At 38.4% G+C, this 72,089-nt stretch overlaps 1 protein-coding gene across 1 annotated transcript; it reads right to left on the minus strand.

Moving 5' to 3' along the window:
• Positions 1-3,674: 3,674 nt before the first annotated feature.
• LOC129443328 (polymeric immunoglobulin receptor-like) lies at positions 3,675-41,690 on the minus strand. The gene is made up of 6 exons (XM_073858071.1): positions 41,479-41,690; positions 41,268-41,377; positions 37,419-37,585; positions 5,611-5,617; positions 4,234-4,383; positions 3,675-4,145 (listed from the first exon to the last, which is right to left on the minus strand). Exons 1-6 carry the CDS (start codon positions 41,688-41,690, stop codon positions 3,805-3,807), a joined length of 987 nt encoding a protein of 328 aa, XP_073714172.1. The 3' UTR covers positions 3,675-3,804.
• Positions 41,691-72,089: the final 30,399 nt, after the last annotated feature.

Below are 72,089 nucleotides of genomic sequence, written 5' to 3' on the forward strand. Positions count from 1 at the left end.
AACTGTCTGTCTTAATAAATAACAATGCTTTATGTTAGCATAAATTATAAAAAGCAACTTTGTCAGTGTTGTTTATAATAGCCTACTAACATGTCTTTCAATGAGGTGCAGTCTGTGATCACGGTTGTCAAACAGAAATACAGACTAAAAGAAATTAATTTAAATGCTGTATTAATATTTATTACTACTAATAATTTAATCACCACCAAACAAGATGTACAGAGTCTCTATCTGCTGTTGTTTCTGTAATAGTTAATTCAACAGAAACCTGTCCAATTTCTACAGAGACTTTAGTAACTGAACACAGATAAATAAAGCATTTTTCATTATATAGCATTATATTGTACAGGTTGATAACGTTAAGGTTAACAGGGGAACAGGCATTGCATCAGCTGCTGAAGCTATGGTGGAAACTCCTACTTACTCTGACATTGAAGCGTATTGGTTAATGTCTCTGATGTTCTAGCCCGCTATTTTGTATAGGGCTTATGTCTATATAAGTTTAAAATGGGGACGGCAGGTTCAGGGATGTGTATGCCAGTGTGATGGCATCCAAAATCGATTTCAATTTATTCTGCTTAGAAATAGGCATACTGAATGGTCGGTCCATGAAGCTCAAGAAAAGCTGTTCTGACTTTATAAAAGGGGCAGAACGGTTCTTGTAGCGATTGCTCATTTTCCACTGAGGGGAGGACGGGCAAAGAAAGGACCTGGAGTCGACTGGACTTTGGGGACGTACTCCATTCTTGGCCTAAGGACCACTTTGCTGTCATTAGGGCCAAATTCCAGCACCAACACCAGTGCAAGAAGGAGAGGGAGGGACGAGGGTTGTCATGGAGGTTTTAGTCTTCTCGCACCTATGAGAAACTTTACAACTAGGACGCGTTTACTGATAGCACTGCAAATAATGACTTACTTTCTTAGTATTTTTGTCTTGTTTTCAGTAAAAATATCTACAAATTCTTAAAGCTGCCGTCGGCAACTCTGGAGGATTGAGCAGTTTCCAAATGTTTACAATTTCATGTCCCTCCCCCACTACCTCCGAGCAACCTCCCTTAGAGCTCGTTCTCGTCAGCGCGTGTGCAAAAGTATTATTGTGAACGCATTCTTAGCAAGAATACTTAGATTACTTACATAACACTCCGAAATACAATCAATGGTTGATAAAGCACAATTACCTGTTGAGAAGAAATGTGGCAAGCTCTGCATCCAGCTTGAAATCTCGTAGATTCCTTTCAAATGCCGGTCCGATATTGATCCTAGTTTTATTAGTGTCACAGTCGCTTTCTATCTTTGTTTCCTTCTTTTCATTGGTTGTTTTCCAGCTCTAGTTGTTAACCGAGAAATCGGAAGTTTGTTACTGAAAGTTCTCTCCGCCATCACGCTGTTCAAACCAAAACACCTATGAATTCAGGCGGATGCACGTGATATTGTAACGCGCACGAGGGGGATGGGGATCTGTGGCGCGTGCAGGTACTGTGATTGACAGGCAGATTTTACACAGCCCTGCACTGATTGGACCAAATGAACCAGCCTGCGCTGATTGGACCAAATGAACCGGGAGCGGTGGATTTTTGCAAAACAAATAACAGGCTCCAGGTGGAGCTAGAAGCGCGGGGTTTTTTTCTTAAACAGTCTAATTTATGTTGTTCTGTCGGAGCATAGTGTTGGTTTCAGTGAATATGATAAAAAAATATGATCAAATAAGTTGCCGACCGCAGCTTTAAATTAAAATTTATTTTCTTGATGAGCAAAATGACCCAGGAAAATAAGTCTAGTTTTTAGACAAAAAATATACAATTTAAGTATATTTGTGCTTAAAACAAGCAAAAAATCTGCCAAATGTCTTAAATTAAGTGTTTATGAAAAAAAGAAACTTATTTCAAGAAAATGTTTCTTATTCCATTGGCAAATTTTGCTTGTTTTAAACACTAACACTTTATTCATCAGTGGGACCTCTGTGGAGAGGGTGGATACATTTAAATACCTCGGGGTACAGATCACAGAAGATCTGACATGGTCTACCCACCTGGACACTGTGGTAAGGAAAGCAAGGCAGAGACTGTACCATCTACGTAGGCTGAAGAAATTCAAGGCATCCAATACAGTCCTGCAGAGCTTTTATACCAGCACCATTGAGAGCATTCTGACTGGGTGCATCACCGCTTGGTATGGAAACACCACCATGCAGGACCGTAAGGCTCTGCAGAGAGTGGTGCGCTCAGCTGAGCGTACCATAGGAAGGCAACTCCCTAACCTAGGGGACATTTATTGCAAGCGGTGTAAGGACAAGACCAAAAACATTTTGAAAGATCCAAGCCACCCTGACTATGGTTTATTCACTCCGCTTCGCTCAAAACATAGATACCGTACACTGGCGGCAAGGACTGAGAGACTCATGAAGAGTTTCTTTCCCCAGGCCGTCCGGTATCTAAATGGTAGTGTGTAGGCACTTTAAGTATGCACATGTATGTATACATGTGAATGTGTATGTGTGTGTGTCTATATATGCATGTGTATGTTTATGTATGTATGTATGTGTGTGTGCAGGTATGTAGGTGTATGCGCGGGCATATATATGTATGTGTATGTGTACATGCGTATGTATGTATGGATGCATATATATGTATATGTGTTAATGTGTATTTATATGTATATATGTATGTGTATATACATATACATGTGTGTATAGGGATATGTGTATATTGGTGTAATGTATATATCTGCAATAACCACCAGATATCCTGAGTGTTTTGTTTTTCTTGTTGTGGGTTGAGTAGCACGGAGCCGTCTGTAACATTTCACTGCATTATGTATGTGACAAATAAATCTGAATCTGAATCTAATTTACTTAAAGTGAGACTTAAGCCTCTTTCCCTCTTTGAACTTCACGCTTCAGGTATTCGACGCAGTCCAGGGTTAGTCTGCGACGGGGCCTTTGGCGTTTTTGTGGGCCGGCATGTCTGGTTGGACACTGACGTTTGAGGTCAGGTTCAGCCCTGGTTGCACTGGAATTGGTGCAGGTTAACAGTGCTGCCTTTGCAGCGGTGGTTTGGGGTTGCCGACATTAGTTGAGGAGCTTGTCCTTTTTGTCAGGAAGTGGCGCACGGTTTGCAACGACGTCTGGGCCTCAGTAAAGCACTGCATAAACCCTTCAACAGCAGTGCCAAACAGGTCGGTCGAAGAGACAGGGAGGTCAAGGAGAGCCACATGATCCATGTCCTTAATCTCTTTGAGGTTGAGCCAGAAGTGTTGCTCCAACACCATGAGGCTGGCCATAGCACAGCCCACTGCTAGGATGGCAATCTTGGTGGCGCACAGAGCCATTTGAGAGAAGCTGGGTCAGGCTCCCCAGCTTGAGAAACCATTAGTTGAGTCAGAGGTGTTCGGGCTTGACCAGGGAGGACCACTGAAGCCAGAGTTCAAAAACCACCTAATTGAGCTCTGAGTCAGAGTGAGGATGAACATCTTTGGGTTCATCCACTGACAGGATATCTTTATCTGAAGCTGCCCAATCCTCATTATCAGAGGTGGAAGACATCATTTCTACCAGCTTGTCTGAGACGCCGAATGAAACCACACCGCTGGTGCAATAGGGTGTGATAGAACTGGTTGGACGCTGTTGTTGCCATCATCAAACTTTCCGGTGAAAGAGAAAAAGGTACTGAATGGACTATATAGGCGTAAGCCCCATCTGAAATGGCAGGTTCAAATGCCATTGGCTTGTGATTTTCAAAGATGTTAACAAATAGTCTTCACTGTCGCAGTAAATAGGAGGTTCCCCCATAGTGTCAACAACTGATGCTATGCGAAGTGGAACATATCAAAAGGGAATACATGAGTTTTACCAGTGACTGAAAGTAGAACAGGAACCTGTAGATCTCCTACATGACAGTAATACCAGCCAGAATCACTCTTCATCAGTCTAAACATCACCACAGTCAAAGATCCTCTCCCATCATCACTTATCTTAACTGATGCATTCTGGGATGTGTCAGATCTTCCCACTGTGTAACAGCCCTTATCTTTATATCTACACCACTGTTTTGTTTTATTCTTATATGTAGAAGTGTAGAGACACTGTAGACTGATATTACCACCTTCATCTACAGTTACACTGCTGGACATCACAGAGAGATCAGGAGCTGTCATGCACAGACAGATGATATTTGTCATTGACATTTATCATAAACAAAAGCAATCTGATGTTTAAGTGTAAAATAAATATCATACCTGCTTGGATTGTGATTTTATACCACTTGGTAACAGCCTTGTCTTCTTCATTTTGTACAGCACACCAGTAATATCCAGTGTTTTGATCCTGCAGGTCTCTTATAGTGACAGTAAATAAACTCTGATCAGGATGATCAATTACTGAAACATCTCCTTTGGTTTCATTTGCATATGCCAAAGGAGAACATGAACTATATGTTGGATTTTTATTATAGCAGCAGTATTTCTTGTGTTGGGTGTATTTAGTTTCATAATGACAAGGAATAATAACAGATCCACGAGTCTGAACAGTTACTGTCCTACACTCACCACCTAAACAACAACAATTTAAATTTTACCCGTCAGTTTTTTGTTAACAACGATGACTGAATGATATTGATGCTTATTTAAATATTAATAAAACATTCATATTTTGATGATATGATTAACATTTCTTCTGGTTTATACCATTTGAACATTTATCTCTTATAGTTTACATTTTTTATGTTTCTGTAGTCTGCCAAGTTAACTTGAACAAATAGTTACAAATATTTGTTTCTCAGTTACAATGAGGTCATAAAATCTGTATGCTTAAAATGAAGATAATGCTGTTAAAAGTATTTAAACAATAAACAGTGAGTCACAACACATGACGACACCACATACAAGTAAACACTTGCCTGTTATAAGCCAAAGAATAACCAAAATAACCTTCAAACTGACTCTCTGCACTCGAAGAAGCCTTGATGTTTCAGTTTTTCTCCATATCTTTGTTTTTCATTTGTATCAATTTTGATATAACAGAAACAATCTTTTATGTAATGAAACAAATTTTTTGAAATGAAACATGAAACTGAAGGAGACACAGAACTGAAGATCGTCTGTCATAATGGCTGTATGTTAAATTTTTATAGCATCTCTCACTTCCTGATTTTCTTTTCTGAAGTTGCTGCCTCAGCCTTCAGATCAATAAACATGGCAAAACTTAAAAAATTACAAAGTTTTACACTGTAAGGAAATATAAAATTTTCACGTTGTGCAACTCTAAGTCAACAAACTTTGCGTTAACTTCATGTAATTTCTGGCAACACCATTAACAATAAAAAAGCAATTTCCTGATGTTTGTGGAGGGTAGCTTGCAGTTCCTTTCATGGGTTAACAGTGTCTGCCTAGAGGACAAAATTAACTAAAGTAATGAGTCACTGCAGCAGTGGGCTGTTTAGTTATAGACAGCAGACCTTATAAAGAGTATAATATGATTTATCCCATTATAATTTGATATGTAAACATGTGAATCTGAATTAAGCTTCTGTTTTATCAGTTACAAATGAGATTGAGTCTTATCTTGTAGGAAAATTTCAACATAATCTCACAAAGTTCCGTGGGATACTCACAGACTTTTTTGCTAATTTTTCCGTGGCATTCTCACGGATCTCTGCATTTTTCCGTGGCCCTGCTACGGACTGCCTTTTTCCGTGGCATTCTCACGGATTGGTTACTCAACTGCTTTTTCCTATTTTTAAACTATTTTCACTTCGGTTTAGGGTTAGATTTGGTGTTTGCGTTAGTATGTCACTTTAACTATTGGTTTATACAATTTTTTCTGCTTTATTCTTTTATATTTTCTAAACTTTAAACAATTGTCGCCTGGCGTTGGGGTTAGAGTTGGGATTGGGTAAGGATGTCATTTCATGTAAATCTAACCCTAAACCGAAGCGAAAATGGTAAGAAAATAGGACAAAACAGTTGAGTAACCAATCCGTGAGAATGCCACGGAAAAAGACAGTCTGTAGCAGGGCCACGGAAAAATGCGGAGATCCATGAGAATGCCACGGAAATTCGTGAGATCAGGTTGGAAAATTTTTACCTTTTCTCTTCATGCAATTTTAAGTCAATATCATTTAAATTCTTAATGGCAATTATTTCACCTCATGCAAGCAAAAGAAAAGCTTCCTGCAGTTTGTGTCTGGCAATGTGTAGTTATTTTTAATATTTTACACTACATATATTTGTCCCTTTGCTCTAAAAGGAAGTTGCTGCAGAAGGGGGCTATTTATTGTAAAACATGTAGACGCAGCAATACAGGCAATAGCAGACAGCATTAACAGACTTTAATATAATTCATGTGGCATATAATTTGATATTTGATTTGATAACTTAAGATCATGCATATGTAAATTAAGAATTTTGTTTAGTACAGTGTGCTGTGGTGTTGAAAATTGTTGTTTCTGTTCTTGTGATAATTCACACATCATTCACACATTCTGTCTGAACTGTATTTTTTAACAGCTCCATGGTTCACTTATAAATTTGTGCTTACAGACTTAAAATCTATAACATTATATATTTTTGATTGATTATGTTTTATAGACAATTTATAGATTACCTCCACAACCCCAGTATATCACAGCCAGTGGCGGTTCTAGACAAATTTCACTAGGGTGGCCAAGGAGGGGCCCGTGTTTTACCAGAGGGGCACATAAAAAAATGGCAAGAAATTATATTTAAAGATTACAGGGGTGGTTACAGGAATTAGTTTAAGACAGGACTAGGCCTTAGTTTAATTAGGAAATGTAACTAGTTTTAACAAACATGCCTTACTAAATACATTCCTTGTGTGCATTTTAAAACAAAACAAAGGGCACTGGTGTATTTTAAGATATGTCAGTGCAGGTTGTTTTCAGTTTGGACAACTCTTACATTTATTTTAGTCTAGGACTAGTCTAATCCCTTTCCGGGAAACTGCCCGTAAACTTTATTTTACTTTACAATTATATAAATATTTATTTAATACAAGAGTGAGTGCAGGTGCAAAAGGGGAGTTGGCTCTTTTCTAAAGCCCCCAACCGAAAATGCGAGCCTACTCAATAAACTTCATGAAATGCAAACTTTTATAAAGACAAACGTTTGTTTTAGTTTACATATAAATACACATTGCTAGACAGTTAGGGACCATAATCAAATCAATATTTCAAATTATATTTATTTTAAATTGTAAACATTTTTATAAGTAAAATTTAATTATATTCCACCAATTTTATGCACGTATATGTAAGAACATAATTACAGCGCTTTTTACAACGTGTAAACTTTAAAAAGTTAGCGAGATGTTGGTTTTGCCAGTTGTTGATGAGTAACAGCTGTGAATGATCACAACGCGCTTAAGCAGCCACGTCACAGGAGTACAAGTGAACAGTGTCCCAATGTCAAGTGAGCTAGAGTCCTTACCAGTGCCCAAACCGGCATACACATTCTCAACATCGGGAGATTGGGAATGAATTGAGACACGTGCCGAGCAGCACCCACAGGCGTGTACAGTGATTAGGTGCGCCGCTCTAATTTGCCCGTGTAGAACGTTGCATCGCATTAGTTCCACTTTTGGCGCTCACGTGAAATCAAAATAAATGTATACTCTTTTATTTGGTCAGCACGGAGTGGCCACAGGGTTGGCTAGGGACATGTCTACAGAGGCACGGGCCACCCTTGGCCTCCATGTAGAACCGCCACTGATCACAGCATCTTTTCTATGTCTGTCTGTAACTGATCTTAAATTGACTTAAAGTAATAATTTACCAAAATGTTTTGTCTTTTTTTTACCATAACTTCATTTAGCATATAAGCATCAGCATGTTTATGAGTTTAGAGTGTTTACTGAAATGCAGGACTCCTCATATTTTGTATATTGTATACTTTTTTAATGTACTGAATATTTTTGTCACAAAAGGTAATCTGTGCAGATTTTATAACAATGGAACCAAAAACACAAGAGTAAAAGGCAGGTTTTAAACTTGCCTTTAATATCCAAACAAGGATGCAGGAAACACAAAATTCTGTGAATACAGTCGTATGCAAAAGTTTGGGCACCCCTGACAATTTGGGTGTTTGGATCAGCAATTTTATTTTGATCTATCAAATAACTGAAAATCACAGTAATATTTCAGCAGCCCTGCTGAAAAAAAGCATCAAACCAGCATGGACCAGCATGGGTATTATGCTGGTCTATGCTGGTTTGATGCTGGTTTAGCTGGTGGTCACCAGCATACCAGCACCAAAACACAACATATGTTGGTCTTGCTGGTATGACAGCATGGGATGCTGGTGCTAATGCTGGTTTGGTGCTGGTTTAGCTGGCGCTAATGCTGAATTTGGCTGGTGCTAATGCTGGTGCTCACTAGCAAACCAGCACCAAAACACAACATATGCTGGTCTTGCTGGTATGCTGTTTTTTCAGCAGGGAGTGAAATGAGATTTATTGGATTTTTCAAAAAATTTGTAATATGCATAAACTAAATTAGACAGGTGCTTAAATTTGGGCACTCTAACAGAAAAATCACATCAATATTTAGTAGAGCCTCCTTTAGAAGAAATAACAGCCTTTAGACGCTCCTATAACCTGTAATGAGTGTATTTTGGAGCATTCCTCCTTACAAAACATCTCCAGTTCAGTTCGGTTTGATGATTGCCGAGCATGGACAGCCTGCTTCAGATGTTTAATGATATTCAGGTCTGGGGAGTGGGATCGCTATTCCAGAACATTGTACTTGTTCCTCTGCATAAATGCCTGAGTAGATTTTGAGCAGTGTTTTGGGTTGTTGTCTTGTTGAAATATCCAGCCCTGGCGTAACTTCAACTTTGTGACTGATTCCTCAAAATTATTGTCAAGAATCTGCTGATTTTGAATGGAATCCATGCGAACCTCAACTTTAACCTTATTTCCCAGTACCGGCAGAGGTCACACAGGCCCACAGCATGATGGAACCTCCACCAAATTTTACTGTGGGTATCAAGTGTTTTTTAAACAATGAACAGTGACTCCATCTGTAGCAAGTTGATGTTGTAGGTCTTTGGAGGTGGTCTGTGGGCTGTTTTTGACTGTTCTCACCATCCTTCACCTTTGCCTCTACAATATTTTACATGGCCTGCAACTTCTGGCCTTAACAGGAACCGTGCCTGTGGTCTTTCATTTCCTCACTATGTTCCTCACAGTGGACACTGACAGCTTATATCTCTGCGATAACTTTTGGTAGCGTTCCCCTAAACTTTGATACTAAACGATCTTTGTTTTTAGGTCATTAAAGAGTTATTTTGAGGCCTCCATGTTGCCACTCTTCAGAGGAGAGTCAAACCGTGTGTCTCAATCATCTCCCTTGTTCAGTAGTCAGGGCACTGATCAGGGAGTTGGCCATTTTAAGGTCTGTCTCAATCTCAAAATCTGTTCAGTGCACTGGAACGTTCGTTCCCTAAAAATTCCCACAATGCAACGCAAAAACCAGTGAGCATCGATGGTCCCTATGTTCCCTTACCGGAAATCACGTGACCTTTTCTGAAGCTCGCCAACCGAACATCATGTGATCCAACTCAATAAACTTAATGAAATGTTACAGAACTTTTATAAAGACAAACGTTTGTTTTAGTTTTAAATATGAACACACATTGCTACACAGTAAGGAACCACAATCTACTCAATATTTAAAATAATAATATTTATTTAAAATTGTAAATATATATATATTGCATTTAAAATGTAATTATATTCCTCCAATTTTATGCACGGATATTTAAGAGAATAATGACAGCATTTTTCACAATGTACTGTTTAAAATTAAGTCAGAGATATGTTGGTTTTGCCGGTTGTTAACAGCTGTGAGTGATCACAACGCGCTTAAGCAGCCATGTGACAGAAAAATAAGTGAACATTGTCCCAATGTCAATGGAGCTAGGGTCCTTACCAGCGCCCGAACCTGTGTACACGATATACTGATTCACGACCTCTGGAGCTAGGGAACGAATTGAGACACAGGGAAAGAGAAAAACAACTTGCAATTGGCCACCTTAAATACCTTTTCTCATGACTGTATACACCCGTCTATGAAGTTCAAGGCTTTATGAGCTCACCAAACTAATTGTGTGTTCAAATTAATCAGTGTTAAGTAATAAAGGTATTCAAATCAACAACATGACAAGGGTGCCTAAACGTATGCACCTGTCTAATTTTGTTTTAATGCATAGTACACATTTTCTGTTAATCCATGAAACCTCATTTCACTACTGAAATATTACTGTGTCCTTAAGTTATTTGTTAGATCACAAAATTTATAAATGAAAATAATGGAAATTGTCAGGGGTGCCCAAAACTTGCAAGAAATACAGTGCCAAAGATGTTTGTACCTAGGCTGCGGGGACAAATGTATAAACAGTTTTACAATACAAACCTAAACATTGTGCATTTTCAGGGAACCATGGTTATGTGAGTAACCTAAACATATTTTTGTTCTTCTAGAGAATTTGTTTGTTTTAGGTTATCCAAAGTGTTATTTAATGCATTAACTAACAAACATGTATTAACATGTAATTAAGGTTGCCGTTATTCATGTATTAACTTATACAAAAATTTTTGTTGTTATTCACGTATTAATTTATACTAAAAGTTATTTAAAAAATAGAAGAAAAAAGGAGTAAACTGCGCTTCTGTGATCCAAGACAATCCGGTGCGACCAGAGAAGAACGGAACAATATACAACAAAGAGATCGCCGGTGCAGCACAGATGTCTGTATAAAATTATTTTAATAAAGATGCACAACAGTTACTAACGTTTAGATGCACAATTACATCTTCATCAGAGTCCTGGGAAAAGACGGGCAATAGTGCCCTTATTAATAATCATTCACAGGTGCATAAAGGGGGCGTGAACCCTCCACAATTATCTAAACCCAGGTGTCACATTTACAAATAAATCATTAGCGAGCAAATGTCCGGACAAATAAACATATACACAATATATTCACACCACAAATATATCTTACATGCTCTATTTAAATAGTTAAAGAAAGCATGTAAGACTCAATTCTTCATTTAAACCAAAGGGTTCCAAAGTGTTCAAAGTGTGTATCCAAAATGCTTCCCTACACAGGAGTTTTTTAAGAATATCTCCACCTCTGGATGGGGGTGTAATTTTTTCTATTCCCCAAAACTTCAGTGATGCAGGTGAACCATGATTTGGCTGCATATAATGTCTCGCCATGGCATATGTTAAGTTCTGTTTTGTGTTCAGCTATCCTATATTATAAAAAAAATTATTTTGTTTTGTGTGTGTGTCTGAGGCGCCACACAAGTGTGTAAATAGGTCAGTAAACTTGTTAAAAGCATGTGACTTGAGGCTGAGCTCTAATTGGCTTGTTTCAAATCGTCCTAAACCCTCCCACTCATGTCATAAGCTAATCAAAAAAAAAAAAATGTTTTTGACCTCATGTGCATTGGACTGTTCTCAGAGTCTTATAACCGTGTTGCAGATTGACATGTAACTACTAGTTACAGTACTGATGGTGGAAGCAAGTGTAACAGCTGAACCAGATTAGACACACAATAACCACAAGACCTTTACCCAACAAGCAGGCTAGGCCAGGGGTCACCCAAACTGCTTTTAACACTCAGAAGCAGAACAAAGCCTCTGGTGATCATCCAGATTAGAATTTTATGACCACAAAAGAATGTGGGAGATTCACTCTCTCTTCATCAAATTTTGAAACAGACGAAGAAACTTTCTATTTAATCATGCATGTATTCACATATAAATGTCTTAATCAAATATTTCTAATCATATCATGGATTATGTTCTTGGTGTTTGTTATATCAGTATATTAACCCAAACTAGTTAAAAAGAATGTTTAGTATTACTTACTTTAACCAGATGTAAAACCCATTTTACCCACTTATTCACATGAAAATGTCACGGTGTCTTGTCTCTGTTCCGATTGTTGTCACGTGGACATTCACTGATTAATTACCTGCCTCATCACACCTGTTTGTCATTTAGTCTGTGTGTGTATATATACCCTGTCTTCTGTTTGCTCACCGCTGGATCATTGGCGTAACTTCCATGTCTCTGATTCCTTGAGTGTATCTGTTCTCAGTTTTAGTGTTCCTGTGTTTATTTACCTGTTCGTTGTATATTAAATGTTATTTATTTTATCAAGAACTCTGCATTTGCGTCCTCACTTCCTCAATCCTGCACCCCAGTCATGGCAGAAAAAAATATATTGATTCTTTTGTAAGACACTTTTTGTTGTGTAAAGGCAATATGCAAGGGAGGGTCAATGGTCATGAATATTGATGTGTTTCACACCTGGAGACCCAACCCCCTAATGCCTCAATGCGTTGTGCTAGAATGAATTTGAGGTAAATTAAAAAGAAAATGTTTTGCTTGTAGTTTAATAACAAAATAGTGTACAATAAAATCTAAATAATAAGTATCAAATTTACATTTTGTACACAACGCCTACATTTTAGCAGACAACTTTGTGTCAGTTTGGAAAACAGTTCCTGAAGATACAAGTGAACATCAAATGACTGGCATTTCTGAAGTCTTTATACAAGCAATGCTAAGAAACTGAAACTTTGAGTGATATACAACAGAGCTTTGCATGGCTTATGTTACCATATAACTTTAAGTCCAAAAAGTGTGAATATGTCTTTTAACTTCATGGTTTTGTACTGTTGAGAGTGATGCAGACCCTTAAGAGAGTTATAAACAGCTGTTAGCGTATATTGTCCACGGAACGACTCTTATGACTCTCTTAGGATATATTAGATCACTTTCTTATGGCATTATAGAATTAGTAATATAATCAGACTGCTTGTATGCAGTTTTATATTTTCTTAATTCAACAAAGGCCTAGTCCTGCCATTATGTTTTATTGTGGTAAAAGTGTAGTGACCATTGTTTTTCGGTGTATTGATTACTATCAGCAAAACTATGTTTCCATCCACATGTTTTTATCCGAATTAAGTGATATCGAATGAAAAATGCCTTATGGAAACAGTAAAATTCGACTGAATTTCATGAATATCGAATATGTTTGATCTCATCGGATTTTATCTTGATCGATATATGGCTTATGCGATAAACGCTGATGGAAACGTTATTTGCAGAATAAATAATGATTTCCGATTAAGGTTTAGGTCATTTTATGGTTGCAACCCACACACAAAACAAAGAAGAAAAAGTTTTAGGTCCACTCTGGTGGCACACATGGCGTGTGTCAACAAAGTCAGATGTAAGTGGACAAACGACGAAACGAGATTCATTTTTAATTTAATTTACCAAAGAAAATAACGGCTATTTTAGAGCTGAAGATCTTTGCCCGAACCTGACGGGTTTGGTCGGATTCGGGCTTCATTTCTAACATTTTACACGGGCTCGTGCTCCGCCTTTGCACGGTAAATGAGCTGTCAAGTTCAATGCTGCTGGATGCAATAAGCGCAGGACCACGCTGAAGCCATTTACAGTAGATTTAATAATTTCCTCAACAAAAATGTAGCCTAATCTTGGTAAGTAAAGGTTTTTTAATGTATAACTAAATATTATTTAAATACATAATTTAGACAGAGGATATAGACTAATGTTGGCATTAATGTAAAGAAAGTGCCGCGGCAAATCCCACGGAACCTTTATTTTAATTGCGTTATTCCCAAATAACCATCTTAATCAGAATGTATTATCTTAATTTAATTTGTTAAGAAATAATTGTTTTTATTGGCATGTTGGCCTATTTATAATGTATTGCATATGCCTATTTAGAACGAGATGTTACAATGTTACAGATGACTTATTTTTTTCTTTGTTTCAACTTCCAAGTGACGTGTAGCCCAGTTAGTCATGAATAAATAATGTTAAAACCTTTGTAAATTACTAATTCTTGATAAAAGCTGTTTGGGTGTGCACATTTAAATAATGTCTGGCTGTAAACGGGTTCAGGCTTTTAAAAAGATGTCAATCTAAATGTGCTTTCGGGTTCGGGCAGCATTCTGTCGGGGTCCGGTCATTTCAGATCTAACTTTAAGGCCCGATTACATCTCTATTTTAGATAGCAAAAATCTAAGAAATGCCATAATTTATTAGGATCTCGCGAAGGAAATGTCCAACAATGGTTATGACAAGACGTGGAATGTCCTCCGGAGTAAATGGAAGGCGCTCAAACAGCGATACGTGTTTAAACAAAGAGAGTTATCTCGCAACGGTGCCGGAGGGAAAATAAAAGCAAATTCGACCTTGATGAGATGGATCCTCGGCCAAAGAACCCTCGTAGCTTCATTGGCTTCCAATATTACCAGCTCATGTAAGATATTTTTTGTTCTCATTTACGTTAAGCATTGATCTGGACTATCATTTCACGTTAATGCCTCCGTTGTTGTCGGGCATTTACATGCATCCGCATCATCATAGCAATTTGATGTTAACGTCATTTTCTTATTATTATAGCTTGATATGTCGCTATCAGCTCAGCTGGCACATAAGCACTTATAACTTGTGAAACGGCGCAATCCATTTTGTCTAGCAAAACTTTGTTCGCAAATATTTGCTTGAATATTGTGTGATTCAGTGCGAAAATGAATGGAAACACTTTCAAATGTCTCAAATCAATTCGATATACCAATTTGATCGCAAACCAGCATGTGACGTCATTACGTACAGGTTTTTATTCGCTTTAAAGACGTTGGATGGAAACACACTTTCTCCAGCTTTATTCGCATACGTTTTTTTACCGAACTTCAGATAATTCGATTGACAAGTGGATGCTATATACAGTTGTAAATTCATAAATGACCCTACATTTAACATTTCATCATTTGTACAGTTGAGTAATATCGGCAGCAAATAGTACTTAATAACTATTTGAGACCAAATAAACCAGTGCAGGCTCTACTTCATAAATCTGTTTATATGTTAATGTTTTATTAATACTCCTGTAGGATTTGTGCTTGCCCATGACATGATCTGGAACAGATAGAGGGGGGGGGGGGGCGCGCGACAGCAGCATCATGGCCATTTTTTGAGGTCATGCTTGAGGCTATTAGCCAAAGACCAAGTGTGATGCCTGTGGCCACCTTTTCATCTAGCCTCAGTGCACAGTTTTCCCCAATATATATGTCAAGTCCCTCAGGTGCTGTAGTTGCTGATGGTGTGCAGCCTGCCTGTAGTCCTGCAGAATCAGAAGAGCAGGATGTTGTCGGACCAGCGCCATCCGCCATCAGGGGCGGATGACATTGTAGGTTCCTTAACAGCAGAATTTGTGTAGTAGTTTTTTTAAGTGCATAATATATTATAAATGTTTAAGTACAATTCAAAATTAGGTTCATATACACTAATTCAAAAAATAAAACAATTTACCAATAAAAGTACAGTACTTGGGCAAGATTGAATTACTAAAACAAAAATCCTGCAAAGTTACAGTGTGCTATCCTGCTCCGTCAGTTGAAGCTGCACAACAAGAGGAGCAGAAACCCGTCTGTCCCTGAACTGGACAGAAGACATATCAACAGGGACCATTGCATTAACCCTCTGGGGTCTAAGGGGTTTTTAGGGCCCTGGGGAAGTTTTGACATGCACTGACATTTGTGCTTTTTTCAGTTGCCTAAAAACATATTAATGGCAAAAGTCTCATAACACTGCGTTCAGCACAAACTGGGCTACAATATCATATAATCAACATGTATGTACATGTTTGTGTTTTTGAGAGAAAAATGTTTATGCGTGGTTTTTGAAAAAGCAAAAATTTTAAGTCACTGATATAAGTCCACAAAACTAATTCTAAACATGTTTTCCCAAGACTTTTCAAAACAGGATCTAATAGTCTAGAGTTTTTTCTTCAAAATGATGTGAAAATCATTCGGCCTACTCGTTCACATAAAGCAAGATATTGATTTACAATTTCTAAGACACTTTTGCTTGGGAAAGGCTGTATGCGTGGAGGCGGGAATGCTCCTGAATAATCAGTGATTGACAGCTGAGAGACAAAAGGGTTGCATAATGAGCCACATGAGCCTTGTGGGGATGTTCAACAGGAATGTAACTTTCTCTGTAGTAAAACCATGATGGTTTACTTTCAATTTAAATGTAAATACACACACAATATATATATAAAATTACATTAATTTCACATGTAGGCTATAAGTTACCTTTTGAAAACCATAGTAGCCTAATCAAAGTGAACAAAGGGTTTGTGTGTGGCAAAAAGCTCAAAAGAACAACTGCCTATCGTTGTTTGGACTCTTAGTGTGTTTTTGTAATCATTATATCATTATAGTAGAAACACAACAAGGGACAAGCATGATAAACTTGCACGATAAACTTGCTCAATGTTTGTTTACAGCCGCCGCCATTACCTCACGTGTTGCTCATGAAAGCAGTCGGCTTGTTCGACTTCATGCGGCGCTGCAAAGATCGACAGCCGGGTGACGTCAAACTACCGCGAGAGTGATCCGCGAAATTATATGGAAGAGGTTGCTTTTAAATCGCTCTCGCGAGACTCTGACGTCATTCGGCTGCCGGTTCTTGTGGCGCTACATTAAGTCGAACAAGCCTATTAACTTATGTGTGCACATGCGAGTGATCCTGTGTTTAATAAACGTGCTGTGCGGAGATATATGCTTAGACGCAACTAAATAAGGATTGTACTGTTTGCAGTCGCGAATTTTATAAGAATACCAAAACCGCGTCGATTTCCTGACTCGCGTGTTTGTGCATGCGTTTCCCATCGCGTGAACTGTTTGACGGAAGACAAAGAAAACACTCGCGTCTGGAGATAGTGACACACATACGCAAGTAAATAAGGATTGTACTGTTTTCAATCGCGTATTTTATAAGAATACCAAAAACCGCGTTGAGTTTCCTGACTCGTGTGTTTGTTTACGTGTGTTCCCCTCGCGTGAAATGTTTGACGGAAGAACAATGAAAACACTCGCGTCTGGAGATACTGACACACATACGCAAGTAAATAAGGATTTAGATGTCATGTTTTGGTGCAATCGGATGAAACAACAAGGAATGGAGAGACTGTGTTGTGGACTGGATTGCGTATCCATTGACTGCAGGAGACACAAGTCATGCATATGGATGTTTCTGCTCGTTCACTTCAATGGCGCGGGGGCGTGGCGATCTCTTCTCATTATAGATAATCAGGTAACATTAGAAAGACGGTCCCTCTCCTACTTCTCATACAGTTTACTCCGAATGACAATATATGTTTTCGCTCTCACTTACATCATTTAAAAGCTGACATTCCAAGCATTATGTAGACATTTATCTTTTGTTTATATGACATGTATTCGTGAAGTTACAGTTAATTTTCTGACGCGTTTCTGAAATGGCTTCACTGAGGGAGAGAGAACAAAACGCGCATCATGTTTATTTTCTTAATTTTGCGAAAAGCACAACATTCTGTTTTTATTGGGAGTGGACAGAAAAAAACTAGACACTTTAACGTTTTAAATGATGTATAAATCATATCTGTATGTCCCAAATCAGCAGAGTTATCTAAGTGTCTTTACGGAGTGATTGAAAAATAAAGAGTTGGCGGCGCCCGCGCCGCAGCCGACCCCAGAGTGTTAACTGGTTGTGGTGGGAAGGGGGGTTTAGCATCCTCTGCATCCTCCAGCTCAAGCACATCATCATTGGTTAAACAGACATTATGCAGGAATACACATGCTATTACCAGTTGCATGCAGAAGCTCACTTTTACCTCCAAAGCAGAGAACAATGTTCTTCTCCATCTTGCTTTCATCATCCCAAAAGCTCGCTTAATTATAATTTGGTCTTGTGAATGGCATCAATCTAACCTTTCCTCCACTGGTTCTTGTAAGGGCAACGTATATGGTGTAACAACTCAAATGGGCCTATCAATACTTGGATACCAACGTCACCTAAGAAAGTAGCAAGCTGGGGGATATTCAGCATTGTAGGAAAGTGGACTGCTTTGGATGCTATAAAACTGTTTATACTTGAAGTATTTCTCTTTATTCTGGCCAGGTGGCTTGATTCTTATGTGGCATCCATCAATTGCTCCAACAGCCTTTTGGAACACAGGATGACGTGCAGTTGTGCAAATCCAAAGCCAATGGCATGAAGTTGGTCTGGACGAGGATAACAAATGACCCAGCCTGCTGCCACTGCTCCCCTTAACACCCATCACCACGGTGCGCCTCCATATGTGTATACCTTACCCTACCCAATTAACATAACCAAAACCCTTTATTCATCACAATATTCTGCTCATTGCATGCCTGTTTTATTAAGGTGTGTACAGAGTTTGGCTTGATCACAATATCTCCCCCATATTGCCTTTTATATGAGGGAGAGTTCCTTCAAATTGCCTTTCTGAGTGCATCTCCCTCGTGTTTTATTAATAAGACAGGTTATTTGGTATTTGCTTTGCAGATCTGCTTGTTTACATCAACAACAATATAACGATTTTTATTCTTGTTATATAGTGACTTTATTCTCTAATTTTACGACTTTATTCTCATTTAATAGTGACTTTAATATCGAGATGGTTTTATTTTTTATTTAAGCTTGGTTCTAATCCACCTCGGTAGTTGATGGATTTATTAACGCACTTATACGCAAATATTTGTTGAAAGCTGCTCTTTCACATATTATTTGCATAGTATTATGATACTAGGGTGTATATTAATATATTGGGAGAAAGCTTTTATATATAAAAGCAGATAATGTGCACCCTTATAAAGCCAAAATTTTATGATCCTCATTTCATAACACATCTACGACCATTTGACACTGAGATTGGTAGTTGAATCAGGCTTTTCCTATCGATGCATCTTGTGCTGGGTCGAACTGTTGTATAAAAGCAATATCGCTCTCTGAGTCATATGATATACAGTAGCTCTATATCATCATGGCTGTGATTAGAGGCATGAGGCATGTGAAGATCATTAAAAATATGATTTTGTTCCATATTTGTAGTTGTTTGATTTATTCGGGAAATAGAGTATGGCTTTTACATAGTATTACTATACTACTTATTAATAATTAATACTATTAATATTAATCTTATTTATTTTGTGTGTAATTCCTTTTAATTTGTTCTGTAATGGATATTTGAAATAAATTAGGTGTGGAGTAAATATGGTTAAATTCTGGCAGAATGGCTTTTGGTCTGTCAGTCACATTTGGGACACAGAAAGGCAGTCAGTCCTTTAGCAAAGTCAGCCATACAAGAATTACATGCAAGGACCACTTATGGGTCACATCATTGTTTATTATATGGCTCACTGCTGGTAGAATTATGGTTGAGATTTGGTTTTGATGTGGCTAAAAAGAAGTGGGTCAGATTTGGGCCGGGAATTAGAGGTCTACACGGGTCCAAAAATGCCCTCCCGAACACGATTAGACCCGTAAAATGTGCCACACTGAACCGACCCAGATCCGTCTGTTGTTTTGAAAGCTGGACCTGGACCCGTCTATTATTTAAAAGCTGGACCCGGATCCGACGCGGACCCGTCTATTATTTAAAATCTGGACCCGAACCCGTCCGGGAAGACACAGACCCGACCGGCAAATATTCTTTAGCTAAATGTTATTAATAAGTCAATAAACAAGTAGCGAAAATTAAACTTTTTGTCTTACCCATAGAAGTTAGTCTTCTCTCTCCTTGTACCTGACTGAGTGATGCACAATCCTTATTTCCAAGAAAGTTCCATCCATGTTATTCCTCTCTTGACGATTGAAATGTTTAATGCTTATTCCAGCTTTAAAAGTCCACTTTACAGACATGGTGATTAATAACACAGTTTTACATTTGTTATGTATCGGGTCAACTGGCTTAATAATGTTTGCCCATTTGGATTATAATAACGATTGCTCGTTCGATGCCATGGCTGCTTTTGTTAGCTTTACTTCTTTGCTATCATCTCTGTGCTCTTTGAGCAGAGTCGTGAAAACTTTAGATTTAAAAGCAAGACGGTCAATTTATAATATTATTACAAAAATTAGAGAAGTCAGTGCACAATGCGCGGTACGGCAGAATAGGTCCCCCCTAATAAAAGAGCCAATTGTCAAAGGTAAAGTCATTGCGTCTCACTGCAGAAGCTCCTGAGTGGTAGCCAGAGTGACATTAAAAGAGCACATGCGCGTTAGCTGCCTGGTTGGAGCAACCAAATATAAACTTTTTAACGTAATTTTTGCGTCATAGAAAAAATTTATGCGACAGTTCATCTAAGTTTTTGTTGCTGTTTTTGAAATATTTTATTTAAATGTGAGTGTGTTCTCTGAGTCCGATCAACCTTGCGTATTACCCACAATGTTAAACAGACCCGGGACCCGAAGTAATAGATTGAGACCCGACCCGGCTGATCATTTAAAATATAGACCCGAACCCGTACGGGTCCCGGGTCGGGTCTCGGGTCTTCCGTGTAGACCTCCTACCGGGAATCTCTTTCTTAAGTGGGCCACAGGGCAGCTGTTTATTTGGGCAAGGTCTTTGCCAGTGGTGGCCGGTGGCTTTTACTGAGGGCCACGATGCGAAGTTCGTCACAACATATATGTAGCTCGTCACGTGGTTTGTAATTTCAAAATATGTGTTTGGCGCGTCGAGTGAATCTCCCTGCTGCAGACGCGTCTAAAGGGTTTTTGATAAAAGTGATGCTGGCATATGCCAGATACTCACATAATCCATGTGTTATCAGAGCTTAATGTTAAGGGAGTGTCTTGCGTGTATTTTGTGAACGTGAGTGTCTCTTTTATCATAAATGGTTTTGACGGCTGTGCAGCAGGTACTTATTTTGACAAAACACATGATGCACATAAGATAATGCATTAAATCAAGTGGTTGATTGACTCTGGAGCATCAAAGCACATGACTTGTTATAAAGAAATCCTCTAAAACTACTACCAATTTCCAAAACCACAGTCAGGAAACTCGGTGATGGCTGAGTAGTAGATGCCCTAGGACTTGGTAATGTTAAACTGAGGATGACATTCAAAGACAGTGAGGTCAAAAATGTCACAATGTTGCATGTGCTGTTTGTTCCCATCCGGGAATCTCTTCTCAGTGGGAGCTGCTGTCAGAAGAGGTAATACAGTGCAGTTCAAGAAGACTAGCTGTTACAATCTTAATGAGTTGGAGATCTTCAAGGAATGGGAACGCAAAGATCTGACGGGTTGTATCAGCCGAATGTCGAGGAAAGGTTACCCAACTGTCACTTTGTGCAAAGTGCAACAACAACACCCAGCTTGTGGCACCAAAGACTGGGATTTAAAATCTGGTGAATGGAGTGAACTTTCCTGCAGAGAAAGAAGTTTTCTTCTGTGAAGACTGCATGGAAGGCAAGCTGTCAAGGAAGCCACACAAGCCAGTGGGAGAAATCTGTTTAAAAGAAAAGTGCCATTGATCTATAGTGATGCCTGTGGCACATGCAGACTGAATGAATAGGTGTGTTAAAGTACTTTGTGACATTTATCGATGACTATTCTAGATATTGCAAGGTATACTTTATGAAGCAAAAGAGATAAGTTCTTAGCAAATTTAAGGAATTTGAAAAAAACATTCACCAATGTGTGCAGACAAAAGTGACAAGACTAAGAACAGACAATAATGGGGAATAAACATCTAAAGAATGTCTAGAATATTGGAAAGCTCAATGTGTCCATCATGAGACAACAATACTTTACATACCTCAGTAAAATGGTGTTGCAGAAACAAAAAACAGGACATTAATTGAAGCAGCAAGAACTATGCTCTTTCATGCTAAATTACTAAAGACGTACTGGGCAGAGGCTGTAGCTACCGCAGCTTACAGTACATACAGAACAGGCTGCCCACATCTGTTCTGATGCAAGAGACACCCTACCAGAAATAGTTTGACAAACAAACTTATGTGATTCACATGAAAAGTGGTTGGTTCTGTGACGGCTGGTGCTTAACATTTTGGGGGGCGCAAACAAACTTATAATCAAACTTTTACTGTAGTAATGCAGGACTGTAGATAGCCATTTATCAGGTGACGATGTATCATTACTGCTTAGCTAAAATGCTGAAATATTACTGTTGAAGTCAACTGTTAAAGCAAGAAATAAATGTACTGAGTATAATGTGAGTTTATTATCAGTTATGAACTAATCAAGGTAATCATTCACACACTTTCTAATCATTCACACACTACACACAAACACACACACACACACACACACACACACGTTTCCATGTTTTGTGGGGACATTCCATAGATATTATGTTTTTTATACTGTACAAACAGTATATTCTATTCCCTCCACCTAACCCAGTGGTTCTCAACTCCAGTCCTGGGCCCCCCTCCCAGAATCTTTTATCTTCATATATAAAACACCTGATTCGGTTCATCAGCTTGTTAGGGTGTTAATTAAGGAACGTTTCAAACATTCTGGGACGAGCCTGATGAGTGGAATCAGGTGTTTCATATAAGAAGACATCTAAAGCCCGGAATACACTACACGATTTTTGCCCTCCTATAAGATCATTACCTTATCACACTGTGCGACATGTATCGTTTAAACTCGGGTACGAGAGGCATGTAGACTGTACGATGATGACACGGAAGCTTCAGCGGCAGCGTCACATGTTGTGTAACGTCACCAGCATGCGCTCGTGGTAAACAATACCGGCGTGCAGGTCGTAGCAGCAAACACACTGTGCGGTGATCATGCCGAATTTCTGACACTGTCAGAAAACTATCGTAGGCTATGTTTGGACGCAAGACCGGTGAAAACGGCCGTCTTTGAACCTCTCTCATTGTACAGCATAGGACCACCGATGAAGAGCCACGATCACCGAATTCGCGACGATTGTTTCACGATGACAATCTTTCGTCTGGGACAGCCAGTAATCGTGCAGTGTATCCCGGGCTTAAAACATTCTGGGAGGGGGGCCCGAGGACTGGAGTTGAGAACCACTGTCCTAACCCAAACCCTAACCATTACAGAAAACGTTCTGCTACTTCAGATTTTCAAGAAATAACATTCTGTTTGATTTATAAGTTTGTTTCCTCATAGGGACCTAAAAAATGTCCCCACAAGGTCGAAAATGTTATGGTATTCCTATTTTGTGGGAACATTAATGATACTGATAATATAAAGTTACATAGTACAACTAAATGATTTTATTTTGTATTCATTTGCACTATATATTTAACTTTTTGGTAACCTGTAACTTTCTCCTTTGGCTAACTTTAGGGGGCAGCTTTCCAGCGCCCCCTATTGACCAGCCGACACTGGTTTGGTTGCATAGCATATGCACATGTTCCAGATATGGAAGAAAGAAAACTGGACAAGAAGGCTGTAAAGCTTTGTTTCCTGGGATATGCCAAAAAGGCAAAAGGCTACCGCTTGTTTGATGAAGAAAAAATAAGAATTCTAATTTGGGATGTGATCTACAATGAATCAGACTTTGACTGGAAACAAGAAGTGGACATTTCTTGTTCAGAGAATGAAGTTATCATGAGCACTGACAAGAACCCATCAGTCACTGTAGAGGAAACCACCTGACCTGGTGAATGTTGATTATCATGATAATGTTTGTCATGTTGCAGAACCAAGCAGACTGAAAGAGGCCATATGATGAGTCCTAACACCAAGGAATGGCAGGAAGAAGTTAACTTGGCATGAGATTTAGTGGAACTACCAAAGGATCAAAAGGCCATGGGATCAAGATGGGTTTCCAAGCATCATAGTGATGGATGAGTGGAAAGATATGTGCAGACATGTAGCTAAGGGATACTCACAGAAGTATGGTGCTGACTACACTCTTAGAACGAATGTGTTAAAAACAACAGAATCCACACATCTCTGTTATTATTGAAACAACACATTTTGTGTTGCTTTTAAAACAACCTGTGTTATATTTTAACACAAAATCAACACAAAATGACACATAATATGTTAAAATTACACATAATGTGTTAAAAGCTTAATGCACAAATATGTGTAAATCCTTTCTAAGAGTGTATGATGAAACTTTTTACCTGTGGTAAGATCCAGCTCAATTCGTACTTTGCTGTCCTTCGCCATCCAGAACAAACTACTGTACATGTGCACCAGATGGATGTGGTAACCACATTTCTAAATGGAATTCTGGACAAGGAAATATACATGGAGCAACCAGAAGGATACATTACACCTGGGGAGGAACATTTTAGCGTGCAAATTAAAGGGATATATGGACTAAAGCCGGCTTCTGGCTACTGGAGCAAAACTTTCAGAGTGTTCATGAAGAATATTGGTTTACATGTGTGTGTTTGTGAGATCTTGACGGGAGCTGAAAATATTAGCACACTCTATTTCATGCACACTCTATTTGAGCGTAGTGTTGGCAAAGGATGAGGAAGCACAACTGTAACTGCAATGAAAGCACCTACTAGAGGACCTCCCGTTATCGTAATCGACCACCCCGACGATGAACAGGGTGAGAAAGCTGACGTTATACACCCATGGCCGTATTTGTAATAAATGTTTTTGTACATTGGAATTAAAGATTCACGATTACCGAATAAAGTGCCTCTTATGCCCACCGAAAATCACATTTTGTCATTTAAAAACTCCCCGTCCAACCTGAAGAATCACATCAAGGTACGTTAAAATAATAGTTATTAAGTAAAGCCACAATGTCAATGTGATTCAACATTAGTTATCATAAGCCGTATTAGATAATTACCCAGACAGCACACATACATCTGGCCGACGTTGTGCCGACTTTCAAAGTTCCATCGGCAAGATGTCGCTCAGGGAGCGTTTGCTCATTGGGAAGATGTCGTCTAGATGTCGGCATCTCGTCGCAAATGCCCTCGGGATGCAATTTCAGCCGCTCTGCACGGGCTTTACCGGGCATTTATTTATTAATTTAAACCTTTATTCATTCACACTTATTCAGAATAATGTGCTTCTGTGCAATAACAACTAAAAACAAGTACACCACTGTCAATAACCGTTGCAAATTTATTCATTTGACAAATATAACATATAAACAGGTCAAATTAATAAATCAGTAACAGAATATTTAGATGTGTCACACATAAATTACATATTCTGTAACTATTATATACTGCTATACTACTGTGTAAACGTTTTTAAACACTTAACTAAAATATTTCTTATACCCTTCAAAATAATTTACTCTTAAGGTATATGATTCAATTACGTTTGTGGACAAAAATAGTCTCAACATATACATTTATTTCAATTGAGAACTAAAATTTAAATTAAAACTTTTTTCAAATTACTTGGACAAAATGATAAAATAAACAAGTAATTCAAGCCCATAATACATGGAAATTTCTATTAAAATATCTCAGGGTAAGATCTCAAAAAATTACTGAAAAAACCCAAGGGTATATATGTCAAATTCTAGGCAAAGGGTGGCTGCATTTGAAATGCTAAAATATAACAGTTTGGATTTCAGAAGTTTTAGTCTCAAGATAATTCACATATGTTGTACAAATGGGACACAGCCTGTGAAAACCCAGCAAAGTATTTCTTTGTGACTTACTGTTTTCTACATAAAATCATCCTACACAATACAGAAAACATTCTCTGAAAATATAATCTTGACATCTTCAATACTGACTGAGTAAGGTCATGCCAAAGACTGAACTTAATGTTAAATCAGTAAATTCAAACTTTAGATGTCATTAGATGTTAAGACAGTAGCCTGGATTTCATATACAAGGTCACATATTTATGTATCTTAGAAATATATTGTAAATAATAATAATGTGCATGTACATAACAAAAACATTTAATCATAAAACATTCTCGTCAGGTCTTCTGTCTTTGTTTCCTACACTTGTCTCTGCAAGCAGCGCCTTTAAACCTTAGAGGTCTTCTTTTTGCCTTTGTTTCCTGTCCCGAACGCCGCCTTTTAAACATCTGGGGCCTCATGTATAAAGCATGCGTACGCACAAAACAGGGCTGGAAACGTGTGTACGCCAGTTCCCACGCAAAGGTTGTGATTTATAAAAAAACAAACTTGATGGGAGAATGGGCTTGCAGGGTGGGATATTAGGATGATTCATGTACGCACACTTGCAGGTGATATGTGATTTATAAAGGGAACATTGCTTTGTTTTATAAGTCTTCATAATTTTTGGTGTATGCCATTTTTGGCTTTTGTGCGTACGTAGACTTTTAGTAAGAATCCCACGCACAGTTTTATACATGAGGCCCCTGGACACCACTTCTTCCTATCCATTGTTCCTCTTTTGTTGCTTTAGGATCACCTGAAATGGAAACATCCCAAAAATTATTAATCATACGATCACATTTTTATATTTAAATTTAGGTGCCTATGGCAAACATGAACAATCGTGTATATTGGATAGATAATCAAAAAGTGGACCCACAAAGCATACAGCACTTTATGTAAGCATATAAAACATCTGGTCTACTGTGTTGTTGCATTCCTGAATGTCTGGCGGTGCATTATAAACAGAGTTAATTCTTCTTTGCATCCTCAGCTATACTTAAAATGAGTGCTATAGGAGGAAATAATGCAAATGTCTTGAAAATTATACATTTTATTGTTAAAGATATCTAAAGATAACAGTCACCCACTTGCTTACCACCAAACTGTGTTGAACAAGTGCTTGCATCAGTGTTCGTGTAATCGAGTAAAGTATAACCTTATTCACACAGCACTTTGGTCCCAGAAAATATCCATAAAATTGGCAGACAGGCATTTGTGTGAACGCAAACATGTGCTGCAGATGTTCTGGGATTGTTCCAGGAAAGAGGACCTAGTACCATTACCGTAACATACCTGGAAACCCCTCTTTATGAATGAGATGCAGAAACAATGGCGTAGTTTTTAAGTTATGGTTCAGCTCTTTAAAACAAGGGTTTTACAAAGGTCGGCAAACTGTACTGAAGCAGAGATCATGGAGCTCGTCACTATCCATGCTGAAGCAGAGATCATTTAGCAGCATAACAGTTCTAGCGTGTCAGGCGCTCACATGAGCTTATATTAAACAAAATACATGTGCGCCATCGCAACAAGATATACCGTTCAGCTCTTTAAAACGGGGGATTAAATGAACATTTACATTCACGATGAGAAATTTCTGCAAACTGGACTAGGACAGAGTTCAGGGAGTTTCAAATATCCACTTTGAAATTGGGTTAATTCATGTGCATACTAGAACAGCGCATCACGCATTCCATTATAGTCTTATCATAAACAAAAATGCAGTCTTCTGCAGAGAGAAATAACCAATAATAACAAACCTTCAGACACTGTGAATAAAACCTATCAAGTGCAGGACTTTAAACACATCATGTGTCTTTACGGCATAAACACAGATTCCGGAAAATCATTTGACAGTGTGAATGAACCAAAAATCAAATGGTCCTGGACCAAGTTTAAGTATAATATGAATGGTCCCTTCTTCAATGTATCGTGTCTAACAGATACCAAGTAGCAAAGTTTGTCTCACCTGTGGGCCACAACACTTAGTTTTGTCCTAGTATACGCCTTAGTCCTCGGTCTAGATCTCACCCAAACACTGTAAACGGAGCAGAACAGACATGTTAATTTGTAAGCAGAAATGATAAGTGGACCCAGATTTGTTCCAGAATGTATTAAATGAAATTAGCATGGCCTGCTTTTTCTAAGATAAAGGATAAAATGCACCGTTAAATAAAATACATTTTAAAGGGTTGAGTTGTCTGAACCAAGTCATCTTGTTGCTTTGACGTCTTTGTTTTAGTTTATCTTTACCCTTCTGCTTGTTAACACACATCATCAGTAATGTTCAATTATCACTTTATGCATTACTTCATTATTTTATTAATGTTAAACACACCTTCAGGATCATCAGTGTACTTAAATAGATAAGACTGAGCAGTGTTGATTTACCACCAGAGATTTTGATCTGTAACTGAATTCTGTCAAAGCAACAAGATGACTGTCTGATGACTCGAATGAGTTAAAGGATTACTCCTCCCACCAAAATTTATTTACCATCATGTCATCCAAGAAGTTATCTATTACTTTTTTAACAGAACACAATCAGAGTTATATTAAATAATTTCCTGGTTCTTTACATTTATATATTGTATTTATATTTTGCTTTATAATGGCATTGACTGGGATCAATGCTTTTCAAAGCTCAAAAGTATATCCATCCATCACTAAAGTAATCCATACACAACCCAATGCATTAATAAATGTCTTCAGAAGCAAAACCATACGTCCGTGAGAAAAACTTCACATTTATAGCTTTTTGTGATAGAGACAAGACATTTACAAAGTTAAAAAGACAATTTAAATATGGCGGCACATGTTATCGCATTGGATGTTATGTATCTCATGACTAGTCGTAATATGAATTGTGATGAAACACAGAGATACGTGAGAAACAATGCGATTGAGTTGTTGTAGTCTGTTTACATTGCATATGCATCGTAACTCGCTTAAAGCTTAAAATATAAAGTTTTTCTCACAAGCCCATCATCCTGCATCAGAAGACCCACTGGGTTATATATGGATCACCCCAACGATGGATGGATGCACCTCTGGAACTTCAAAACATTGATGCCCAGTCAATGCCATTATCAAGCATTGAAGAACCAGGACCAGTGGCGGACAATGACTTGATTTTCCGAGACAATGCAATGCGAAGCTCATCCCAACATGTATGTAGCCCGTCATGTGTGTGGCTCGTCATCTCAAAATATGTGTTAGGCCTATCGCATAAACCCATGTGAATCACGTGGTGTCATGCCAAAATAAGTGCCTGCTGCATACACGTCTGAACGGTCCATGATAAAAGATACCTGCATTCTCTCATGCGTAATCAGAGTTTAATGTTAAGTGAATGTGTTGTGTGTATTTTGTGAACGTGAGCATGTCTTTTATCATACACGGTTTTGACGCGTGTGCAGCAGGCACTTCTCTTGACAAGACATGTGATGCACATGGTTTACATGACGCAACAAACACATATTTTTGAAAACACGAGCAACACACATGACACTCTGAACACTTATTTTGAATTCGCACCCCTCAGAAGAGCAGTTACGAGCCGCCACTGGCCAGGACAGTATTCAATATAACTCTAATTGTGTTCGGCCAAAGAAAGAAAGACAAACATCTTGGATGACATGGGGTTGAGTAAATAATCCTTCAAAGCTAAAAGTTTATATAAAAATTATAATTGTATCATTTACTCACCTTCATGTTGTTATAAACTTGCCAGAAATTCTTTAATCTGATAAATGATGTCAATCATACAGTTGATGGTACCCATTGACTTCCATAATAGGAAAAATAAATTTTATTGAAGTAAATGAGCAGCTGTGTACTTAACATCATTTATCAAAATATCTTGTGTTGTGTATATCACAATAAATAAACTCATGCCGGTTAAGAACATAAACAGGGCCTGTCTGATCACTAAAGCACAATGAAAGACTATCTTACTATCTTACCTTGAAATAAAATTTGACACAGACTACTGAAAATCTAATGAATGAAAAAGACAAAAAATAATATATTATGCACAAACGTTAAAAACAACATTGCAGTATAGTGCTTAGTATAATGTGTTTTAAATAAGTAAATTCAACTTACATTATTTGTATAGTATATATCAGTACAGTGACATGCACAAGTTTGGGCACCCCTGGTAAAAAAAATCTGTTAATGTAAACATTTAAGCGAGGGGAAGATGAAATGATCTCCAAAAGGCATAAAGTTAAACATGAAACGCACATGATTACCACTGTATGTAGTCCAGTGCTGGCATTGTCTGAAGTCCTTGCAAGGGCCGATGTCATCTTTCCATTTGTGTTAGGTCATCTGACAGAGGCAGGATCCAGACTGCAGCTCACATAATTGCTAGTAGAAATAGAAAAGCAAATTGAGAAAATTTGCATGACTGCTGTTCATAGCTTTTTAGGTAGTGGATAGTTGTGATTATTAAGTTATTTATAACCTGAGGCAAAGGTTAGTGAATGCAATTATGTGTATGCTAGACTTAGAGCTGTTGCGTTTGGTCGATAGACTCGGCGGTGTCAATTTCAACGTCAATAATTAGTCAACAAAAATATTGTGTCATCACAACAAAAATATAGCCTTTTCCCCTTTGACATGGCAGATTTAAATGCAGATTAACATTCACAATGAGAAATATCTGCAGACTGGACTGAAGAAGAAATCAGGGAGTCACTATCAGCTATGAACATTCACCAGCATAACAAAACAGCGTGTAACGCAGTGCTTCCAAATCCTGGGCCTCGAGCAACCCCTCCCAAAAACTTATTTAAAACACCTGATTCAAGTTATCAGCCTCTTTCCAAAATGGTAAACATGTCTCCCTAACAAGCTGATGAGTTAAATAAGGAGACATCTAAAACTTTTTGGGAGGGGGTGCTCGAGGACCAGGATTGGGAAGCACTGGTGTAACGCACTCCTTTATGATCTTATCATAAACAAAAAAAATACACGTGTGGTTTCTCGAGAGAGAAATCACGGATAAGCAAACTACAGATGCTACAAAAAAAAACTACCAAGTGCAAGACTTTAAATATGTCTTGTCTTTATGGCATGTGTGTGAAAGCACAAACAAATTCAGAAAACTATTGGCAGCGTGAATTGACCAAAATCAAATAATCCCGAACAACTCCCGGATGTGTTCTCTGTATTTTTTCCATAATGTGTGTGTGAAAAGGGCTACAGACATTAACCATTCATTGAAAGCAAGTTGTCCGTTGAACCTTAAATGTCCTTGTCAGTATCGGGAAAGCGGTCCTGAAAAAAATATCCTCGTCATAAGAGATGTACGGCGTACTGTCTCGACTAAACATATGGAGTCCTTCTTTAGGATCTCTGACTGCCGCACTCTGATGTTGTTCACCTGGCGTGTAACACAACAACCCAAATTGTCTTCATTATCCCAGGCACCTGCACAGAAACATTGAGAACACAAGCACCATGGAAGCAGTGAGTGTGCGTCTTACCTACACCTGATGTAGCGTGTACATGCCGGGCGATGGAGGCCCCGGTGATCCCAACATAGCATCCGGTCTCATGAAGAGGGAGCAGTTATAAGTGGTTATCTCCAAAGCCTGAGGCAATGTGGGGGGAGAAGTGCTGGCTCGTGTCTTCCACTGTCGGTTTGCTGGCATTGGAGAGAATCTCATCTGGATAGGCCGCATCCTAGATGTACATGCCCTGCACAGAGAAACAGATGGCTTAGAGGTGGCATGTCCTTTCTCCGATAAAACTAATATGACAGTATGGTTAAGATCAAAAACACTTAGGGGTAAAGTCAAATAATAAAAATGTCTGTAACAGCTGGTTAAAAACAACTTGCAGCAAATGATGTTGTGATCTGTTTTGCAAAGACATAAAACATAACAATTGAATATTACAGATTTACATAAAAGATTTCCAGTTACACCCACTAAAATGTCTTGAGGTGTCTGTCAGTGAAATACTTACACAGCAGTGCCAATGACCTGTTTACACACAAGAAGAGAGGAAACATATATAAGGAAAATATTAGCTGAGGGAAATATTAGCTAAGGAAAAAGGCAAGAAATGTATTCAGTCATTTCCAGCCCTTGATGTGTTTAAAATACACAGTATGGCAAATGACTATGATATGAAACACCTGTTCATTAAATCACTGTACATTTCATACATCTGACATACAATAACGTAAATCAGATTGCACTGTGCATAACAAAATGGTTGTCAAAGTATCTGAACTAACTTACATAAACATCTTGTTTGTTTTGCTTTTAAATTTGCTGCCATTGTAAGCACTCAAACTATCATACAGATCATAATAATACACTTTATACAGTAACTAAAACTGCTTGATGATTTAAACTTGATAATTTAAACACCAAACAAACACTCATAAAGAAATTAAACAACCAAAATTACTATGTTATTGAACTCAATTATATAATCATCGATACTCATCTTCATATTTTTCCTAAAATTTAAATGACCTCAGAATACTTCCAACTGCTGTTCAGAAAAGCAATGGCCATCTGCCTATATTAAGTGCATCGTTATATAGCAACAAAAACACAATACTGAACAAGTGAAAGGGTATTTAGATTGATTTCAAGTACCACATTTTGTCATAGTATAAAAAACTAGACGATAAATGACATTTGTGTCCTCAACGTTAACATTACCTCTAGTCGGTCAGACTATACATAACAACAAGCTGACACGTATTGCTTCACAGAAACATTTTAGAACAACAAAAATTAATGGAAATTATAATAATACACAAACATTTTAGCAAAAATGCCTCAAGTCTGAATAGCGCTGCAAGTACTACAAATGTTACTAACTATGACTTTATTTGCTGTGCTGTAGTAGACGGAGTGCCTTATACTAACTTTTAAGAGTCACAGACATTTAATATAAGATTTTTGTCGAAAACTTACCTGAACCACGGACGTTTGCGAAGCCAGCTCCCGCACTTTTTCCTTGTTCATGGCAAGACGAGACTGGAGTGGCTTCTCTGGGTTAAGGAATATATCGCCATCTGTTGGTTTGGCATGCTCATGACAATGCTTCATACCGGGGTTTTGCGTGTTCGAGTTGACGTGGAATTATTTGTTTTTTATGAAGGAGGGGAACACAAAACAATGATACGTGTAAAACAAGCCAATAATTCCTTATTTTTCCTCACTTTCCCCAGTTGCATTTTCTCTAACTTACTTGAGTATTAACGGCGGCTGGCAACCAGCGTATGTACATTACTGCCCCCTTCTGCTTCGGAATAATGGAACTTAGCAGCTGTGTGTCATTAAAAGCAAAGACGGCGCTGCTATATTATTTATTTTACTTGTATATTATATTAAAACATTTACATTTACTTAACGGATTCCATTTTTCTTCACTTATTATCATTTACTTAGTTTTTGTACATACTTACACCCATAATGTTGCCTTTGCTCTGGTGGTTGCAAAGGGAGGAATAACTGGGCACGCACCAACAGAGAGAAGCGTGCCATCGGCCTCCGGTATAGTTATCCGACCCAAAGCCGACGTAACAGACAAGCCTGATGAGCGGGAAATACCGTCGACTTGACTGTAGATTTGGCAGATGCCTGGCCGATACTTATTAGATGTTTTAAATAAAGAGGCCGACGTACGCTCTTGAGCCGACGTCGGGCAGACGTACGTGTGCTGTCTGGGTATCTGTCTAATGTGATGGCCAGGCGCACATGTTTAATAAACTTCAACATTAACGTAACACCGCTGATTTTCCCATGGATTTATTTAATTCACAGAGAACTCTCAACTGAAACACGCTTAACTTTATGGTAATATTATAGCATAACTGCCGGCCGAATATTCCCTCCGGTAGGCTAATGTTAGATTGAGAAATATTTTTCAAAAACTGCTATGTTAATCAGTGGCAGGTTAGAAAGAAAGTGTTAAGGACTGTATTTATTCATGTCTTCAAAAACATCATACGTTTTGTCAAACTGGAGATTTCCTTTTATGTTAAGTAACTCAAAACTCAGTGGCTTTAGGATAATGTTGTGCTAATGTTATACATTGTGAATGTACACTTGCATTGTTGATCAAAGTCACAGTGCTTTCATTGCCACACAACGAGTTGGCATTTTTTTCTTAGTAGAGCAGCTAACTTAAAGGGATACTCCACTTTTTTCAAAAATATGCTCATGTTTTGAAAGAAATAAGTTTTACCTGAAGTTCATACAAAAGTGAAATTTCTGCTTTTTTATTTGATGTCAGCTCTAAAAATATGCTGTTTGCTCTTTGAACTTTAGAGAATTGTGCCTGAAAAGTCCTGGAAAAAAACAGATTTTAATTTTAGATTAAAAAGATAATGGGAACCCTGAATATGCTTTACTATAAGAAAGCCACAATAAAGTTCACAATCAAAGTTCTAACCGCTTGCTTTAAAAAAAAAAAACTTTTTACTTTTACTTCAAATACTTAAGTACATTAAATATCAGAAAATTACTTTTGATACTTAAGTACAGTATATATCAGATACTTTAAGACTTTTACTTGAGTAATATTTTAAAAGACAACTTTCACTTTTACTCAAGTATTGCTTCCTAGTACTTTATACAACACTGGACAATTTCACCGAAGCGGATAAAGGGAAGATTTTTAAAGTAAGTAAATATCCGCTCGGTTCAGGTAACTAACAACTAGATTACAGTTTTATGACTGCTAAAAATAATATTATGCTTTGTGTGTGCGCTTAATGGAATCCCGAAAGTCTAAGCGTTACAACGACGTGCCGCATGACCGTATATTTTGAAGATTTAATGCTTCAAAGTTACAATGACGTAATGCAGCCTCACGTGCAAGGGAGGGGGTGTACCGTGTACGGCACAGTGTTCCTTATCAGGTTAAGAAGAGCAACTAGATGAAGGACATGGGAGAGCTGTCCTATATCTTCGGTATCTCTGTCATCCAAGACAAAGAATAAAACTGTGTGTTTCTTCATCATAAGCATTACATTGAATCCATTCTTTAAAAAGATGGTATATGCATGATGCCAATCCCATTGCAACTCCAGCTGATACAAATGTGAAGCTGAGAAACAAACACCGGTGTCAGTAAGCCTGTGAACTCAAGTACTTACCAGTCCTTAGTAGGTAGCCTACTGTATGCTGTGATGGCCACACGATCTGACATAGCACAAGCAGTGAGTGTTGTATTAAAGTTTAACGCTAATCCAAGTTCTGTGCATTTGACCGCAGTGAAGAGAATTCTATGGTACTTGAAGAGTACCCTAAATCTTGCTCTCAAGTATGAGCGTTCAGAGTCTGGAACTTGGACTGGATTCTCAGATGCTAACTGGGCAGGAGATCAGGACGATCGTTGCTCAGCAACTGTTAATTTGTTTCTACTGGGTGAAGAAGCCGTGAGCTGGCTCAGTAAGAAACAGTCAACTGTTGCTTTTTCAATAACAGAGGCTGAGTACGTGGCACTTAGTCAAGTAGCACAGGACAGTATTTGGCTTAAAGACTACTGAGTGATCTTGAACAGATGCTAAGTTTTTAATGCATCAATTTGACCCCACTTGCACCAATATTTTGAAGAACTTATGATGCTCAATTTGTTTAGGATGAGTCAAGTTCTGTTGATGTGACACGAGAGGAAGTAATCTGCTGCATAGTAGAATACCTTTGTGAACATAGAGACCTCATCAAATAATTTAATGTATGCATTATTTCAATATTCAAGGTATATACATTTCATAAGTATTATAAAGGTTTTAAGACACAATTGCTGTTAAATGTTGCAGGTAAATGAAGAACAGGCCAAACTTGAGCATCTTGTGATGGCTGTAATTGTAACAAAGGGATCTTCTACAAGTGACAGCCCAAAGGATGCCGGAATTGTTATGGAGGGAGTAAAGGTTCTGGCAGGCCTTGAAGGTATTTCCAGGGCATGCTATATCCTGCTTGGATTGACTTATGCATTGAATCTCCAGTATCCCAGGCTAATGTATATTTTTTGATCTGTTAAGTACAATATCTTAAGTCTAAAATTGCTGTCTTAAAATGAAATCTTTTGAGTGTGGATCAATGTTGCAGAACACAAACATGGTACGATTTTGTTCAGGAAAGGTGGATACTTTTCTCTAAGGACTGTAAAGTAACTTTTGAAGTTTGCACTGTTTCAAATACACCTTTAAAATGAGATGCTTTCCTGCTCTTTGAATTTATTCATCTTTGTCATTCTTAAATCAGATTAAATTAATAATATTTAATAATGTAATATTAAACACTTATAATTAACAATTTTATTAAAAATATTAAAAACTGCAGTTTAAATCTGGGTGTTAAAGGCGGAGTCCATGATGTTTGAAAGCCAATGTTGATATTTGAAATCACCTAAACAAACACGCCCCTACCCCAATAGAATCTGGACCTTCTGTTGATAGACCCGCCCCACACATACGCAAACCGGCATTTGATTTGATTTGATTGGCTATAAGTGTGTTTTGGTAGTCGGCCCGTCTCCTTTTCCAACGCGTTTTTCAAACATCGTGGACTCCGCCTTTAAATCAAAATAATATAATTGAATATTATGTAGGCTATTAATATAGTGCTAGTATACCCAATATTTTAGTTTAAATTTTAATGATTTATTTTTTAATCTATCTTTTTTTTGCAAATTGCAGTATATCTTTTTGAAAAAGTTACTATTAATGTCAATGTTGAGAACAGCTTGTGAATTTATCTGGGCTTGAGACAGATAGAAATAGGCCATGTAGCATCTGAAAAAATAAAACAAACATATAGGAGAAATTAATGATAGAAAAACACTGTCAATAGCCAAATATGAGCACTGATTAATAAAAGAACAGATTTTGAATCTGAACCTGTAGCTTTGAATATTGACTGAGTTTAAGCAGTGACTGTGAGTTGAACAGGAACCTGTCGATCTTGAAGAGAAGGCAGTTTATCTTCTACAGTCCAGACATCACCACAGTCAAAGATCCTCTCCCATCATCACTGATCTAAACTGATTCATTCTGGGATGGGTAACACCTCTTGTCTTACATCTGCAACAGTGTTTGTGTTTATTCTTATGTCGAAGTGTAGAGACACTGTAGACTGATATTACCATAGATATGTATAAAGGCTAGATGGCTCAAGGCGGAGTCCCTAACGGCATCACCCGGCGGCCATCCTAGGACAGGGCGCCCGCTCACTCGTAGCATTGAGTTTAATGGTGCAGGTACTTTTAAATGACCATAACTTGCTCAATTTTCTGCCGATTTTCAAACGGTTTGGGTTTCTACAAACGTTATTAACGTGGCTATGATTCTGGATGCTTTAACATGTTTCATGAATTTATTTTTTATTTTTAGTATAGGTATGCAGTGTCATAGGTACATCTTTGACGTTTATAACAAACCAAACCGTCTGAAAATCGGTAAAAAACTAAGCAAGTCATGGTCATTTGAAAGTACCTGCATCATTGAAGCTCAATGCTACGAGTGAGCGTAAGATGGCCGCCGAAATGCGGACGTTGCACTCAGTTGGCCAGCAGCGCGGACGAGCCATCTAGCCTTTATACATATCTATGGATATTACCACCTTTATCTACAGTTACGCTGCTGGACATCATAGAGAGATCAGGATCTGTGACCACAGGAGTGTTGTTTGAGATCATCATTTACATGAGGAACGAGAGAGATAAAATAATCTACATTACAGTCATATTAGCAAAAACAACTGTAATTAAAAGTAAATGTTTTTATAATACCAGCTTGAACATGAAGATGAAGCTCATCTGTGGTGGTCATGTCTCCTGGAACAATAATAAGTCCCATTGTGTTCACCCTTTAAGTTTCTCATAGTGACAGTAAAAAGACTCTGAGCAGGATCTTACTTAATTACTGTCACATCTCCAGCTGTAGTGTTTGTGTAAATGCTAGATTTATAGATTTCCGAGTACCAGTGCTTCTGCTGTTGTGTGTATTTCCTGTTATAATAACATGGGATAGTGACTGATCCTCCACTCTTTACTGAAAGATGTCTTGTACCAATACTGTATGATCCATCAAGAAAGCATTCAGGACCTGAGCAAACAACACAGCAACTAATATTAGCTTAGCACTGACGCAATAATAAACAATACATCTTACTTTAACAATATTATATCATCACTTTAAATAAAAATAAAATGATACACTTGAATGTGTATCTATAAACTTGATCAGTTAACATTAGAAACAGCACTGAATATTGAACAATCTCACATAAAATGAGGCAAAACCAGATAATGGGGTAGAAAAAAAGTAGCTTTTCTGTATGCGATCATGTTTCAACTTTCTTGTCCTGTTGTGAACTGTGACTGCAAAACTGTACACTTCCTTTTTAGAACTAACCTTTTTAGTCACCACAGACAAAAATGGTCTTAGATGTACTGTGTGTTTCTAAAAGTGGAAAGACAAAAAAGATTCAAGGTCATGTGTTTAGTCAAGTTAAGTCATAATATAACATTTATTTTGCATGCATCTTTATTTATTAATCTCTATCTAAATATTCACATTCATGAGCTCCTCTATGCGCACTGTAAAAAAATTGCCTCCCCAACTCAACATTTTCTAGTGACTTTAACAGAAGCACACTGAACGCAACATAAACTTGTTTAATTACTGAAGTAACGTTTCGGGGACCTGCCCTTCATCAGACTTACATCAGATTGAGCCAATTGAAAATAAGAAGCCATGTTTTTTGCACAATTAATTTTTTAAACGGTGGTAGCATTCTTTATTTAATTTACCCAATCTGAAAATGTACATTGGTAAGGAACTATGCTTAATTGTTTATTCCCTGTTGTCCTAATAGAAAAGAAACACTCAAACTATCATAACATTTTATTCATTTTTTAATTTATTTGTTATACGTTAAAATTGTAAACATAGCCTACAGAAATTAGGCCTGGCAAACTCGATTCCTTTTAAAGGTATAGCGGAAGATTTCCGTTTTCCGGGTGGATCATCAAGACTATAGGTCATCCCAGATGTCAATCATTCTGATTATATGTTGACGTATAACCGTCGTACGTGCTCGCCTCTAGGTTCGCTTGCTGCACATGCGCACTTTCACGTGTATGTGTGTTGTGCAACCATTCATTGAAGCTCGCGTTCTCGCTGTGTTTTTTTTTTCAAAATGTCTGAGGGTCGCAAGAGAAAAAGTGATAACCACTTTGTTTTAAATACATTTTAAAACTTATACCCGTCTTAAAACATCCGTTTTTTAATGTTTAGTTTGATGAACTCCTAAATATGAGACACAAAGCACCGCGTTCGGCTAAATTGCATGCGCAAGCATGGCGAGCACACAATAGCGCAGCATCGATACAACGAACAGCAATCCAAAATGTACAGACTTAAATTAGATCAGAATTTAAGTTTATAATAAATACATTTTTTTATAAAATAAGGTCAGAAGTAACAAAGTGCAGAACAAATGTGCAAAGTGCCTCAAGTGCACGGAAACAAAACACAAGCCAAATAGTTAAATCAGATAACCCAGAGTGATTTATAAATAAAATAAAATAAAGAAATTATTAAAAGAACGAAAGTATAGCCGGAATTGCCAGCTTTTTCTTTTAAATGTAGAAACAAAGAGTAGATTTATTACCGTCATCTGCGCATCGGCTTCTCAGAAATGAACCAGTTTATTAACATAGAAACCACTTATGGATGTGTAGCCCTATCACAGGGGTTGTTGGATTTATTAATGCATTTTAATAATATTTATTGAAAGATACTTCTTCACATATTATTTGCAGCATGATCATATATATTAATATATTGGGAGAAAGCTGTTATATGTGAAATCATATAATGTGTGCACCCATATGCGGCCAAATTGAATGATCCTCATTTCATAACACATCTGCGATGATTCGACTGTAAGATTGGTAGTCGAATCAGGCTTCTATCGATGCATCGAATCTTCGACTATTCGGGGTCACCCCTAGTGCGTAGGAACAGTTTTACGCAAAGTTTGAAATGTATCAAATTGCACTTATAAGTAGAATAACGCACGTGTAAATATACGCACACCTCAGAATATGCGTACGCAGAGCATCTAGTGGTAGAATAGCGATACTACACAGGACCGTCCATCCCCAGCATTAAAAGAACACTTTGTCTATTTATTATCCACCCCCAGGTGTTAAAAATGATTACTGTTAATAAAGTAACTGCAAATCAGTGTTGAAGTTAATTCATGAAATTTGTGTTTAACCCTATCTAAGAAAGCTGCGCCAAATGCTTGACACAGTGCAATGGCTTATCTTGCATTATTGAAAGACTTGGCAAACGGTGCGCTCCGCAGGCAGCGCATTTTCAAAGATTGTGCTGATCTGCTTGGCGAGAGCACAGAGTGGCTTCTAAGCAGGTACCGCTTTCCCCGAAATATACTGCTTGATTTGTGTCGTGATTTAGGACCAACGCTGGAGCGAGAAACCAAATGCATTAAAGCAATTCCCGTGCACATCCAACTCCTATCCACCCTTGGATTTTTAGCAACTGGCACATTTCAGCGTGAGGTTGGAGACATATGCGACATTTCCCAGCCATCGAGTCGAATTATGCTGGCGGTGTTGGATGCGATTATTGTGTTGGCCCCAAACTACATCCAGTTCCCCTACAGAAATCCACAGCAAGCCGAAGTAAAACGGGGCTTTCATGCCATCGCCTGATTTCCCAACATAATTGGAGCCATAGATTGCACTCACATTGCCATCAAAGCACCATCCACAAACAAATTTAGTTACTTTATTAGAAAGGGGTTTAATTCAATTAACGTGCAAGTTATTTTTTATGCAAACCTCTCGTTAAACGTTGTTGCGCGGTGGCCTGGGGGAACACACGGCTCCTTTAATGCAGAACAGCTCTGTGGGTCTGCGTCTCCAAGAACGCGCAATTGCGGATGGCTGGCTAATTGGTGAGTTTTACACTACAACATGTTTAAATTGCTATTTCTCGGCTATGTACAATTTTTTAAACAAATGTTCCTTATTAGGTGATCAAGGTTACCCGCTGAAGCCGTGGCTAATGACCCCTCTAACCAACCCAATAACCCAGCAGGAGCAGAATTACAACCGTGCCCATGCGCGCTCAAGGGGCACAGGTGAGCGTGCAATAGGATTAATGAAAGGGCGATGGCTGTGTCTGTCCAACATGGGGGGACACTGCAGTATTGGCCAAAAAAAGTGTGCAAAATTATCATGGCTTGCTGCGTGCTTCACAACTTGGCCATAAGGCAGGGTGTCCCTTTGCAGGAACCTCCCAGACCAGACGGCCCTATGCCACCAACCAATGCCGCTGCCATTCAGGCAAGACAGAGGATCATACAGACATTTTAGGTAAGTCTTGCCATTGGCCGGGCTCAGAAACATTACACATTTTACACATTTATTTAAAGTTGTTTTGCAGTATGGAAAAAGAGTCAATGCTTTATGGATTATTTGTCATTTTATTTGCGCAAGAGGCAATCTGTTTAAGAGACTCGTTAATTTGCAACAATTCATTGGTTATGTTGCTCAGTTGTTCTTTTATCTCATTAATGGGTCAGCACTCTTGGCGGACGGCGCATGGAAGGGGCAACGGATTGTCCCGGCTCCACCAGCTCCTCTGTAAGCATGGGTGTAACTAAGGACACGTGGTTATTTAAACTCATTCATTCAATTGTTACACTTAAAATAAAATGTTTACACAGCCTATTTCAGTTGGTTTGTCTTACCTTGCGTTTGGGTGTTAGATGGGCCGGCTTGTTCTGGCACAAAAGCATCAGTGTCCCCATCACGAATAATCCCGGACAGAGCTGTGTCGCCAATGATTCTGGCTATGCGGCTGTCCAAGGGAGAAATTTCACTTGTGGTCTGTCTCCAGTTGCACTGATTTCACGTTGATGTCCTGTGACGTGTTTTTTGGTCGATAATTTAATATCAAACCACTTCTTTTTTATTTCTGGAACTGTCCTCTCCTCAGACCCCACGGAATTAACTGCACTTGTGACATGTTCCCATACTGAATGTTTCCTTTTATTGGTAATTCCTCCCACACTAAGTGAACCAAACGATCTGTGTTGATTGGACTCAACCTCATCCACCAGTACCTCCATTTCTGTGTCGGCAAAGTTTCGCTTTTTTGCTTTCTTTGCCATTATTACAGTGAGGGGGAAAAAGTACAACCACGTGACTTATAAAGGGAGGTGTTGTCCCATATATGGTTAATTGGAGTTGTTTCGCAATACAAATGACCATGAACTTGAACGCGAATGGTGCTTAAGAACATGTGGGATTTGTTAACAATGATTACTTATTGATGTGCGTGCGAACCACGTGTGCACGTTTGATAAATCCAGATTTTTTTGTACTTTCGCACATACTAAATTTCATTCGTAGGTAAAAAAAAATTCTACGCACTGTTGATAAATGAGGCCCCTGGTGTCCACAATAGAAAACAAAGCAAATTAAAAACTTTCAAGTATTTACGAGGCTGATGACCGTGATGTACGTGCTGATGAACGTGTATGGGCGTGGTTTAAGAGATGACTTCACATGTGTTTCCAATAGTGTGGATGGACGGTTGAGCAACAACTTCAGATTAAGCATATACATTTGTTGATTGTATGAGAAATACTTTAAAAACAGTGTTGATTAGCTTCGTTTTGCTGCAGTTGTTGTTTTAATAAGGTTGTGATAAATAGGCAATTTGGCGGGTTACTTTTTATAAATTGTTAAATCGTTTATTTCTATGTAAACTAAATCTGCACAGTTTTAGCGCAAATACTTAAAAAGTGAGTCATTATGATTAGAGCATTATGCAGGTTCCGGCACTGGTAAGGACTCTAGCTCACTCCACATTGGGACACTGTGGGTGCTTCTCAATATGCTTCCTCGCTCCTACATCCTACGACCCGGAAACCGATCAAGCTCCGCCATCATGTAGGACATCTCAATTATTTAATTGCACCGTGAGGAACGAGGAGTTAGGAGGCTTTCTGAGGAGTCATGAGTGAGGATACACAAGTGCGAAATTGTTTTATCAACTAAACCTGACGTACCTACATGACTTCCCACCCTTGAACTCGTACTAGATCGATTTACTCCCAGTTCAGAGTCGTGGTTTTGAAGTTGTGATTTACGGGTAACAGGTTGCCTAGAACCTTCATAAGAATTGAGAAGCACCCATTCAATGTTATTTTCCTGTGGCGTGCCTGCTTATGTACGTTGTGATAATTCACAGCTGTTATTCATTAATAATACAATACAATACAATACAATACACCTTTATTGTAAACCGTGGTTGAAATGTGTCTTTGACCAGCAAAACCAGACACTCAAACAAACACATACTACAAAACACATAGATAACATTATATTAAATCACATACCTTTTTGATTAATAAAACCAATTGCAGAGGGTACAAAGGATTTTTTATAAATATTTGTTTTTCCTCTAGCCCTAAAAAATCGTCTCCCAGAGGGCAGTAAAACAACCAGCAAAACCAACTGACCAACAATCTCTCTGACTTAACAGGCTTGTTTGACTTATGCGGCGCCACTAGAACTGTCAGGCGGATGACATCAAAGTGCTGTGAGAGCGAGACGAAATAACACTTGAACACGTATGATTTTTCGAATCGTTCTCGCTGTACTTTGATGTCATCCAGCTGTCGGTTCTTGCAGCCCCACATGAAGTCGAACAAGCCTATTGTTTAAACACATTGTAAATTACATTATGAAAAACACTTTCATTATTTTCTAACATATCCGTGCATAACTTTAGAGGAATATTAAGTAGCCTACATTGTGAATCCGTGTATCATTCGTTCAATCAATTTTTCAAATTAAAAACAAATTAAAAACTAATAACAATTAGTTTTTTTGATTTTCTGATTTTTTATTTAACACCTTAGCAGACATAAACCAATAAATTAATTTTAAACAGACAAAATACTATTTATTTATAATAGATTACAGACATTTTAATAAGGTTGAAATTTCACAGTTTGAATAAATACGGTAGCGGTCAGAAGGTGTACCCTACTTTGGATTGGAGCGGGCGGTCTGGGCTTCGTTTCTTGATAATATTGAACTTAGCACTTAAGAGCGCTTTTCATGAGCTACTTAAAAAATGTTTGTTTTATTTCATGTGCGTTTCACAAAAAAGCTGTCCATTTGTTGCCACAAACAACCAAGAGAAGAAGAAAATAATTACAGTTGATTGGAGTCTCATCAGTGTGTCTCACTCAGTTCCATCTGTAAAAAAGATATATATTGTTTCTTGTAAATCATAAGGTGTGTTTTGTCTGATTATGCCTGTATTATTTTAATATACTGTACTTAAAGCACTTTTTGCCACTGTTTGAGATACAATTTTAAACCAACTGTAAAATAATCTTTTTTCAAATTATTTAAATTGTATGTTTTTTCTCTTTTATTTGACAGTAGTATTTTCAAAAAATTACCATGGCGTCTGACCAAGGATGGGTATGACATATTTTACTACCCTTTAAGTGCATGCTAATTTTTATTTAGCTCTTTTGACTACGGATATCTGTATAAATGCAACAATGCAAAAAAAATCAGTCATATAACACACTCTGGAAAAGAGCTAAAAGACAGCAACTAAAGACTGAAGCTGTCCAGACAGACAAAGAAAAATTGTCAGAACATAATATGCAAACTTTACATAAAAGAAAATGTATCAGACAAATCCCAGGGCATCAGGTATGTGAGAGTAAGCAAAATGAACAACTTTTCAGAAAACAGCAGTGAAGATTCTGCTTTCTAAGATTCTGCTTCTATTAGTCCTATGTTCAGTGACAAACTAGCTCAGTGGACTAATCAGTTCCAGATTAAACACAATGCTGTTGATTCACTCCTAAACATTTTGAAATGGAATATGGACACCCAGAGCTTCCCAAAACGCCAACAACACTGCTTTCTACTTACGACTGGGTAGATTGAGACAATAAATCTGGGATGAAATATATATATACATGGGATGCAAATAACAAATTATTAAACATTTGAATATGTATCCCAGCTCAGTTTTAGAGCAAATTAGTTAAGTAATAATTTCTTTGAACATTGATGGTTTGCCCATCTTTAAAAGTAGCAGTCTGGCATTGTGGCCTGTTCTCTACAAAATACCCCCCCCCCTCAGTTTTTCACTTTGTTTTGTGTTATGGGCCTTCAAAGCCAAAGAATCTTGAGTTTCTTGAAGAAGTCGTAAGAGATCTTCATGATTTGATGCAGACTGGCTTGGAAGTCGGTAACAAAAACATCAAAGTGACTTTGCGATGTGTAACCTGTGATGCCCCAGCTAAAGCTATGGTAAAAAACATCAAGCAATATTCAGGATATTATGGCTGTGACAAGTGTAATCAAAAAGGTATGTGGGATGGCCACAGGGTAGTGTAATATAATAATTTTTTAAAATGTTTTTTTTAAGTGCTATGACATGTCATGTTATTTGATCTAAAACAATCATAAACAATAAATTAATTAAAATGTGTTTCTTTAAGCGCCTTGCGTAGCAACGTATCTGAACAGACTGCAAAAAAAAGCGTGCTGCCCCTGAAGTGAAATATGTAAAGAGATGAGCGGGCCTCAGCACACGTCAATGGCTGATTTCATTGCAGACAATTCCTGTAAAAGGAAAGGCGATGGCCATCTCGAAAATAGCAAGAGGAAAAAAAAGAAGTCAAGCTTCAATCGTAGATACGATACCTCATACATTAGGTATGGATTTACGACAACAGGCGATTTCGTGGCGCCAAATCCGCTGTGTGTTATTTGTGGTGAAAAACTCTCCAATTAAGCCGTCAAAACTTCAGCGGCACTTAACCACCAAACACCCAACTATCAAAGACAAAACTGAGGAGTTTTTCGAAAGAAAGAAACGTGAGTTGGACGCTCAGCGGCAAGTTTTGATATCCTCAACATCAGTGAACGTAGCTGCAACAAAGGCGTCATATCTGGTTGCTCACCGAATAGCTAAAGCTAAAAAAAACTTTACAATCGGAGAAGAGCTAATTTTGCCGGCTGCAAAAGATATTTGTAGGGAACTTTTGGGGGGAAAAGCAGCTAGCAAATTGGAACATGTTCCACTATCTGACAATACTGTTGCCAGGAGAATTGATGACATGGCTGAAGATATTGAGGGGCCGCTGTTGGGCAGATTAAAAGCATCTCCGTGGTATGCAATTCAAGTGGACGAATCGACTGACGTCGAAAATAAGGTGATCATGTTAGTTTATGGTACATGCATCAAGATGAGGTGCAGGAAGATTTGCTCTTTTGTCTTTCACTTCCAAGCACAACCACTGGCTCCAAAATATTCCAAGTATTGAACGAATACATTGCAGGCAGAATGGAATGGAAGTTTTGTGTTGGTGTCTGCACTGACGGGGCTGCCGCGATGACCGGCCGGTTGTCGGGGTTCACTGCCAGGGTGAAAGAAGTTGCGCCAGAATGTGAGGCAACTCACTGTATGATTCACCGAGAGATGCTGGCAAGCAAGAAGATGTCTCCAGAGCTCCACACAGTCCTTAGTAATGCTATACATGTCATCAACCACATTAAATCTCATGCACTGAATACGGGTTTGTTTGAATTATTGTGTGAGGACATGGATGCTAATCACAAGCGCCTGCTTCTACATACAGAAGTTCGGTGGCTGTCCAAAGGGAAAGCCCTAACACGAGTGTTTGAGCTAAGAGAGGAATTACAGAAATTCCTCTCCGACAAGCAGTCACCCTTAGCAGCGCACTTCAGTGACAAAAGATGGCTCGCAAAACTGGCATACTTAAAGGCGGAGTCCATGATGTTTGAAAGCCAGTGTTGATATTTGAAATCACCTAAACAAACACGCCCCAAACCCAATAGAAAACGGACCATCTGTTGATAGACCCGCCCCACACATACGCAACCCCGCGTTTGATTTGGTTTGATTGGCTATAAGTGTGTTTTGGTAGTCGGCCCGTCTCCTTTCCCAACGTGTTTTTCAAACATCGTGGACTCCGCCTTTAAGTTACATTTTCATGACCTTGAAGTTGATACATTGCCATCTGACATCACTGTCTGATGAGTTTGAGCGTTATTTCCCCTCTGAAAAAGACCCAAGGAATGGCAAAGAATGGATGCGCAACCCATTTTAAGGTAAATATATGCACATTTCATATTCATATATAACGCCCCTCCCTAAATTATATTTTCCATTTAATTTTCAATTTGGCAAAATAGTAATTTAAGTAAATGCAGATTTTTTTAAACAATAATAGGCCACTTTTTAATCAAATTAAATATTAAAATATTAAATTTAAAATTTAATATATTTAAATATTAAAGTACATTAAATATATTATTTTGACTGTTGTGGACGCGCTCTTCCTGCAACAAAGTGCTGAAAATAAAAACTACAATTGAATTTACAACAATTTTATAAAATATTGTTCTCATCGCTATTACTAGCTGTCCATTGCTGTTTGAGCTGCGCGCGTTGAATAGATACCGGTAAACTGGAGCACTTTGCTAGTGCTTTATTTAGATCAAAGAAACGTATACTGACCTATATGATATTAATCAGATATAAACAAAATTATATCTGCACAAAATTACGAGAATGCACAAGTGAATTTGAACTAATTAAGTGTGTCATTCAGAATGCTCATGTTGTGCTCTTCCTGGAGCAACGCGACACGACAACTAAACCCAAATAATTCACAATGTTTTATTACAATATTGTTCTCTTTATAATGATATGTAATATGACAGTCCCAATTAGTTGTGCAGTGCCGTTTAAACTGCGCGCGCTGAAGCTAAGGACAGGCTACACTTTACCACAATAATTGCAAATGTCATGAGATAACTCAGATAAAGATAGGCCTACACAAAATAAACACAATATTACAACTTACATTTGCACAAAACAAAAGGTTAAGAATGAACACGCAAGCGTAGTCATTATGGTTTAAAATTATCAAAAACATAACTCAGCGTGATCTCTTTACATGTTTTGCGAGCAGCACGCACGTGCATGAACCAGCTTTTCGTCGATTAATCATTAACATCCCTATTTTGCACCAAAACACCAAAGCAAATTCTTTGTATGTGAAAACTTTCGTGCTATTATAAGTACATTTTGATTCTAATTCTGAAGATGATGGTCAGAACCAGCTCTCATCAAGACAAGAGGACCAGCTGCTAGAGCTCAGAAATGATGGAGGTCTGAAAACTGTCTTTATTTCAACACCATTGACATCCTTCTGGATCAAAGCATTAAAAGAATACACTGAGATCAGCACCCTTGGACTGAAAACCCTGCTCCCGTTCCCGACTTCATATGTGCGAGGCAGGTTTTTCTGCCATGACTGCCACTAAGACCAGACTCAGAAACAGACTGGATGTGAGAAATACCCTGCGTGTCTCATTGTCAACCATCAATCCCCGTTATGATGTTCTTGTGGCTGCCAAGCAATCGCAGGGGTCTCACTTATATGGATATCAGACTGTAAGCTGGTTTTCGTTCATATTTGTGAAGCAGACCTTTTCAGATTTCGTTTTATTGTATCCCTGTTTTGGATGGATATATGTTTTTATGGATGCCCAGGAAGAACAGCTTGTCTTACGCACAGCTACAAAAAGGCTAGTAATTTCAATAAGCAATTCATGCTCACATTAATATAGTTTTGTTCTCATTGGTCTGGACTGGTATTTTTTGCTAAAGGTTTAAGCTTAATTTGATACTTTTAAAAATTATTGACTGAAATCACTGTTTTTGCTATTGTATTCTAAAACTGTCTGACTGTTTAAACTGGCACTTATTTTCATGCAATTAGCCTTTGTTGTCACCTGTTGGTGAGTGAATACACTAAGTTGCTTGTAAAGTGATTGTCTTTAGTGGTTCTGGAGTGAGTGAGTGAGTGAGTGAGTGAGTGAGTGCTGTGTAAGTTGCTTTTGAAGTAAAGTATGGGAGAAAAGGGAAAAATTTTCTGAACCGGTCTGAAAGTTGAAAAATGGTATATTCATACAAGAAGCCTTTGTTGCCACCTGTTCTTTATGTGCAATTAAATGATAGACTGTTACTGTTTACACAATGATATGTTACAAAGTATGATGCATTTTTGAGGCATTAAAATACACAACTAGTCCCTGGATTTTTTTTCATGAATATGCTGGTCCCTGGCACAAACAAGGTTGGGAACCCCTGTTTTAGAGGGCAGACTCAAGAAGAACACCACCTTTTAGGTGAGTGACCATTTTGTCAGCTGTCAGTTGATATGATCACACAGTTTCCTGCTGACTATATACACCAGTGTTGTCTTGGGGTTATGAGGAAATTGATTCTGTTGTGGTTGCATGGGCCAAAGGAAATCAGGTTGTCATCCAGTCAAATCAATCAAGTCAGTGATGGTCTTGTTACACTAAGACCATGCATTCCAAATGTATTTGTCAGAAAGCCACGCTGCTTAGACATCGACAGGTGGAAGGCCACAGAGCTGTGCCCGTTTGCCCTTTATACAGGGAAAATTGTGTTGAAGGGTGTGTTGCCTGAGAAAATGTATCAGCACTTTTTGGCATTTAGTGTGGCATTGTGTATTATTGTCAGTCCAGGTCTTGCAAAGGAGTGCCATTCATATGCCAGTGATTTGCTGAGCTTCTTTGTGGAGCAAGGGAGAGCGTTGTACGGCAGCGAGTTCTTAGTGTACAATATACACTCTATGTTGCATCTTGCATCTGATGCCAAAATGTTTGGCAACCTGGATGAATGAAGTGCTTTCTGTTTTGAAAGCTATTTGCACCACCTAAAAAGATTGGTTTGCTCTGGCCGAAGTCCTTTGTCAAAGATGTCAAATGTCAAGACCTGCAATCAGTTTAGAAATAAAAAAACTGACAATTTTTTTGCTCTGAGTGATCTGGAATGCTGTGAGGTTGTGTCCATTTTACCAGAAGAAGAAAATGGGCAAAAATTGCTCTGTCGTGTGTATGGCCATCTGGAGCTTTACTTTGTAAAGCCCTGTGATACGAGGCATATTGGCATTTACAAAGCCAAGATCAGCCAGACAAGAATGAAGAAACTTCCTCAAGAGCTGTTGGTCAGAAAAGCCTTCATGGTAGATGGCGATGGCTGCCAAATTATTCTTACAGTTTTGCATTAAATTTAAACAAGAGATTATAGGGAATATTCATGATTCTCTCTCTCTTTTTTATTTATATATATATATATATTTTTAGCCATTTTTGCCTTTATTACCCAGGTGAAAAAGTAGTACACTTCCATAATGTACTTAAAGTGCTTTATTTTCGCACACTAATTTTCAACTTAATATACTAAAAATGTTACTCCTTAAGATAATCTTAAGATTACCTAAGGTTGTTTTCACATATGTTGGTGCGCACCGTGGTGCGGCCTCGGAGCGCACCAAAATACATTGTATCATTTTTCAGTTAGTGCGGTCCGTGTTCACATATATATATTTTTTACTTTACTCGACAATGCCGCACCGTATGCCATGTGACAACGGTCAGCGCTGTCATTGGTCTCTGACAGTTCTTACCGTCTCATGACCACCCCCACGTTTCCATGACAACTCACGGAGCCGTTTGCTAAAAAGCCCGTAATGTCACTATTTGTGTGTGGAGGACAGCTATGCATTTATAAAATCATCAGCTCAAACGTAAAGGAGACAGCGAATCTCTCTGCAACGGACCAGATTGGCTTGTTTGTTGTTAACCCACAATATAACACCCGGCTCACGTCACAACGGAAGCCCAGTGGCTCAAACATGTGGAGAACTTCCTGTATTTGGTTCGGTCCGAGGTTCGGCAGTGTTCACACCACAGGTGGGTCGCCCCAGAGTTCGGCGACAGTCGCTCCGAGACCACCTGTTTAGAGCGGTCTCGGAGCGGCCGTTTAGTGCGCACCCGAGTGCGGCTGTTGTGTTCACACTGACCCAAACGCAACGTACTCGGAGCGACACGTCATTTGGGCCGACCTAAACAGTGTATATGTGAAAACACCCTAAGTGTACTTATTTGTGCTATTTTGAGACACCATAAGTAAGTTTGAGGCTACTATCGGGCGGGGTCTCAGCCGAGAAGTCCTCATCTACATCTACGCTCCTGCCGGTAAGACTGAGGTGGTCAGCACATCATCTTGAATGTCAGGCACTGGTGGATTCGGGTGCTGAAGGTAATTTCATGGACCATTCATTTGCAGTCAGACACACGATTCCACTCAAACCCCTTTCACATCAGATTTCAGTTCATGCACTCAACGGACAAGATCTTCCCACCATTGTTTCTGTCACTGAGAACATCACACTCGTCACATCTGGCAACCACACTGAAACTATCTCATTCTACATTCTGGACTCACCCCTGGCACCTGTTGTACTTGGACATCCCTGGTAAAAATTACACAACCCCAAAGTGGACTGGCAAATTAATTCAGTGTGTGCTTGGAGTGTAAAGTGTCATGAGTCTTGTCTTGTTTCTGCTTGTTCGTCTGTGCCTTTGTCTGTGTTTCAGGAGGAGGCAGTGGATTTATCTAACGTGCCCGCGGAGTACCATGACCTGAAGGAAGTGTTCAGTAAGTTGCGTGCTGCTTCTCTTCCTCCGCATCGTCCCTATGACTGTGCTATAGAGTTAATGTCAGGTAAGTCTCCGCCTAAAGGCAAGTTATATTCGCTTTCGATTCCCGAGAGGGAGGCTATGGAGAAATACATTTCTGATTCTCTATCAAACAGGTTCATCTGCCCTGCCTCTTCTCCAGCAGGGGCGGGGTTCTTTTTTGTGGGGAAGAAGGATGGTTCTGTGCAACCTTGTATTGATTACCGAGGGTTGAACAACATCACGGTTAAGAATACTTATCCTTTACCATTGATGTCTTCAGCTTTCGAGAGGTTGCAGGGAGCATCCGTTTTCACAAAATTGGATTTACGTAACGCTTATCATTTGGTCCGCATCAGGGAGGTGGATGAATGGAAAACTGCTTTTAACACCCCTAGAGGCCATTTTGAATATTTGGTGATGCCCTTCAGGCTATCTAATTCGCCGGCAGTTTTCCAGGCACTCGTCAATGATGTGCTGCGAGATATAGTTGACCAGTTCATATAGGTCTACCTGGATGACATATTGATTTTTTCTTCATCTCTCCAGGAACATGTGCAACACATCAGACGAGCGCTTCAGAGGTTGCTAAAGAATGGGCTTTTTGTCAAGGCGGAGAAATGCGAGTTTCATGCACAGTCCGTACCATTTCTGGGGTACATCATCTCTACTGAGGGAGTGCGTATGGATCCTGAAAGGGTTAAGGCTGTGGTTAATTGGCCAAGTCCAGATTCCCGTAAGGCCCTGCAAAGGTTTCCGGGGTTCGCCAATTTTTACCGGTGTTTAATTCGCAATTTCAGCCAACTAGCCGAACCTCTGACCGCCTTGACCTCTCCACGAACTGCGTTCAGGTGGTCAGACGCAGCAGAGGCTGTGTTTGCCAAACTGAAAGGTTGCTTTGTTTCAGCCCCTATTCTCATTGCCCCGATCCCTCACGTCAGTTCGTGGTCGAGGTCGATGCATCAGAGGTGGGGGTAGGAGCAGTGTTATCCCAACGCTCTTCCTCAGATGACAAGATGCACCCTTGCGCGTTTTTTCCCATCGATTGTCTCCCGCGGAACGTAATTACAATATTGGTAATAGAGAGTTGCTGGAAGTCAAGTTAGCATTGGAAGAATGGCACCACTGGTTAGAGGGTTCCGGGGTACCTTTTATCGTTTGGACCGATCATACGAACTTGGAATATATTAGAACTGCTAAAAGACTGAACTCCACGCAGGCTCGGTGGGCAATTTTTTTCGGTCGTTTTGATTTTTCTCTCTCGTATCGTCCGGGTTCCAAAAACATCAAACCCGATTCTTTGTCATGCATTTTTGATCGTTCCGAACGCCTGTCTACTCCCGAGTGCATTTTACCGGAGAGTCTAGTCATCTCCACACTCGTATGGGAGGTCGAATCGAGAGTCAAAGCGGCTCTAGTCCGGGTGTCCACCGAACCGTTTATTTGTACCGGAGGGGTTAAGGTCCAATGTTATTCAGTGGGGTCATTGTTCCAATATTGCTTGTCATCCCGGAGTAAGTCGAACCAGATTTTTGGTCAAGCAACGATACTGGTGGCCACGTATGGCTCGGGACATTCACAGTTTTGTTTTGGCTTGTTCAGTTTGTGCCAGTGGTAAGACTTCCAATTGACCTCCTGATGGGTTACTTCAAACGCTGCCTGTCCCTTCCAGACACTGGTCCCATATCGCTCTAGATTTTGTTACCGCTTTCCGACAGAGGTCCCCGGTTTGTGTCCAAATTTTGGTGAGAGTTTTGTAAATTGCTAGGGGGTCTGTTAGTCTTTCTTCTGGGTTTCATCCCCAGACCAATGGTCAAACCGAAAGAGCCAACCAAGATCTGGAGAGAGTGTTGCGATGTCTGGTTTCCAAGAATCCTTCATCCTGGAGTCAACAAATGTCTATGGTGGAGTACGCCCACAATACTTTACCGGGATCATCTACGGGCCTATCTCAGTTTCAGTGTAGTGTAGGTTAATAACCACCTGTTTTTTCCAGTCTGGAATCCGAAGTCACGGTCCCCTCTGCTCACGCATTTGTCCAGAGGTGTCGTCGCACGTGAACTAGAGCCCCTGAGGCTTTACTTCAGGTGGGGGTGCGCACCAAGGCCAAAGCCGATCGCCACCGGTCTAGGCCTCCGAGATACGTCGTTGCCTTTCAACCAAGAATATTCCTCTCCAATTCGTATCTAATAAGTTAGCTCCTAAATTCATTGGCCCGTTCAAGGTCACTAAGATCATTAACCCAGTGACCGTCCGCCTTAGTCTTCCTCCTGCGTACAGGAGAGTACATCCTGCCTTTTATGTTTCCAAAATCAAACCTGTGTTTTTTTCACGCCTTAATCCGCCTGCCCCGGCCCCCCCCCGCCTCGTCTCGTAGATGGGGTGACCACGTATTCGGTAAATCGTATTCTGGACTCTAGGGGTACTGTCACGGTTTATGAATGCATTGTTTCCTTCCTGATTCACAAGGATGTCTCGTGCTGTGTGTTTCCAGTCTGGTGTGTTCCTGCTCTCGTGTTCGTGTGTTCTGGATTATTTGTTGGATATATCATCGACCGGATTTCATCAGTTTCATCACGCTGGCCACCTCAAGTTCCTGTGTCACCCGTCCTGCTGTCATCATTTCAAAACATTCAGTGTTTTCAATAAACATCCTAACTTGCATTTGCTTCCTCTCATTATTCATGACAGGATGACCAATAACAGAGGTGATCCACCCGGAAAACGAAAATCTTCCGCTATACCTTTAAGAAATCTATTTAGTAAACACCTGTATTAAACATGAACCCAACTTTCATACAAAGAAATGATACCTAAATAAATTTTGTAAATACATTTTAGCACATTTTAGTCTTTAGTACTTAAGATAATCTTATAATAATCTTAAGAAGTGTATTAAGTACAAAATTAATGTGCAAAAATAGAGCACTTTAGGTACACTATGGAAATGTACTTCTTTTTCACCTGGGTAGATGGACAGTATGGTAGGAGAGGACAGGAAAGTATAGGGAGAGAGGGGTACAGGATCTGCAAAGGACCTCGACCCGGGAATCGAACTGGGGTCGCCCAAGGTGCATCTGCACAATATGTTGGAGCCCCTGCAGTTTCGTCTCAGAACTGCACCCGTAAGCACATTTATGATGTCACACGCAAAGATACACACTTTTTCAGCAACACTACTCCAGCACATGTGGTTGATCTTGCAGGTAAGTTAATTAATTTGTTTATAGTAAATCATTATCGAGTTTTTCTTAAAATACAGTGATCACGCAATGTAATGGAATGTGGTATCGATGTGATGTAATTGAAGCTGTTTTGTAAAGGAAAATGTGGAAAAAAGTTTTAACTCTGCGTTGATATGTAGGAAAGCATTACTGAGTGTGGAGAAAAACACCGTTAATAAACTTTAATTTCGCGTCGATATTTAAGTTAAAGTTGAACAAGAGTTCTATTTTTTTTTCCTCAATTTCGTCACGGCGTGGCGGGTGGTAAAGTTTACCATGACACGAAGGCCTTGTGTGGGTCAACATGAGATGGAGGAGGATAAAACCAGTTAAAGAAGCGGAAGAGCACGTGTTAAATGGCATTGACAAAACGTATGCTCTGGAATCTAGGTACATCAATAATTATAAAGGTGAGTTTGAAGATAATGTTTACAAGTTTTTGGGAGTGTTTGATACAGAAAATAAATATGTTGGAGTACTGCCCACTACACAATCCAGAATGTTCCAGTTGGATCTGATTATCTTGATAGAGAACTCTCACTGTAGCACAAAAAAAGACTAGTTTTCAATTCTTTAAAAAAATTTAAATACTCAAATTGGCCAAATATGATTAGTGTCTAATCTGGACAGTATTTAGTAATTAAAAAAGTCAACTTTGGAGTTAATGAATATCATCTCAGTTCTTTTATGTTGCTTTTTCGTTTTTATTTTGAGTTTAAAATTTAGATTTTCTGCATTTTAGCCTAAAGACAACCATTATGCCAAAAAATTAAATTTGAGCAAGACAACACTGTAGAGGCAGTTCCATGTACGTGGCTCGACAACACTGAAGAGGTAATGCTACTGTTTCTGTGTGTGTGTGTGTGTGTGTGTGTGTGTGTGTGTGTGTGTGTGACTTGGAGGTTTGAGGTGGTTCTATTTATTATGGCTGTCAAGATTCCTCAATTAAATTCAATTGCCTGATAAAAAGGCCTTCATAGCAATTTAATAGGACCTTTGCAAAATATATATTTATATAATTATTGATTTATTTATTTTTATTTAATTTATTTATAAAAAGCTACTCAGCTCATTGGAATGTTTTTTTTTTAATGGGCATAGCTTATAGGACTTTCTTCTTACAGAATAATGTCATTTTAGTTATAAGTACTGTAGTAGAATAGGAGTAAGTGACATGCATTTTTTGATGCCTTTTAAATGTGATAATAGAACTGCTGCTCTGTGGCTCTAAATGTAGGTTATTACTGCAATGGCAATGATAAGCATTAAGCAGAGACAGTCTCCACATGATTGCAGAAATCTTGTCATTGCAACTTTGTTTCTGCATTGTCATGAATGTTTTCATCATTGCTTAACAGTGAAGTAGAAGATCTTCATGATCTTAGTTGCAATAACAAAACTATTAGATATAAACCGTATGTCTAATGTCAACAGAAATACCAAAGTTTAAGTTAAATTGGTAAACAAAAGTTATGAAAATACAACTGTATCTTTGTAAGCTTAATACTTTGAATAATACTATAGCTTGGTACAGGAGACCAATACACTTTTTGTATTGTTGTCACCTGTGCCCAATTTTAGCTGTTCTGTGGATGGACCTAACACATCATAGTTTGTATGTTTTTATATTTTCTATGTCTTTAATCCCAAACCCTTTTTTACAATAATGTTTGTGTTTAATATGTTAATTGTAAGCTGTTTTCTGCTACTGGCCATGAAAAAATGTGTCGGTGAGGGTAAAAAAAGGAGAGATGTTTGACAAGGCAACCTGGGAGAGATATAGAGTATCTATTCTTGGATATGCAGGCATGTCAAATGACCAATCATCAATCAATTAATTGTTTTTAATAGTTTAAATGGAGAGTATCAGTTGTCAATTAAACCATTAAAAGATACGCATTATGGCATTAAGATGTAATATAAATCTCAGGTGTGCTCGGAATGTCTCTGTAAAGTTTCAGTTAAAAAATGACCTCACATTGATAAGAAAATTAAAATGGCAGGTCTAAAGAGACTGCTTTGGTTTAATGGAAATAAAAAAGAACAACAAGGAGAGGGTGGATTTTTTTCTTCTTGGGGTGGTTGTGTTCACACACTGCCAACACACATTATGACCAAAAACCTTGTAAATGTTAATTTTGCATAGTATGTGCCTTCTAATATTCAAAGAAATGTTTAACACATTTGCTAATATGTTTTCAAAAGACAAATATGGTGAAGCTAAAAAAGGTTAAGATGGCTACAGTGACATCGAACTTAGAAAGTGATGATGAGCCGACCCGACGACCTATAATTTTAGTCAGTCCCTCTGCAGAATATTTAAATCATCGCGGTATAGGCTTGACTGGAATGATGGTAAAATTTGTACTATTATTTAAGTTTTTTTTTTTAAGAAATACTTTTTTAGATGAGGATGATGAGCCGCCAAAAAAAGCAAAACAAGACAAATATTTATAAAGCATTAACAACAAACAGACCTTCCTGTGAGTAATATTTTCACAACATACATTTCAAAAGGTTGATCTGTAAAGGTTACAGATCAGGTTTTAACCTTTAAGGTTAACATGTAATATTGTGGTCACCAATGCTGCATTTAATTTTCAGTAAAACGGCAAAATTATGAAATATTATTAATGTTAAAATAACTACTTCTATGCGATATAAAGTTAAATGTACTTTATTTATGTACTTTCAGTCAGTCAGTCCCTCTGCAAAATATTTTTCAGGACAAAAAGGAGTGCATGCAGCAAGTCTATCAAGTGAGTTTTTTATTTTTATGTTTCAATGTTAATAGCCTAGACAAGGAGTGATCAAAAATAAAGTATTATTATCTGAACAAGGATTCAATCAGAAACAGAATAATTTATTCTGTTGTAAACTAACACTAGATAGTCTTCACTGTATAAATAGACAGAAATGACAGTCAGATAGCACCAGGATTGAAAGTGTAGATCAAATCTTGTAGAGAAATTGTGAACTTATCCTCATGCTAAACTAAACTGTTGATTTAGGTCAGCCCACAGAACTGCTAAACCCTGCTGACAATGCTGAAAGTGTATTGGTCTCTTCTGTACAGCATTGTAAGGGTAATTAACAATCACGTTAACAAACGTCCATTCGTAGAGTTTTCGTAGTTGTATGCGTGTGTATTTAATGTTTAGCTTATTATATTTTAGGGTTATTTTATGTGTATTTTATTTATTTGTTTTTGTATTTTTATCTGTTTGTATGAGCATGACTGTGGGTAAGCACTGTAATTTCAATTTTTATAGATGAAAAAAATTTGACTTTGACTCTGAACACTGCTACAGAGGACAGGAACAATTCAATTCAATTCAATTCAATTTTATTTATATAGCGCTTTTCACAATACTCAATTGTTTCAAAGCAGCTTTACATTAATAGAAGCAGTAAAAGCACAGAAAAATGACAGATAGCACAACATAATACACAATAGCATAAGCTGTCAAATTTGCTGAGGCTATGACTCGACATTATGAACGAGCGTATTACTAATGTAACGTCTAGGAGAAGAAGCTAAATTAAGCCCAAGCAGGCTACCTCCCCGGGGTAAAAAACCCCCTAGGAGAAAAAAAAACAAAAACCCCGGGTTGTTTAGCCGATGAAATAAAAAATAAAAAGTCCTAGGAGGGAAAAACCCTTGGGAGATATATATGTATATAAACACATATAAACGGATAAGGAGATTAAGCGGGGATTAAGCGGAGATTAAGCGGGTTCTGCCGGTGGTCGTTGGTCAGGCATCAGCTGGGCATCACAGTGATGGACGACCAGTAGATCAGAGGTGAGTCGACTTTCACATCTACCGGAACTGGGTCTGTTTGTCCCATTGTCTTCAGGGTCGAGGACAGGACAGGGAGAGAAAAACAAAATCATATTAGCGTAGGGGCCGTTCACATGTAATGCAAGTGTCACACAGTGATGTGGTTTAATCAGCTTAGTTTCAGACAGACTAACTATTGCGGCATAATTATATTATCCACAGTTGAGGATTTTGCAAATTGGGGGCCCACTGCGACGGTATATATGGTAACTAAGGGTCACCTTCTGATTTTTAATACAAAGAGAAAATGAAACCTGTCGACCCGTTTGACTAAGGCCTGTAACCCCACTGTCGTCGTTAATGCAGGTTCAGTGGCAAACGGGTCTATATTGCATGCTATTTACAAGATCACGAGAAAACGCCAACATCGCAACCTGACCATACGTGCCAACCCGTTTGACTAAGGCTGGAGGCCCCACTGTCGTCGTTAATGCAGGTTCAGTGGCAAACGGGTCTGTATGGCATACTATTCACAAGACACAAAAAAGCGCCAAAATCGCAACCCGACCATACGTGCCAACCCGTTTGACTAAGGCTGGAAGCCCCACTGTCGTCGTTAATGCATGTTCAGTGGCAACCGGGTCTGTATGGCTGAGTATTCGCAATATCAAGAAAGCGCTAAAAGCCCAACCCTACCGTACGTGCCAACCCGTTTGACTAAGGCCGGATGCCCCACTGTCGTCGTTAATGCAGGTTCAGTGGCAAACGGGTTTGTATGGCATACTATTCACAAGAACACGAAAGTTCCAAAATCGCAATCCGCCTATACGTTAAGATAAGGTTTTTATTTATTTATTTGGTTGGTCTGTTTTATGACCGCGAGTGCTTTGTTCGGTACAAATAACTATTTCGAGTTAAGTACTTTTACTAGACAAATTATGCGAATGCTTTGTTGAAGAGAAAAGTTTTAAGTCTAGATTTAAAATTATCGACTGTGTCTGATTCTCGGACATCGGTTGGTAAATCATTCCAGAGCTTAGGGGCTAAGTAGGAAAATGACCTTCCACTTTTAGACACTTTTGATAGTCTAGGGATAATCAAGAAACCAGAATTTTGTGACCGTAGTGTGCGTGATGGATTGTATTCTGATAGTAATTCTCTAAGATATGAGGGTGCTAGGCCATTTAAAGCTTTGTAGGTGAGTAGTGATATTTTAAATTGTATGCGATATTTAACTGGTAGCCAGTGTAAAGATGCCAGAATTGGGCTTATGTGGTCGTACTTTTTAGATCGAGTAAGTACCCTTGCGGAAGCGTTTTGAACTAGCTGAAGCTTGTTTACTTGATTTGCATGGCATCCCCCGAGTAGCGAGTTACAATAGTCTATTCTAGAGGTCATAAAAGCATGGATAAGCTTCTCTGCGTCAGATGTAGACAGTATATGGCGTATTTTCGAGATATTTCTAAGGTGGAAGAAAGCTGTACGGCAGACGTTGGCGATATGACTATCGAAGGATAAGTTGATGTCGAACATCACACCTAAGTTCCTTACCGTGGAAGATGGCACCACAGTGCAGCCATCTATGTGCAACGTGTAATCTGACATATTATGTTTGTAGCGATTCGGTTCAATAATAAGTATCTCTGTCTTATTGGAGTTCAGCTTAAGAAAGTTATGTGCCATCCAGTCACTAACATCGCTAAGGCAGTCTGTTAGCTTAGAAAACGTGTGTGTTTCGCTGGGATGTGAGGAGATGTAAAGCTGGGTATCATCCGCATAGCAGTGAAAACTTATGTTATGTTTCCTGATAATGTCTCCTAGAGGTAACATGTATAACGAGAACAGGATAGGACCTAAAACCGATCCCTGCGGAACACCGTATTTAACCAGGGAGTGATATGACTCTTCCTCGTTTACATAAACAAAGTGATAGCGATTGGTTAGATACGACCTAAACCATGCTAGCGCCTGACCACTGATACCAACATAGTTTTCTAGTCTATTGAGTAAGATTGTATGATCTATTGTGTCAAAGGCTGCACTAAGGTCTAATAATATAAGAATTGAGATTTCACCACGATCGGATGTTAATAGGAGGTCATTTGTAACTCCAAGCAACGCTGTCTCTGTGCTATGGTGGGGCCTGAATCCTGATTGGAACTTTTCATATGTACTATTATTTGTCAAAAATGTGCGTAACTGGCTTGCCACTACCTTTTCTAATATTTTCGAAAGAAAAGGGAGATTTGAGATTGGTCTAAAGTTATTAAGCTCTCCCTGATCAAGCTGTGGTTTTTTAATCAGCGGTTTAATAACTGCTAGTTTGAAAGATGTTGGAACGTATCCTATTTCTAGCGATGAGTTAAGGATATTTAGAACCGGGGTTGACACTACAGGAAATACCTCTTTAAGTAGTTTTGTGGGAACGGGGTCTAATATACAGGACGATGATTTGGATGACGTTACTAATTTAGAGAGCTCTTCTATTGTAGTAGGTTTAAATGAATCAAGATGTTCGTGTGGTAGTCTAGTGTTAAGTGAACTAACGGGTAGAGTGGTGGCTGCCTGTGTAGCTACGATGTTTTCCCTTATAGCCGTAATTTTGTTAGAAAAGAAGTTCATGAAGTCGTTACTATTGTGTTGGAGTTTACTATTGGTTTCTGTTTGTTCTTTGTTTCTAGTCAATTTTGCAACGGTGCTAAAGAGGAAACGAGGGTTATTATGATTCTCATTTATAAGCTTGCTAAGATAGGTAGATCTGGCGGTTTTAATAGCCTGTCTGTAGTGTTTAACACTATCTTTCCATGCTACACGCCATACTTCTAATTTTGTGCTTCTATAATTTCTTTCCATTTTCCTAGTTGCCTTTTTAAGAGCAGCGGTGTGATGATCATACCATGGAGCTGGCGGTTTTTCTTTGATTTTCTTTTTTCGAATGGGAGCAACGGCATCCAATGTGTTAGAACAGACATTGTTTAGGTTTTCTATTACAATATCTAGATCATCACAGTTATCTGCATGTTTAATTTGGGACAGGTCTGGTAGAGTGCTAATAAAGCTATCTTTAGTGGGGGAAATTATTGTTCTGGCTAATCTGTAGCATGTTGTGGATTGAGTGATCCTATCTAGAAGTACAGTGTATGACACAAGGTAATGGTCAGAAACTGCATCACTCTGAGGTGATATTTTGATGTCATTAATATTAAGCCCGAGTGACAGAATTAAGTCTAATGTGTGCTTACGAGTATGCGTTGGCCCTGTCACGTTTTGTCTAATATTGAGAGAATTTAGAACATCCATAAACGCACGTCCTAATGCATCTTTATGGTTATCCACATGAATATTAAAATCACCAACGATAAGAGCTTTATCTACAGTGACTACAAGCTCAGACAGAAAATCTGCTATTTCTTTAAGGAAATCTGCATGGTGGCCCGGAGGTCTATAGATTGTAGCTAAGGCAAAAGAGAGCTGTTTGTGGTTACGATCAGTTATTTCCATATTTAACAACATTAGTTCAAATGATTTAAATTTTAGTTCAGATTTTTGGTTTACTTTAAAAATTTTGTTGTATATTGTAGCTACACCACCCCCTCTCCCCTTTAACCTAGGTTCGTGTTTATAATAATAGTCTTGTGGGGTGGATTCGTTTAAACTAATGTAGTCGTCTGCTTTAAGCCAGGTTTCTGTTAAACAGAGTGCATCTAAGTTTTGGTCATTAATTATTTCATTAACAATAGGTTCTTTATTGGTAAGCGATCTAATGTTAAGAAGGCCGAATTTTAACATTCGAGGTTCATCTTGTAATGTATTGTTTTCTAATTTTATGTTGGTCAAATTTGTACGTGATGTGGCAAGCGGTGCTCTGTATTTGCTTGTTCGGGGAACAGATACAGTTGAAATGTGTTGATATTCTGGTAAGATCGACTCGAAGTGCTGGGATATAAGTGATCTAGACATATCATGCCAGCTAACAGACGGACAGTTAAGCTGATCCGTCTGTTTCCTGACCTGGGCCCTGGATAGTCATACTATATCAGAATTAAGAATATTAATTAGATTTCTGGTGAGTATAGCACTTCCTTCTGATGTCGGATGAAGGCCATCTCGGGTTAGGAGAACTGGTCTACCCCAGAAATGCTTCCAATTGTCTATAAACCCTACATTATGCTGAGGGCACCACTTTGACATCCAGCCATTGAGAGACACTAATCTACTATGTGTTTCATCTCCCCGGTAGGCGCGGAGGGGACCAGAGCATATTACATTGTCTGACATTGTTTTTGCAATTTCACACATCTCCTTAATATTATCTTTGGTGATTTCCGACTGTCGGAGTCTGGTGTCATTTGTTCCGGCGTGAATAACAATCTTAGAAAACTTCCGTTTAGCATTAGCCAGCACTTTAAGTTTGGATCTAATGTCAGACGTTCTGGCTCCCGGTATACAGTCGACTAGGGTGTTTGGTGCCTCAATGTTAGTGTTCCTGAGTATAGAATCTCCAATGACCTGGGCACTTTTAACAGGTGTTTCAGCTAGTGTATTCCTTAGGGGATCGAATCTGTTAGAAAGTACCGTAACATTACGGGTCTTAGATGGACGCCGTATATGACTATGCCGCCTGACAGTCACCCAGTTAGACCGCCGACTTGACTCTGATGTCGGAACCGAGCCATGTGTATTATGATAAACACTATGCGCGCTCGATACAGTATTTGTAATGTTTACATTAGCATCTGATGTCGGAACACTATGTGCGCTCGATACATTGTTTGTAATGTTTACATTAGCATCTGATGTCGGAACCGAGCCATTAGTCTTTTCGCTCGATACAGTATTTACAACAGTAACATTAGCGGTTTTGCTATCCTCAACTAGCGTTCGGATGCGCGATTCTAGTTCAGCAACCTTCTCAGTTAATCTTAATACTTCAATACACTTAGTGCATGTAAACCCATCTATGCTAACGGCAGAAGCTAAACTATACATGTAGCAAGTAGTACATGTTACAATAACAAGTGGAGTCTTACCGCTTTCATGCTGGGCGATGGCGTCTTTGTTTACCCGAACGCGCTCCGCGGAGCTGCATCGCGTTGGGGGTTTGGTTGTGGTACGCCTCAGTCGCCTGCGAACGTCTGGGTCCAGGGTGATGTTGGGCATGCTGAATCTGCGAAGGCCGGGCAGCGGCTCCTCCACAGCTTCCCGATCGCTTTCATGTTGGGCAATGGCGTCTCCGTTCACTCGCTTACGGTCCGTAAAGCTGCATCGCGTGGAGCACTCGTTTGTCGCATTCCTCGGTCGCTTGTGGACGTCCGGAGACATGGTGAAGTGGGCGCTGTAGCTCGCGTTGGATCTGCTCAAACCGATCAACTCCTTCGCAGCTTCCCGCTCAGGCGAGGACAGGTCAGAAAAGCATATATCAGATGAATCCGCCATTAGATCGGAAAATGCTAGCTTCAGTCGGCAGCGTTTGTTGAAGCTAGCGGGCTATATGCTAACACTGTGGGTGTTTATTAGTGATAAATAGTTTCACGTGGTAGTACTGCTCAATAATCCTCACGGTAAAGTATTCCTAGGTAAAACTTAATATATAAATAGGAATAAGATAGTAAAAAAACAATGGGGGAAGGACTGTCTGATGTGACTCAAGGCCATGGCAGGTCTAAAGAGTGTTTGTGCGTTTATGTGTGTGTGCCCTGCTGGAAAAACCAGCATAGACCAGCATCATTTCCATGCTGGTCTATGCTGGACCTTGTGGGGACATTTTGAGCTCCCTATGTGGAAACAAGCTTATAAATCAAACAGAATGTTTCTTAAAAATATGAAGTAGCAGATTTCTGTGATGGTTGGGGTTAGGTTTTGGGTTAGGGGAAAGGAATAGAATATACAGTTTGTACAGTATAAAAACCATTATGTCTATGGAATGTCCCCACAAAACATGGAAACCAGAATGTGTGTGTGGGGGGGGCATGCGTGTGGAATAATTTTATGTGTTGTCTATTTAAAGAAGGAAACTCCAGCTTTTCTAAGTTCGAGAGGGCTGTATTTCTTAAGCTTGACAAGATTGAAGAAAGGCTATCCAATGTTGAACACCTTTTTAAGAACCAGCATGGCATCTGGTCTGCCAGAAATCACCAAAATTTTGGACAAACCATGTAATACGCCTGAAGAAATTGAACAGTTTTGTAAAAAACTGGGTGACCGCTCTTTCAGGAAGAGAGTGGTAAGAAATTTAAGTTGGTTGTGATAAAAGAACAAAGCAGAACAAAAAGGTTTCAGACATTCCCCAGAAACTGATTATTGGCAATATGACCATCACAGATAAATGTGATATTTTAAATGCCTTTAATGCACACTTTGACAAGGCAGGTCATCTATTTGATCAGCAGTCTCCATCAACTTCAATAGATGCCTCAACACATTTTTTGCCACTAAGTTCATCTTCTGTCGCTGATTTGTCCTTTGCTTTCGAAGCCTTACAAGTTCAAGATGTTATAAATTCACTAAATTCTATAGACCCTAAAAAGGCGCCTGGACCCGATGGCTTGGATCCCTTTTTGCTAAAGGTGGCTGCACCGGTTATAGCTGAGTCTATTACTTATATTTTTAACATGTCATTAAGTTCTTATCAGTTTCCAGCTACATGGAAGCAAGCCTATATTACACCCCTTTTCAAAGCCGGCGACCGATTTGATATGAATAATTTTAGACCCATCTCTAATCTTCCAGTTCTTTCTAAAATATTTGAATCATTAGTTGCTACCCAATTTAAATCATATCTCCACTCACATAATATTTTAAATGATATGCAATCCGGGTTCCGGTCGGGGCACAGTACAATATCCGCCACTTTAAAAGTTATGGATGACATCAAAGAGGCGCTGGACAGTAAACTCACCTGTGTTTCTCTGTTCATAGACCTCAAAAAGGCGTTTGATACTGTGGACCATTCATTATTGGTTAATACCCTGCTGAGAGCTGGTATTGGATGTAAGCAGTCAAGTGGTTTCATAGCTACTTGTCCAATCGTTCACAAATGGTCAAATATGGTAACGATATGTCAAACCCAGTATCTATAACTAAGGGCGTTCCACAGGGTTCCGTTTTGGGTACCTTGTTTTTTTTAGTTTATATTAACAATGTCTGTGATAATTTTAATTATTGAAAATATCACCTCTATGCAGATGATACAATTCTGTATTCTTGTGCTCCCACAGCCCAGTTAGCTATTTCTAACCTGCAGTCAGACTTTAATACCCTGCAATACGCTTTACTAGATTTGAAGCTGTTGCTAAATCCGCATAAAACTAAATTTATGGTTTTTCAAACTGGGCGAACAAAGTTACCCCCCTTCCACATCAAGTCACTAGATGGAGTTTGTATCCAATCTGTGGATAACTACAAATACCTGGGATTTTGGATGGATAAAAACCTAAACTTTAAATATCATGTTGATTCTCTTGTAAAGAAATTAAAATTCACATTGGGTTTTCTGTATAGATTAAAGTCCTGTTTTTCCTTGGCTTCAAGAAAACACTTAGTTGCCAGCCTTTTTCTGTCCCAGATTGATTATGGGGATACTTTTTAAAGATTTGCCTCTCTGTCCACCTTGTCCAAACTTGATCCCCTCTATCATTCTGCTCTCAGATATATTACAAATTCTAGTTTTAGGACACATCATTGTTCACTTTATAGTTTGGCAGGATGGTCATCTTTACATTTGCGCAGGCTTGAACATTGGTACATTTTAATTTATAAAGTTATTTTAGGAAAACTTCCAAATAACTTATATAGGAAATTTTTATCATTCCAAAGTTGCCACAATCTAAGGTCACATAACTGGTTACAGTTTAAAGTGCCGGCTATCAAATCTGAGGCTGGAAGGTTAAGCCTGTTCTATTATGGCCCCTGGTCATGGAATGACATGCAGACTAAACTTAAGCTGCAGTCCCTCATTTCTTTAGGTGACTTCAAACACAGAATAAAAGAATTGGTCATTGTTAAGTGTAGGTGCTTTGAGAATTCCACTTGCTCTTAATTTCTTTGTTTCTGTGAACAGTATGAGTATCTAAATGTTTATGCTGCTGTATTCTTTGTTGTATTTATTAATGATGTGGTTTTGTCTGTGGATTGTTATTTGTTTATTCTTGCTATCTAACCCTGTCTTGACTAGGTCTCACTTGTAAAAGAGGTTACAACCTCAATGTGACTTTCCTAGTTAAATAAAGGTTATATATATATATATATATATATATATATATATATATATATATATATATATATATATATATATATATATATATATATATATATATATATAAAAGGTACTTTCTTCTATTTTAATAGGGATGCACCGTTTTGAATGTTTGGTGTGTTATAATAAGTATATAGCTCCAGAGCATTTTAGAAAGTAAGAAAGGCCTTGACTAGTTTCAACATTCATTTCAACGTTGTTGTGAACGAACCCTTGAACCTTTAAATTTAAAATCAAACGAATATGAAACAAAGTGAATAAATATCTTTCTGCGAGCCAAATTATGTTATACTGTTGAAAGGTGCCGCAAAGAGGGGGAGGGCGGGCCGCAAATGGTCCGCGGGCCGGGAGTTTGAGACCACTGCATTAAAGTGTGTAAGTGTGTGTGACTTTTTTAAGATTCCTGTTGTCACACACATCCAAAGGTTTTGGATAAAGTGTTTGAGGACCTGGTGTCAGAGACACTTAAATTTGCTCCCCACCGACATGATCAGGTCAGTGATCAGTCTCATCACAGGTTGGTGTATTTATGATCTCATTCCATGTATAGTTGATGAAATGGCCACGTGTCATTTAATAAATTTACGGTTTCCAAACTTTAGGCAGTTATTTTAATAATAATAATAGTTAATAATTTTGTTATATTTTATACAGGTGGAAAATTAGACGATTTCCAAATCGGGATTTATTGAACATTTAACTTTTTATTTGACTAATTACAGTTTTTCTCGGTTGCTTAAACACATTTCTTGAAACTATGCCTCATATTTTCAAAACAGTAAACACAATTGCATAACATCTCACACAATTCTCCAAACATCATATTTTCAGGTCATAATCAAGCTCTACACTCAAAACCATTCACTCTTACTGAAAAAACACACACACTACAACATAGTATTACACACTGGTGCAATAAATTCAAAACAATATATTCCAAACTGGTAAGTTGTTTGTGGTTCTCCCGCTCAAAAAACTTTTCACATGACCAAAAAGACACATTCTGTCACGATGGGTTACAGGAATTAGGACGCAAGTGCAAGTTCACGATGAATAAATAACATTTATTAACAAACAGGAAATACAGTTTTTCTCAATTGCTAAAACACTAAAACCCATTGGCTGATTCTCAGTTGCCTGAACTTATTTATATAATTGTGCAGTCTGTTGTCAATCCCTTAAACCAGGGGCCTCAAACTCAAACTGGCTTGGGGCCATTTCTAAGACAGACACTTCATCGGGGGGCCGCAGTGCTAGTTTAACGTTCAAAAAAGTACAATATTTCTGTAAATGTCTTGTTTAATTTCTATTATTTAATGTATAATAATACTTGAAATGATATAAGCAGTGGTTTTATCTATTTAATACACATTATTTTATGAAAGTAGCCTAATTAAATATTTTCTTAACCTTATCTTAACTAAGACCTATTATAACCTTGCACTAAACTAACAAATTTAATTCCTGTATAGCCTACATTTGTAAACTATTATAAAAATTGCCACCAGTAAGTGTTTCTGTTTTGATTTATTTTGGATTGTTTTGAGTCATAGTATTGACTTCATTATGTTCTTTGTTATTTCAGTTTTAATGAAATTTCTATTATATGTGGGAAAATATTAATAAGTGAAAGTGATCCCATAACTTTTGAATGGGTAGTCCATGTTATATAAGCTAGTTGGACAGAAAAAATAATAATACTGCTCTATGTGTAATTGAATAGTAAGCTGCATAATAATCTATTATACTTATATATATATATATCTGTATATCAGTATACATACTTTTATCTTCTGTACATTTCTCCTAATCTTTTCTCTTTTCTTAACCTGGGCACTTTGATGGCTCTTTTCTAATCTGTAGTTTTAAATGTGTTGCATTACACCTAGGGCTCTGCCTCCCTATGCGGTGTCTCCATTAGATGCTGTGACTTGAGGTGAACTAACCCCACCACAGCTTGATCTTCTCTGAGTAACAGCTGAGTATCCACCCGGAAGTAACAAATCTTCTCTGGACAAACACTGATCAGATTAACTGATCACATGGTGACAATGATATGATTGGCGCAAGGTTCAGTTGAGGAATTAAAATCCGATCACGCATTCCGTTATCCTCGACATCACGGAGCGTGCGGTTCATGGCTGCATAGCAACGGGTGACGCGACCCACGCCACGGAGTGCAACTTCCGCTCCCGAGCACTTTGGAAAGTAATGCTTTGACTCGTTTTTACGCGTTTTTAGACGTGACATGTGAATGAACACTTGAACGTTTAAATCAAAAATCAAACGAATATAAAACAAAGTGAATAAAAATCTTTCTGCGGGCCAGATTATGTTATATTTTTGAAAGGTGACGTGGGCCGCAGAAACAGGGAGGGCGGGCCGCAAATGGCCCGTGGGCTGGGAGTTTGAGACCACTGCCTTTAACCATTTCACATGGTAAAACACAATTTGCAGATCTCTTTTAGACTTTTTAGCAAAACTCCAAACACATACTCATTCTCAAAAAACATTCTGCACTCTAATGCACGTCATGCATACTGCTAAACACAAGCAGCAACAATCAATTACAAATAGAGCACACATATCATTGATTAAACACAACCACTCAAAATTGATTTAACTTTTGAGTTTCAAATGATGTGACACAACCAATATAAGCCAGTTCACTGTTGTATACAGTAGTACAGTGCATTTTAGGCTGGATACTTTACATTGAATAATATGGCCCTGAACAATGTGCTTTCCTTTTGTTAACAGTACTAACTGCTTTACAGTTTTACAGTATCACAGAAACAAAGGACAAGTTTGTGAGATGCAGGGTACAGTACTGTAAAAATAGGGGTATAAATCCTTAGATCATCTCTCAAAAGTACATTTTTACATCAGTGAACATGTCAGTCCCCTCAAAATGGCAAGTCCGTGTGTCATAGTTTATGAACAAGACAGTCAAATTGCCATGTTGCAAATATACTACGTAAGTGTAAAAAATTATATCTGTCAGTATTTTTTGATGTAAACTATGGATGAGTTTACATTTTCACCTTTCTTTCTGTAAACAAATTACACAAATTGTGATTTTGGAAAAAAAAATACAAATAAAAAATTACAAAAAATGATTCAAAATTTCAGGATTCACTTTGACAGGAATTTATCAATTCGGTTCACATTTACAAAAAACCCCATAGAAAACATGCTTCATGCTTACAGTAACATGTTACGACACATATAGTCAACAATTTAGCATGACATGCTTTGCACAAAAAAATAATTCCTAAATGTTTTGAGGTGTAAGACTATTCAAAAGAAACCACTATAATGTATTTTCATGAACAATGAATTGAAAATGAAAATTAAAAATATGTAGGAAACAGCAGACAATTGTACATAATCATCTGCTTGATTGTATCAATGCATTTGCAATTTGTTCAGTCAATGAGAATTAAACTGTAAAAATTTACTTCTCCCTGAGAACTATATGTTTTGAACAATGTGTTTTCTATTTTTTTGGTGTTGTGTTTATTACTGTTTGATAGTGTACATCATTTTGATCACTTTGTTTATGGATTGAGAGCAGTGTTTTATTTTGAACACAGGTAAAACTGTTTTGAGAGTAGTGTTGGATTTTGAACACAGGTAAAACTGTTTTAGGGCGAAACTTTGAGGTTCAAAGAGTCAGAGGTTTTGCAAATAGTGCTTAAAAGATGAGGTTTTGTGTTTAAGGTTTTCAAAAAATTCAGCAATGTTTTAGAAATTGTGTTTTAGCAATTAAAAAAAACTATAAAACACGAGAAACAACAACGGGCAGGCAAGTACTACAGGAACACTGACATGAACAACAGGAACAGACGTGGAACGGTGACAATGAACCGGCAGTGAGTATTGCACAAACAGAGGTATAAATACATACAGACTAGATGACAAACAGGTGGGAAGAATCAGGTAATTAATCAATGAATTTCCAGGTGACGATGATTGGAACAGAAACAAAACATGACACAGACTAACCATGACACAATCAATGTATGCATTAGCACATTTTTATTCATTCATGTGCTACACAGCACAACTGTAAAACATTTTTTTTTAAATTATTATTCTGCCTCAACTTCCCGTCTTTGTGCTGGGTCAGGGCAGCGAATCTCATCCACATCACAGGCTATATTGTCTCTAGCCAAACAGCGGAGGTAAAATCCTCTTGCATGATCCACCCCTGGCATTCATCTACTGATATATCTATTTGTATGCAAGGCAATTTGATGCATTTCTTTATTCCATTAGCATAGTCCAACAGTTTATGCACACTAAAGTAACTGTAAAGAGCAGTCTTACTTGTTTTCCTCCCTGAAAGCTCTGAAGATGGAGGAAACAGTGAAGCGACTCAAATTAGGCTTTACTATTGCTCAGCCTCCCTCATAGTCATACCATGGACAAGGACATGGTCAGCTAGAGTGGCTCGAATTTCATCTGAGACTGCTTGTCACCTTGCCCTCCTCCTTCACTATGTCCTCTTCCTCCTCTTTCACCACGTCCTCCTCCTCTTCCTACTCCTTCACCAAGTCCTCTTCCTCCTCTTTCACCACGTCCTCCTCCTCTTCCTACTCCTTCACCATGTCCTCTTCCTCCTCCTTCCCCATATCCTCCTTCTTTCCCTCCTCTTCCTCCTCCTACTCCTCGACCTATTCCTTAATTTCTTTGTGGATCCATTGTTCGAAAGCTCAGTAAACTGATTTGGGCCCTTTTATCCATCTATTCAAGGATCTGATTGATGTTTGTCCAATTTTGACTCTTAGTGTTTCCACCTTGGTAATTGTTTGCTAATTGAGCCTAAGCTGTGCTGACTTGAGTGAACAGTATTGAATGGTAGTGCTTTCCATATGACCACATGGTGTACGCACTGAGAAATGTAGGGATTTGTGTGTAGTATTTTAAAGTAAAAGTTCACCAAATTTGACTCATGTGTTAAAGCAGGGTAGTAGGGTTTATAGTTCAGCAAAATTATTGTGCTTCTTGAAAAATGGCTTTATGGTTTTGAATTTTTAGTTCAAAAGCCTGGTTATAGTGTTTTAATTGAGAAAAACTGTAATGAATGATGACTTTTTTATTGCTCTCATAGTTCACTGAAAAGTGTTGTACAGTAAATATGCTCTATTATAGATGACAGAATTTTATAATGAAGGTGTGCATTACTTAACATGTGATTTTTAAAATATTTTAAGCAAAAAACACACAGTATCTAATATCTATCTATGGGTATTTATTGAATATAAACGTTGATCGACTGAAATCAAAGCACACACTGCTTAAAATGAACATACCAAATAATTCACACTTTTGCAAACAAATTAAATGATTGTTTATCTGTTAAAAATGTATCTTTGTAAAAAAAAATCTCTTTTAAAAACAATTTTGTGCAAGGTAGAACACAACTTTAGTATTTCTTGTAAATAAATAAGATTATAAACTATGCAATTGCAAGTCTAGTGCACTGGTACTAACTAATTTATTTTTAATTTAACAATTTTTTTGATTCAATAATACTACATACTAACTTAAAAAAAAAAACACTCACCCAAGTTATAACTCTGACTAATCATTAATTCATTATGCTAAAGCATTGTAAAAAATGTTTTCACTTCTTTTTTTAATAAAATCTTCTCCATAAAGAAGTACAGCA

Source organism: Misgurnus anguillicaudatus, chromosome 2 (genome assembly GCF_027580225.2).
Source record: "Misgurnus anguillicaudatus chromosome 2, ASM2758022v2, whole genome shotgun sequence".
NCBI lineage: Eukaryota > Metazoa > Chordata > Actinopteri > Cypriniformes > Cobitidae > Misgurnus > Misgurnus anguillicaudatus.

Bases quoted from the DNA above. Each gene is read 5' to 3' on its own strand.
- LOC129443328 (XM_073858071.1), bottom strand. From the start codon at position 41,690: ATGGCAAAGAAAGCAAAAAAGCGAAACTTTGCCGACACAGAAATGGAG. The intron at 41,378-41,478 runs GTTTGATATTAA...TCCCTTGGACAG, and splicing joins CCAGAAATAAAAAAGAAGTG to CCGCATAGCCAGAATCATTG. The intron at 37,586-41,267 runs GTAAGACAAACC...TTGTTTGCTCAG, and splicing joins ATCTAACACCCAAACGCAAG to GTCCTGAATGCTTTCTTGAT.